Genomic DNA, 71,391 nt, shown 5'->3' with positions numbered 1-71,391 from the left:
CTTGTAGTCCAGCGGAACACATTACTGTATTCTCATTAAATTCTTGATTTGGGTATTACCTCTTATTACAGATGAAGAAACTAGTTCAACCTTAAATAGCTCTGTGAGCACAAAGACCAACTCTAAGGGTACTCATCAAGTCCCAAGTCTGGCACTGTAGGCACTGATATTTGTTGAAATAGTAAAGTGGTAAACCCAGAAACTCATGTTTGTGACACAAAGTTCAAGGTTAATATTTTCATGGCCATTTCCAAGTTAAACAAGAGAATTAGAGATTCATTTTATTCTACCAAAATTATTACTTAATACCAAGATAGAAGTTTGGTTAGTGGCGATATGGAGACAGAGTGACAAGCACATACCTTGAGAAATGGTAGGTGCTCAACAATATGTGCCCACACTTTTAGCATTTACCTGTGTGTATGCCAGCCACTGTTCTGAGTGCTTTATTTCTATCAAGTCATTTTATCCTCGGGACAACCTTATTACCCCTTCACAGATGAGGGAACTGGAAATACCAGTAAAGAAGTAATTTGCCCAAGATCACACAGCAAATAGAACCAAGAATAATAAATCCAGGCAGCTTGGTGCTAGAGTTGGTACTCCTAATGCTGACTGTCTCTTATGCTGATGAGTGAAGCAGTGGGCTTACAAATCTGTGAAGATAGTAAGTGGAAAGTATAACATTGATAGAAGAGTTTAGTACCCAAACTAAGTACTTGACATTTGATAGGATTACCATTTGAATAAGTCCACACTAAGTAATCCTTGGTACCTGAGCTACCTGCCAGCAGCCCTTCTGTGCCCCTCTTTGAAGGGATATGTGTCTAGAGTAGATAAAATGGGAAGTTTTCTAGACTGCCATTGTCAGATGTCGCAAGAAGGAGGTGAGCAGAAAAGGGGGGAGGGGGTATTGCAGATGTGTCCTCAGAAGCTGTTTTTCTTTTTTAATCTCTTGTACTCTGCTTTGACCTCCAACTGAAATAAGACCTGACAGCTTTTATAGAGTCACTGAGAGTCTCACTTTGAAGTCCCTTGAAAGAGATAGTAAAGCAGGCAACTGGCTATTCCAGGACTTGCTAAGGCCCATTTCTGGGTTTGGGGAAATAATATTACTATGTCACAAATCTGTAAACTCTCTGATTCCATATGTGCATAGAAGGGGATTCTCAGAAGTGTATAGAGCTTTCCCAATTGTTATTGTTTCTCCCCATAAAAGTTGCTAAAACACCAGGCTGTTATCCTATGGCAAAATAACTGCAACAATTACTTGAAGGAGCTAAGCTTACACTAGTAAATCCTGTGTTTATTTGGAAGTTAAATAGATGTGATAAAGTGTGTGTAGGTTCAAATATTCAGTATATTCCTAAACAGTTATTAATGAAGTATAGTTAGTTTGTATGCCCCCTCCTCCATTAGATTATAAGCTCTTATTAGGGCAGTTTTGTTAAAACAGGGGAATTGAAGTCTATTGTGTGAAATCTAATCACCACTAAACTTCTATTTTGGTACTAGGGAATAATTTTGGTAGAATAAAATGAATGTCTAACCTTCTTATTTAACTTGGAAATGGCCAACATGCAAATATTAACCTTGGACTCTGGGTCACAGACCTGTGAGTTGTTTCTGGGCTTAACACTTCACTATTTCAATAGATGTTCATGCCTGAAGTGCCAGCCTTGGGACTTGCTGAGGAGAGAAGACAGAGTGGACTTGATGAGGACACTTAGACTTGGTCCTTGCTCTCATGGAGCTATTTAAGGCTGAACTAGTTTCCTTATCTGTAGTGCCAACCAGATTTAGCTGAGGGCATTTGTCTTAAATGGCAGCAACTTTCTCATTTTATTTTTTTAATATGCTTTATTTCAGGGAGAAAGGGAGAGGGTGAGAGAGATAGAAATATCAATGATGAAAGAGAATCATTGATCAGCTGGCTCCTGCACACCCCACACTGGGGATCGAGTTCACAACCTGGGCATGTGCCCTTCACTGGAGTAGAACCTGGGACCCTTCAGTTTGCAGGCTGATGCTCTATCCACTGAGCAAAACCAGCTAGGGCAACTTTCTCATTTTATAAGTTTAATAACTGAGAGGACCCAGGCCCTCCTGCGCATATGTTTGCAAATGTGTCAAAAGGGACATAGAAAGCAAGGTGTGGGATAACGCATCAAAACATCCTGAAGATCCTGTTCTGTTCTCATAATATCTGAAAGCTGGAAGCCTTCTTACTAAATCTCTACTATTTATCCTCGGGCAGAACTGTGATTAATCCATTCCAAACATGTAAACATCCCTACACTTAAAAAGAAAAACAGAAAAAACTCCATCAAGGTGATTTGCCTTCCATCAGTGACTCATTCACTATTTGTAAGGACAGGGGATCTTTTCCTTTAAGTAACCTAGATTCATCCTTCGGCTATTTATGCTGCTTCCCCAGAAAAGCTGGAGAACATGTCGTGACCACATCTGTGTTAAAACTCCTCATGTACTCTTAAACTATCCTTAGATTCAGAATAAATTTCTTCATCATGTGTAAGATTTCCCATAACATTAGACTCCTGATTAGCCTCTTGACACAGAGTGATGGCACCAGTCATTAAAGTATGAGAGTGGCCCTGGCTGTTTTGGCTTAGTGGTTAGAGCACTGGCTCTTGGACTGAAAGGTCTCAGGTTCGATTCCAATCAAGGGCATATACCTTGGTTGTAGGCTTCATCCCCGGCCCCAGTCGGGACACATGCTGGAGGAAACCAATCAATGTGCCTCTCTCCTGTCAATGTTTCTCTCGGTGTCTCACCCCCACCCCCTCCACCTTCCACTCTCTCTAAAATTCAATAGAAAAAAAAAAATCCTCAGGTGAGGATTAATAAAAAAAATAAATAAATAAAGCATGATGCTGGCTGTGAATGAGCAAAATAAATTTGTCCAAAAGGAATGACATACCTTTTTTTATTGATTTTTTTTTTTTTAGAGAGGAAAGAAGGGAGGGGACTGGGGGGGCGGGGGGGCGGGGAGAGAGAGAGAGAGAGAGAGAGAGAGAGAGAGAGAGAGAGAGACCTTGATCTGCTACCTCCTGCATGCCCATTACTGGGGATAGAACCTGAACCTCGAGCATATGCCCTGGCCGGAAATTGAACCAGTGACCCTCTGGTGCACACACGGGACAACACCCAACCAACTCAGCTGCACCAGCCAGGGCTTTTAAAAAAATTTTTTTTTATAAAGCTTTCATGTCTGCTGAATAAAAGAATGTTTATATGTGGAAGACCCATTTATCTTATGTCAAGTGTCTCTTGTGCAACTGAATGAAGCAGAAAATAGGTTCAAAAGTCTCCTTTGGAAAAACAATAGAGTCATGTGTTTCCATTTCAAAAGTATTGAGTTTTGGGGGGATTCAGGTAACTTTGGTCATTTTTAAACTCTTAATGCAAATAATTTCCTTTACCCTCATAGGATCTCATGCAGAAACAAAGAGCTACTATAGGAAACCTTACAAAACATACAAGGTTTACTACTGTGTAAATCAAAGCAAAACAGGACCAAGTTATTAGTCAGCATTTTACATTTAAAATACAACTAGAGAAAGTTTTAAACACCCATATGAGATCTTTTAGTCACAAGGATATTTAAAGAAGGCAGATGGACAGCAAATATAATGTTAGTGATAAAACAAATTTGTACTTCCACTGTTTTTCATCTTTGAGGGAAATGGAATTAAAGGCAAATTATTCCATTTTGAAAAGTTCATCAAATGTGAAGTTTTACATGCTTACTGTATAGGGAAGACTTTCCACTGTATGTTTCAGTCATTGTTTGACTGACTGCTTCTCTCCCGCCTCCACCGCCAAAGTTGCTGCAAAGATTTTAAAGGCTGTTTTGTTGGCAGCCTAGGATGCATCCGTGACCTTACCAAAGTGGACGTGAAAGCTCTCAGTTTTTCTTCTTTCTTTTTCTTTTCTTTTTTTTTTTTTTTTTTGCAACAGTAAATCTACTAATTTTACAGTCAGTTGAACAGCAATGGATCAATTTGTTTAAAGTCTGCATTCACAAAGAAAACCTGAACTTCAGTGGCTTGAATGCTTGAACGGCAGTGTGATGGTTGAAGGGTAGACACTTACAACTTGCTCTGGAGGGAGGCAGGCAGTCCACTGTCACCTGCTCCTCCACACAGGTGCTGACCCCTCGGTCGATTCTGGGCCTCCTGACGGGGTAGAGGGAAGGCTGGGCCTTTGTGTGCCACAGAGAAGGCTTTTCCAAGGATGGGGCCAGTTCTCTCCAGCAGCCACAGGAAACCGAAGAAAGAAAAGGTTAAGGGCCACGACGAGGGTCAAAATGGGTTAAATTTAGTTAACATCAGAGGTTATAGCTTTTAACAAGAGCTTCACGAAAACTTCAATTTGTTTCTTCTTTGTCAACCATTATTATTTTTTTTACCCTATTGATAGTGACAGCTTAACAAAGTTTTTATATGCTAGTGGTTTTCATCCTTTAGAGAATAAAAGATTGTGCTCCTAAAAAGACGTGCAGGTGGAGGACTTTATAAAGCTTCCAAGATTTTTAAATTGGGAGCTTTAAAATAGACTCCATGCTTGGCTAAGTCAAAAATAATCTCTGAGGGATGTCGAAAAAAAAAAAAAAATCCCCATGCTGAGGCTCAAATTTCTAGAAGCTTCTTTGTGTAGTTCACTTTCAACCATTCTAGCAAAGTTTTCTCATTCATTATTCAAAATTACCGAAGAGGCCTCCTCTTAGTTTCCATGCATGCATTTCTTTACATTTAGAGCATAATACGGTCATAACCAGTTGTTTATTACATTTCTATGTAAGCAAAAGATGTGGCCACAGGTTTTTGTATATGTCTTTCATGCTCTTATCATGCTGTTACCCCACATTTTCTGTTCAAGGACTAAAATGGTACAGAAATTGTTCTTTCAAGAGTCATGTAAACTCTAGCCTTTCAGTTGGAAACGCACACCTTTCAGTAGGTATGATTACCTGGGACTGATGTCAAGTGTTCCACATCATATGAGGGCCTCAGTATTATTTAGTTGCATTTCTATGATAAATAAGAGGCTTGACTTATTTTTGAATAAGTTTTATACATTCATTTAGCTGAGATATTAGGATGCTGACCTTGCGTTTCCAGAGCTGTGTTTTTATCCTATGGTCAGCGAGGTGAATGTAATCTACACATTTCAGTGCTGTACTATAATGTGCCTTTCACAACAGGTTTGTTTCAGGGGTAGTGAGGACTCATCATTATTTGGAAAATAAGATGTTTTGTATAAGAGAATCTTCCAGATACCTAAGCTTATCTTTCAAATGAACACAAAGTGTTTTACCATTTTTAATAAAAGTATTTTCTATAGTGTGTGAAAAACTTTATTGCTTTTTGAAACACAGTATAATGAATATTTTTAAAAGGAAGGGAGTATCATTATGAGTACACATTATAATATAGTGGTATATAATACAGTTGCATCTGTAGTAAATGCCACTATACTGCGTGGCCCAAACTGTTGTGGTTTTTTATTTGTAACTCTATTGTTTATAGGTTTTCTTACTCTTCTCTTGCTATTATACTGTCGGCTACCTCTTCTTGCTGCTATAATCGCCTACCTAGCTTAAGAAATTTCCCCACTTCGAAAGTTCTGCTCAACGTCTCGTTCAATCTCACCTGGCCTAATACAGGCCTTGAAGGGGACTTTTAGCTTTTCATTTCACCTTATTCCAAATCAACCCACATGCACAGGCAAGTTAACCTTGTTTAACTGGATGTCCATTCACTCCATTTCCTTGCTGAAAAACTTCTGGTGACTTCCATGGCCTGCCTGCTGCATTGGTTGTAATTTTCCACTCTAGTGATTATCGCCCTCTGTAGCTGTCCATAGCCTATTGTATTTGACAAGTCAGTCCATTTGCCTGCTCTGCCCAGGCCCCTTTCTCAGTCTCTGGTCCTGTCTGTGGGTCCTGAAAGGGGAGCTCTACAATCCCTAAGTCCTGCCCCCATACACTCTTCCTGTTCACAGCTGATTGGAACAGGGTAGAAGCCTGACCTACAGGAAACCAGTCCACAGGTTGAAACAAGTTGCAAATTCAAACTAGGAGATTTGCTGGGTGTCAAAGGCTACTGTGGCAGAGATACTAATTGGCTATCCATCCTTCTCTTTGCTGGGTTTTAGCTGGGCACATAGCTGCCCAGAATACAGATAGTATGTGCAGCCTCCCTTACAGATAAGTGTGGCCGTATGACCAAGTTCTGGCCAATGGAATATATGTCTACAGACATATATAACTTATTCCAAGTACTAGTAAGTCTGGGAAAATCCTAGTTTATACCTATTATTCTGGTATAATTAATAGCATCCTCTTTCACTCCCACAAGGGTTCCAGTTTAGATGGCATATTACAATCACTCTAAATAAGCAGATATATGCAACTTGCAAAAAGTTCTCTTAGAAGGGGAGTGTGCTCTTCTCTCCTTCCTCTACTCAGCTGGCTGAAAGGTAGACATGATAGCTGGAGCTGGATGGCGACCTGGAGCATGAGGAGATCATGGAATGGGAACTACGCATGTAGAGCAATGAGATAGAAAGAGCCTGGGTCCTGGCACCAGGGCCCACCATGCCTGAATTTCTTGACTGTGAAAGAAAAAAGTTTTTATTTTGCAGCTGAACCTACTCCTAACCAACACAGTACTCACTAAAAAGCCTTATAAAGTTGTTTATTTCACTATGTAAGCCAATACTATGTGCACGCTGGAGTTTACTCCACACAGGTGAATTCAGGTGAATTGGTCTGCAGAGAGGAAAATGAAATAGATATGCAGAAAGAACCATGCAGAAAGACAAGAGACTGTGGGGCCCTGTGAGAAATGGGGTAGGAACCTTCATTTCTGATTTCTGTTCTAGGCCCCCTGGGTCCACTGGTCTTCATTTCCTGTCTTCAGATCACTATTGGGCAGATTTTCTTATGGTTACTTTCTGTCATTGCAACCACCAATTTTTACAGCTTCAACCCTCTTTCCACCCACTACTGCTGAGCAGACAAATGACTACTTGCTGATCCCTAACCATATTTTGTGCTTCTCTGCCTTTGTACCTATTTGTGCCCTAAGTTCTGCCTGGATTCCAGAGCCATCTTTCAAGCCCAGGCTCAAGTACCACCTCTTCCATGAAGCCTTCCCTTTGTTTAACTGGGTGAATTTTTCTCTTCTTTGGACCCTTGTCATTTTACATATGCTTATTCTTTTTTCTTTATATTTCATTGATATTTTACAGAGAGGAAGGGAGAGGGATAGAGAGTTAGAAACATCGATGAGAGAGAAACATCGATCAGTTGCCTCCTGCACACCTCCCACTGGGGATGTGCCTGCAACCAAGGTACGTGCCCTTGACTGGAATCGAACCCGGGACCCTTCAGTCCGCAGGCTGACACTCTATCCACTGAGCCAAACCAGCTTCGGCTTACATATGCTTATTCTGTGGCATTTCTTTTTCTATGTCTCCTAATATAAAGTTACTTGAATATTTGGCATATCCTGCCCTCTCCACTGTCAGCTCCTTAAAGGCAGGACTGCACCTTTGCTGTTTTTGTGTCTTGTATCATTGGCTATAGCAGCCAGCCTAAAGCTGGCATCTCTAGTGTGCATTAAGTTGGAACAGTTGTGGGCTGTAAAATGCACAACTAAGCCTTTGAAAAATGGTCACCGAAATAAGAGAAGGCAGCCTTTCTTTGAATAAAGTGTATGAGCTTTGGTGTAGGACTTCATGTCTTTTAGAGGCTTTCCTTTCCTAGCTTTGAGCTGAGAGACCACTAGGTATTTCGTTACAGTTTTAGGAGAAACCTTTCTAAGTCACTGGGAAGCACTGCTGATGTTGGCATCTTTTGTTGAAACAAATTTTTATGCTAAGAAGCATGTTTACTACTATAGTAATTTATAATTACTGAATTAGAAGCACAGAAAGTCTAAATGACTTATGAAAAAATCACAGGGAAAGTCTCTTTCATAAAGGAGTAATGATGAAGTCTTGGATTCCCTTGTATTAATTACTATGTATGGATTCTCTAATTGCAAACTGCATCCATCCCCTGTAATCATCATCATTGTCAAAAGGATTAGTAAGTGAGCACATGTGTAACATTGGGTTGACCTTGCTGCCTCTAAGACAGAAAGCTCTCACACAACACAGTAGAAACCCAGTCCAACCACTTCTTTCATTTTCTGTACATAATTGATGGATTTTATGACTGATCTGGTCAACTATTTTGGTAATAATACTTATTGTAAAAAACAGTCATCATAAAATGTAAAATGGATATCTGCATATAATTGAAGTTATATCTGCAATTATAACTGCAACTTTAAATTATTACTATGAGAGCATGTAACAGAATAATGTGGGCTAATGGTGGAAAGGTATGCGTGCCTTATGCTATGATGCATTACTTATAGACTACAATTGGTAGTCTTTGGAAATTTATAGTGCCCCCTTTCATACTCAATCATCATGTGACACACTAGTATGGGTAAGTTTTTATATTAATAGTTTAAGTCATAAAAGTTGCCACTGATTTTACTTACTTAATTTTATTTGTTACAAATTAGAATGGATTTGAAGTTATTATTATTTTTTATATAATCGGCCTCTACCTCACTTGCTTTCTTGAATGGGGGGCAAGCTGCTGAATTATAGCTAGTATAACAGGGGATGCATTTTACCCAAAATGTGGTTAGGCCAGGCCATTGCCTGCTTCCTGGACACCACAAGTGTGACCAGAGGCCTGCCTATAAACTTCATCACACAAGTGTGGAGCTGCCCCCAAAGGGTGATAACTGCCATCCTAGGCAAAAGGCAATGGCATGGATGAAAATACAAAACTGGGGCTGAGAAACTCATTTCACTATTAATGTAACAAAGTCAGAGAAGGAAACATAGGACAAGGAAGAGTTCTACATTTGGGAGAGGTCTGGAGAGCCACATGGCTGACTGATTAGCAATGGGTACACAGACCTGGAACCAGTGGCAGGTCAGCTGGCTTGGCCACTGTGTTTCTTTGGTGAAGTTTCTCTCTGTAAACCTTTGTTTCATCATCTGTTACATGGGGATAACAAAAGTTTATTCCACATGGACTTGATAGCATTTAAAAAATACACACAGACACCCAAACACACTCAATTCCTGGAGCATAGAAGTGCTTGACAAATATTAGCTCTTAAACTAATCAACAGAAGACATATCTATGAAAAGTAAGTGTGCCATCCACAGAAAAGACATGGGCAAGCCTTGTAGGAACAACAGTAGATTAGATTATACCGGCTGAATTTTCCCTGATTCAAAATCAATCCTTTTCTATCACCTTCTTATTTCCTTATTTGTAATGTGATTTGAAATTGGATTATAAACATAATCTTCCTTATTTTCTGTCATTTTAATTCATTTTTCATAATACTTTTAGCCTGTTTTAAGATGGTTTAATTTTCCTAGGCTTTTTTGATGAAGTGAATCTTTTGTTTACAAGTAGCCTATGGACACGTATATATTTTGTAGTTGCTGCCTTTTCAAGAAACTGAATAGTTGAATCTAAAATGGAAGTGTGAGAATCCAAGAGGGCAGCAGAGTAGGTGGAAGCTACACTCACCACCTCCTATGACCAAACTGGAATTGCAGCTAAATTATAGAACAATCATCCTACATAACCACCTGAAGACTAGCTGAAGAGAAGTCTTATAACCAAGGATTTACAGAAGAAGCCACATTGAGACTGATAAGAAGGCCAGAGATGTGAAAAGGGCTGGCCCCACTGCCACAGACAGAGGCAGCTGAGGTTCTGAGGAACACTTCAGCTGCGGAGGTTCTGGAGGAACACTTCAGCTGCGGAGGCTCCTCCTGAGGAGCATGGGATTTCAACCCCAAGCTGGTCTCCCTAGACCAGAGCTCCAGATCTGGGAAGAGGTGCCCACATAACATCTGGCTGTGAAAAGCAGCAATATTTCTGTCCACCAAGGGGAGACTGGAGTCTGCTAGAGACACTGGCTCCCTCTTAAAGGGCCAACACACAAAATTTCATTTGCGGAGAACAAAGATTAATTGGGAAAAAGATTAGGAGAGAACCAAGATGGCAGAGTAGGTAAACACTGGTACTCACTGCCTCCCACAAACACATCAAGAATACAACTAAAATACAGAACAACCATCATTAAGAACCACCTGAAATCTGTCTGAAGGGAAGTTCTACAATTAGAGAAGTAAAGAAGAAAGTACATTGAGACTTGTAGGAGAGGGGGAGGCACAGAACAGGCTGATCCAACACCCATGTGTGGAGTTTGTTTAATCAGGAGGGATATCTCCCAAGGCCTCTCATGAGAAGCAGGGGGTCCCAGCCCTATACCATACCCTCAGCCCAGGGTTCCAGAGCTGGGAAGAGAAGTCCCTGTAACTTTGAGCTGGGGAGTGTGGCTGAGTGACATGGAGGCTGTTGGAGTCCCATGCAGTTCCTCTTAAAGGGCCAGCACATGAACTTACACAGTCCCATTCCTCTGAGCTCTAGCACTGGGCGGTGGCTTTGAGTGAGGAACTGGATTGTCTGGCATGAGGGCAAGAATGCAGGGGCCACTTTCTGCAAGATAGGGGTCCTCACAGGGGTCATTGTTCCTGTGCTGGGACCTCCCTCATCATAGAACTGATTGGCAGCCATATCTGAGTTTCCATCAGCATGGACCACACTGTTTGATCTGTCCTGATGATTCCCTGAGAACTGTCCCATCCAATTTGCAGCGCAAACTAGGCTATTTGCAGCAGCTTTTCCATATGAATGGCCTGTCCTGTCACAGGCTTCAGACTTAGCTAAAATCTCTCAAACAAGCAGCAGCTGGTGTCAGTGTGCCCCAAACCTATCAATAAAAGCCCCACAAACTGGCATTAGTGCCAGCCTACTTTGCTTCACAGCTGGGCCTTGCCTGGGCATTTTCAAGCCCAATACAAGTAGCAGCCATCTGCAGATTTTTTTTATGACTATTGTTGGGTGGCCCCAGGAAGTGGCTGACTTTGTTTCTCCCAAGAGGCCCTAGAGTCAGTGCACCCAGTGGAAAGCTTCAGACCATACCAGATTATAACTCTTCACATCCACAAGCAACACACTCAAGGGCAGACTCAGGGAGCACCAAAGCTCCACTGTAGCAAGTCCTGCTCTATAGGGGTGTCTCCTGCACAGCAGCTCTTCTATTGCAGTTGCAGCTGCTCCTCAAAGCCAATTGGCCTGGAGGTCAATTCCTCCCAATGATGCCAACAGCAATCAAGGCTTAACTACAACAAGATAGTGCACACAGCCCACACAGGGGTGCACCTAGAGTGCCCAGCTTAGGTGACTGGGGAGGCTGAGCCACTGGGCCCTCCATGACACCTACTACACAAGGCTACTCTACCAATTCCAGGAAACAAAGCAGCTCTACCTAATACATAGAAACAAACATGGGGAAATAGCCAAAATGTGGTAACAAAGAAACATGTCACAAATGAAAGAAATGGAATCCAGTAAACTATTAAATACAGAGTTCAAAACAATGGTTATAAGGTTGCTCAAGGATCTTAATGAGAGCTTCAAGGGACTTAGTGAAACTTTCAAGAATCTGAGTGAGAATTTCAAAGACATGAAAAAGGACCAATTAGAAATAAAACATACACTAACTGAAATAAAGAATAATTTACAGGATTCAGCAGTAGAGTAGAGGATTCTGAGAACCAAATCAATGATTTGAATTATGTGAAAGCAAAAAACACCCAAGCTGAAGAGCAAAAAGAAAAAAGAATAAAAAATATGAAGAAGTGTAAGGAGCATCTGGGACAACTTCAAGTGTACCAACATTCCCATTATGGAGGTGCCAGAGGAGAAGAAAGAGAGCAAGATATTAAAATCCTATTTGAAGAAATGATGACAGAAAACTTTCCCTACCTGATGAAAGAAATAGACTTATAGGTCCAGGAAGCACAGAGAGTCCCAGGCAAGAGAAACCCAAAGAGGTCCACACCAAGACATATCATAATTAAAATTACATGGGTTAAAGACAAAGAGAGAATATTTTTAAAAAACTTTATTGTTCAGATTATTACAGATGTTTCTCTTTTTTCCCCCCATAGCTCCCCTCCACCCAGTTCCCACCCCACCCCATGCTCTTACCCCCCGCCCCACACACTATCCTCATCCATAGGTGTACGATTTTTGTCCAATCTCTTTCTGCACCTCCCACACCCACTTCCCTCCGAGAATTGTCAGTCTGCTCTCTTTCTATGCCCCTGGTTATATTATATTCACCAGTTTATTCCGTTCATAAGATTTTTTATTCACTTGATTTTTAGATTCACTTGTTGATAGATATGTATTTGTTGTCACTTTGTTGTTCATAATTTTCTATCTTTACCTTTTTTTTCTTCTTCCTCTTCTTAAAGAATAACCTTCAGCATTTCATATAATACTGGCTTGGTGGTGATGAACTCCTTTAGCTTTTTCTTGTCTGTAAAGCTCTTTATCTGACCTTCAATTCTAAATGATAGCTTTGCTGGGTAGAGTAATCTTGGTTGTAGGTTCTTGCTATTCATCACTTTGAATATTTCTTGCCACTCTCTTCTGGCCTGCATAGTTTCTGTTGAGAAATCAGCTGACAGTCATATGGGTACTCCCTTGTAGGTAACTAACTGTTTTTTTCTTGCTGCTTTTAAGATTCTTTCATTGTCTTTTGCTCTTGGCATTTTAATTATGATATGTCTTGGCATGGTCCTCACAAAGAGAGAATCTTAAAAGCAGCAAGAGAAAAGTAGTTAGTTACCTACAAGGGAGCCCCTACAAGGGGACAATTGAATCTAAAAATCAAAATAAAGAAATAAGAAATCTATGAACAAGATAAACTGATGAATAAAATAGAACTAGGGACATGGAAACATGGGACAGACTGATGAATCTCAGAGGGAAGGGGGGAGGAAGGGGCAGGGAGAGATTAACCAAAGATCTTATATGTATATATGCATTTCCTATGCACACAGACAATAGGGTGCTAAAGGTCTGGGCAGGGCAGGAACCAGGTGAAGGGAGACATCTGTAATACTCTCAACAATAAAGATTTTTTTAAAAAGTGGAAAAAAAATTTATTTGCAGCCACTCAACCTGGGCTCCAGCAGAGGTAGAGCAGAGCAGACTAAAGTCGCATGAAGAGAGTCTGGGGATTGTGGCTCTGCGGAGAGAGAAGAGGGGACAGCCACCAGATCCCTGTACTGAGTCATTCTCTCACCTTGCAGATGCCACCTTTCTTGGGTGGGGCAATCCCCTCCAAGTTGCATGAGCCTGGGGGAAAGCAATAGGCCCACCCTATGGATTCTCTCTCACTCCACCCTGCAGAGCTTAGGCCCTACTGAGGAGTCAGCTGGCTTGGATAGTGTGTAGCGGTCTGGAAAAACTCAGTGGTTTTCAGTGACTAAGTTGTGTGTCTTTGGGGTAGGGGCCATCTCCCCCCCCACCTTCCCTGAAGCCTTACCAGCACCTCCCCATCACAGGAAATCCACTAGCCCCATCCTCCTAACTCCTGGGGACCCCATTCTATTGGGCAGCAGAAGCTGGAACTGATTGAATTGTGTGCCTCTAGGACAGGGACCATTTTTTCCTTCCACACCCAACTAATAAAACCCTTCCTTCACATGGCCGAACCTTGGTCTGTTTGGGCCTGATAAACACTACCTGCTCGCCCTGACAACTCCCTGATATCCCACCCCACACAAAGGTGTCTGAGCTTCTAGCAGGTGGCAGCAGGACTTGGTATTCCCTGGGTCTTTTGCTGAGTGGTTTCAGACCAAGCACTGGCACTGAGTTGGAATTTGTATCAATCTGGTGAACATCATTCTACTTGGTGACTCACTGAGAACCTATCTTGTGCAACTCCAGTACTATCAGAGCTCTTTCAGTAACTGAGCCAACAGGCAGCTAACAGGCAAAGGCAGACATTAGGATGCTTTGGGACTTTAATTAACCTGTCCCCAGGCCCAGTGCTGATAAAAATCAGCCTTGGTGCACAGCTTGGTCCTTAATGTGTGTACCAGAACCAGCAGAAGCCACAAACTTTGGATCACTTATAGCTGTAAACAGGTTGGCCAGGGTCAGTCATAGGCATCATTAGACATTGGCCAGCACCAGATTCCCTTGCAAGAGGCCCAGAACCAACACACCCAGTGACCAGCTGCAGACATCATAGCAAGATCCAATAAGCTTCAAAAGTGTCATATCCCAAGGAAGATTTCAGCAGGCACCAGAACCTGTGGGGCAAATTCTGCTTCATGTGGTCAACACTTGTACAGCAGCTCACAATCCATTGTTGGGGTTGAGACTCACAGTCAGCCAGCTTGAGAGTCAATTTCATGCATGAATAGGCCAATAGCAATCAAGATTCAATTACAACAGGAAGGCCCACATAACTCATACAAGGGACAATCATAGAGCACCTAGCTCAGGTGATTAAGGAAACTGTACCATCTGACCCCACAGGATACTTAGTAATAAGACCACTCCAAAAGGACTGGGAGTCATAGCAGATATATCCAACACACACACACACACACACACACACACACACACACACACACACACAAAGACACAAAGAGGCAGCGAAATGAGAAGACAAAAAAAAAAACAAAACCAAAAACCTACCCCAAATGAAAGAATAGGAGAAATCTCCAGAAAGGAGCTAAATGAAATGGAGGTAAGCAATTTATCAGATATAGATTTCAAAGTAATAGTTATAAAGATGCTTAACAGCATGTAAAAGGACATAGAAACCATAAAACATAAACCATAAAACCATAAAAATGAAGAATACAATATCTGAAATGAAGAATACACTGGAAGAAATAAACAATAGACTGGACAAAGCAGAGAATGGAATCAGCAATTTGGAATCAGCAGAGAATGGAATCAGCAATTTTGTCACCAAGGCAGAAAATAGCACCCACAGCAACAACAACAACAAATTTTTTTTAAATGAGGATAGTTTAAGAGACCTTTGGGATAACAGGAAGTAAAATATCTACATCAGAGATGAAAGAGAGCAAGGGAATGAGAAACTATTTGAAGAAATAATGACCAAAAACTCCTCTAACCTGTTGAAGGAAAAAGGCACACAAGTCCAGGAAGTGCAGAGAGTCCCAAACAAGGTGAACCCAAAGAGGATCACACCAAGACAAAGGTTAAAGACAAAGAGAAAAATCATAAAAGCCACAATAGAAAAACAGTTACCTATAAGGGATGTCCCATAAAAATTTTAGCTGATTTCTCAACAGAAGCATTTCAGGCTAGAAAGGATTGGCATGAAATATTCAAAGTGATGAAAAGCAAGGGCCTACAACCAAGACTAGTTTACCCAGCAATGCTATCATTCAAAAATTGAAGGAGAGATAAAGAGCTTCTAAGACAAGAAGCAGCTAAAGAAGTTTGTTGCCACCAAACCAGTACTACAAGAATGTTAAAGGGCCTGCTGGAAGAAGGAAGAAGAAGAAGGAGGAGGGGGAGGAGGAGGAGGAGGAGGAGGAAGATAGAAGAAGAAGAAGAAAGAGGAGGGGGAGGAGGAACACAGTTAAAATAATAAAATGGCAATTAATACATATCTATCAAAAATCACTTTAAATGTAAATGTAAATGGAATCAAAAGACATAGGCTAGCTGAATAGACCAGAAAACAAGGCTCATATTTGTGCTGTCTACAAGAGATGCACCTTAGAATGAAAGTAACACACAAACCACAAGTAAAAGGATAGAAAAAGATATTCCATGCAAATGGAAAGGAAAAAAGCTGGGTAACAATACTTATATCTGGCAACATTGACTTTAAAACAAAGGCTATAGTAAGAGATAAAGAAGGATACTACATAAGAGTAAAGGAATAAATCCAACAAGAGGATATAACTCTTGTAAACATTTATGCACCTAATATAGGGGCACCTAAATAATGTGAAGCAAGTCTTGGTGGACATAAAGGGAGAGAATAACAGTCATATAATCATAAAAGGAGATTTTAACACCCCATTGACATCAATGGATAGATCTTCCAGACAGAAAATCAACAAGAAATCAGTAGCCTTAAAAGACACACAGATAGATTTAATTGATATCATCTGAGCATTTCACCCCAAAGCAGCAGAATATACATTATTTTCAAGTGCACATGAAATATTTTCTAGGGTAGATCACATGTTAGGACCCAAAACAAGTCCCAATAAATTTGAGAAGAATGAAATCATATCAAGCATCTTCTCTGACCATATGGTATGAAATTGGAAATAAATCACAAGAAAAAAATCACTGAAAAACACACAAAAACATGGAGGCTAAATAACATGTTACAAAACAATGAATCAGTTAACAATGAGATCAAGAAATAAATAAAAAAATACCTTGAAACAAATGAAAATGAGAATACAACAACCCAAAATCTATGGCACACAGCAGCAGCAGTCCTAAGAGGGAAATTGATAGCACTACCCACCTACCTCAAGAAATAAGAAAAGTCTCAAATAAACAATCTAACTTTATACTTAAAAGAACTAGAAAAGTAACAACAAAGTCCAAAGTGAGTAGAAGAAAGAAAATAATAAAGATCAGAGCAGAAATAAATGAAATAAAGTCTAAAAAATAATACAAAAGATCAATGAAGCCAAGAGCTGATTCCTTGAAAAGATAAACAAGATTAACAAACCTTTAATCAGTCTCATCAAGAAAAAAAGAGAGCACCCTAATAAATAGAATCAGAAATGAAAGAGGAGAAGTAACAACTAGCACCAAAGAAATACAAATGATTCTAAGAAAATATTACATACAACTATATGCCAACAAATTGGACAATCTGGATGAAATGGATAAATTCCTAGAAATATACAATCATCCAAAGTTGAATCAGGAAGAAGCACAGAATTTGAATAGAGAGATTATAACTAGTGAAAATGAAGCATTAATAGAAAAACTCCCAACAAACAAAAGCCCTGGGCCGGATGGCTAAACAGGTGAATTTTACCAAACATTCAAAAAGAACAAACATCCATCCTTCTCAAACTATTCCAAAAAATTCAAGAGGAGGAAAGACTCCCAAACTCATTTTGGGAGGCCAGCATTATTCTAATTCCAAAACAGATAAAAACACTACAAAGAATGAAAATTATAGGCCAATATATTTGGATGATCATAGATGCTAAAATCCTCAAAAAAACAACAACCCTCAAACATTAGCAAACTGAACCCAATAATACATTTAAAAATCATATACCAGGATCAAGTGGTATTTATTCTGGGAATGCAAGGTTAGTACAATATCTGCAAATCAATAAACATGATACACCACATAAACAAAATGAAGAATAAAAATCACATGATCATTATCAATAGATGCAAAATTTTTTTTTCTAAAATCCAGCATTCATTTTTTATAAAACTCTCAGCAAAGTGGGATTAAAGGGAACATATCTCAACATAATAAAGGTCATATATGACAAACCCACAACTAAAATTATACTCTATGGGCAAAAACGACAAGAATTTCCCTTAAGATCAGAAACAAGACACGGATATCTGCTTTCACCACTCTTATTCAATACTCTAGGCCCAGTGCATGAATTTTTGCATGGGTGGGATCCAGCCAGCCCTGCCCCCTGGTTGAACTCCCGGTTGAACTCCTGGTTGAACTACTGGTCAAGGGGACAATTTGCATATTAGCCTTTTATTATATAAGATGGTACTGAAAGTCCTAGCCATAGCAATCAGACAAAAAGAAGAAATAAAAAGCATCCAAATTAGAAAGGAAGAGTAAAACTATAATTATTTGCATATGACATGATACTGTATATAGAGAACCCTAAAGAGTCCACCAAAAATCCACTAGAACTGATAAATGAATTCAGTAAAGTAGCAACATACAAACTAAATATCTAGAAATCAGTTGCATTTTTATATGTCAACTAGAGGCCCAGTGCACGAAATTCGTACATGGGAGGGGGTCCCCTCAACCCAGCCTGCACCCTCTCACAATCCTGGACTGCTGGCTCCTAACCGCTCACCTGCCTGCCTGCCTGATCACTCCTAACTGCCCCCCTTGCCAGCCTGATCACCCCTAACCGCCTCTGCCTGCCAGCCTGACCGCCCCTAACTGCCTCCCGCCCCCGCTGGCCTGGTCACCCTCAACTGCCCCCCCCCCACCGGCCTGGTTGCCCCTCACTGTCCCCCCTGCCAGCCTGTTCACCCCTTCCTGCCCCCCCCCCCCGCTGGCCTGGTCGCCCCTCACTGCCCCCCCCCCCCCCAATGGCCTGGTTGCCCTCAACTCGCCCCCCTGCCAGCCTAGTCACCTCCAACTGCCCCCTGCCAGCCTGGTTGCCCCACGCAGCCTGCTGTTCAGTCATTTGGTCACCCTTCAATGCCCCCCCTCATCTGTCAGCCTGGTCACCCCATGCAGCCTGCTGTTTGGTCAACCAGTTGTTTCAGTCATCACAGTCATTGCCTTTTTATATCCTATCTAATAAAGAGGGAATATGCTAATTGACCACCACGCCATCACAAGATGGTGGCACCCAAGCCCATAAAGAGTGAATATGCTAATTGACTGCCACACCCTCACAAGATGGTGGTGCCCACAGCCACAAGATGGTGGTGCCTACAGCCACAAGATGGCAGTGCCCAGTCCCCTCAGCTCCATCTCATTTAGCTGGAGTCCCCTAGTCCCCTCAGCCCTGCTTCATCCAGCCTCAGTCCCCCAGTCCCCTCAGCCCCAACTCATCCAGTCAGAGTCCCCCAGTCCCCACAGACGTGCAGGGGAAGGCCGTTGGGGGTGATCATGCCAGCAGGGGAGCAGTTAGGCATCAATCAGGCAGGCAGGGGAGTGGTTAGGTGGCTATCAGGCTGGCAGGAAGAGTGGTTAGGGGTAATCAGGCAGGCAGGCAGGTGAGTGGTTAGGAGCCAGCAGTCCCAGATTGTGAGAGGGATGTCCAACAGCCAGTTTAGGCCCAATCCCAGACATCCTCCGAGGGGTCCCAGATTGGAGAGGGTGCAGGCTGGGCTGAGGGACACCCCCCATGCACAAATTTTGTGCACTGGGCCTCTAATATATAGATAATGAACTATCAGAAAGGGAAAGTAAGAAAATAATTCCATTTGCAATTCCATAAAATAAAATAAAATAAAATAAAATAAAATAAAATAAAATAAAATAAAATACCTAGGAATAAATTTAACCAAGTATGTAAAATACTTGTACATAGGAAATTATAAGACACTGAAGAAAGAAATTGAAAAAAATAGAAATAAGTGGAAGCATATACCATGTTCATAGATAGAGGAATTAACGTAATTAAAATGTCCATACTACCCCCAAAAATCTATAAATTCAACACAATTCCTGTCAAGATACCAATGGCGTATTTCACAGAACTAGAACAAATATTCCAAAAATTTGTATGGAACCACAATAAACCCCAAGTAGCCACAGCAATCTTGAGAAAGATGAACAAAGTTGATATCATGCTACCTGATCACCCCATGGATATATACTACAAGGCAACAGTAATCAAAACAGCATGGTACTGGCATAAAACCAGACATGTAGATCAATGGAACAGAAAAGGGAGTTCAGATACAAATCTACACCATTATGGTCAATTAATATTTGACAAAAGGAGGGGAAAACAAACAATTGGGTAAATATAATCTATTCAATAGATGATATTGTGAAAATTGGATAGATATTTGCAAAAAAAGTGAAACTAGACCACCTTCTTACACCATATACAAGAATAAACTCAAAATAGATTAAAGACTTAAATATTAGACTTGAAACCATAAAACTCCTAGTAGAAAACATAGGCAGTAAAATCACTGTCATTTCTTCAGCAATATTTTTCATATATGTCACCTAAGGCAAGGGAAACAAAAGAAAAATAAACACATGGAACTACATCAAACAAAAAAGCTTTTGCACAGCAAAGGAAACAATCAACAAAATGAAAAGACAACCTACTGAATGGGAGAACATATCCTATATAATAAAAGCCTAATATGCAAATTGTCCCCTCAACCAGGAGTTCAACTGGGAGTTTGACCAAGGGTTGGGGTCGGCCGACCAACCACCTGCAGCCCCTCCCCCTGGCCAGCCATGCCCCCAATCAGCCCCTCCCACCCCAATTGGGGGCGGGTCCAGCCCATCAACCGACCGCAGCCCCTCCCCCCTGCTGGTCTCACCCATGATCAACTCCCCCACCCCAATTAGGGGTGGGACCGGCTGGCCAACTGCCCAAGGCCCCTCCCCACCCATGCATGAATTCATGCACCGGGCCTCTAGTTCATCAATAATACATCTGATAAGGGATAATAACCAAAATTTATAAAGAAATTATAAAACTCAATACCAAAAACCCCCAAACAATCCAATTGAAAAATAGGCAAAGGACCTGAATAGACACTTCTCTAAAGAGGGCATACAGATGGCCAACAGACATAAGAAAAGGTGCTCAATGTCACTAATCAGATAAATGCAAATTAAAACCACAATGAGATATCACTGCACATCTCTCAGAATGACTATCATCAATAAGTCAACAAACAAGTGTTGGAAAGGATTTTTAGAAATTGGTTCCCAACTAAATTGATGATGGGATATAAAATGGCTCAATTATTTTGGAAAACACTTTGGCAGTTTCTTTAAAATTAAACATACACTTACCATATGACCCAGAAATTTCATTCTTGGGTATCTAAGCAGAAGAAATGAAAACACATGTATACACAAAAACTTGTACATGGATACTCATAGTAGCTTAATTTATAATAGCCCCAAAATGCAAGTAACCAAACGTCCATGAACTGATGAACAGATAAACATAATGTGGCATATCCCTACAATGGAACACTGTTGGGCCATTCAAAGGAATGAAGCACTGATATAAATGTACCTCAGAAACATGGTCAATGAAAGAAGTCAGTCACAAAAGAACATTTATTGTTTTTCCATTTATATATGAAATACTCAAAAGTGGCAAATATATAGAGAAAAACTGTGGATTCATGTTTGCCTAGAACAGAGAGTGGGAATGGGGACTGATTATAAATAGCAAAGAGTTTTTTTTTCAGGGTAATGGAAGTGTTCTAAAATTAGATTGTAGTGATGGTTGCACAGCTCTATAAATTTACAAGGACATTAAATTGTACACTTAAAATAAGTTGATTTCATGGCATATAATTTTGAAAGTATGTATTGATATTACATATCAATAGGCTTTTTAAAAACAAAACAAAGGAAACGTGATTTTAATAAGAAAGTAAAACATTTCTGGGAAAATCTTATTGTATAAGATTGTCATTTTACCAAATTTCTATTTTTAGCATTGTGTCTATTTTTTATCTTAATGACCTGTAAAATGGTCATTGGGATGTTAAATATAAATAGCATTTTTATTTTCCTAAAATTATTATGATGCATAAAAGCAGTTGGTATTTAATTTGTGAGCTATTAGATTAGAATGTATTTATTTCATCACTGAGTCAGTATCTTGTGGAATTGAAGGTGCTCAGATCGTATATGTTTGCCTTAGCAATTTAAAAATATAGCTTTGGCAAAATTTTCATAGAGTTTATGCTTGAAACTTTTCATAATTTTAAAAATATGTTTTTATTGACTTCAGAGAGGAAAGGAGAGGGAGAGACAGATAGAAATTTCAATGATAAAATCATCGACCATCTGCCCTGGCATGTGCCCTGACCAGGAATGGAACTGTGACCTCCTGGTTCATGGGTTGACATTCAACCACCGAGCCACACCAGCTGGGCGAAAATTGTCATAATTTTAAAGTATCACTTGGTTGCTATTGTTAAGATATTATATAAAATTAAAATTAAAACACAGCTAAATTTTGCATTAGGTTGTGTGGAATAATAAACAGAGTAGTTTATTATTCCACAAGAGTACATATTTCTTCTTTTGTTCAGTAATTGTCTAAAATATTTTCATGAGAGGGGGCTGGATTAGAGCTGACCCTTCATATTCAAAGTGTTTGTGTGTCTTGTGCTGGATCAAGATATTATTTCTACAGATTCCATGAGAATATCTATTCTGTCATTAGACTCTTTAGTGAAGAAAGTCTTGTCTCCTGGCTTAAGGGCTGCCATGACAATGTTACCACTGAATCATTCTTACATGCCCTGAAAATACTGTACTGAACAGGAGTCAGGCTTCTGAGGAAAGGAACTCAGTGGTTTGATGAATTTTGTCGCTAATTCCATGACAAAGGACCCACGAGTTTCCTGAGGGGGCAGCACACACAGCCGTTAGGAAAGCTACAGACCTGTGCAGGAGAGGCATTGACAACAGAAGGGATTTATGAGCCAAGCACCAGCAGGTAGGAAAAAACAACCCCAGGACCAAGTGACACACAGGAGTCACACAACCCTGGGAAAGAAATTCCCAAAGCCCAGCCCCCTACGGTTGCTGCATGCCTGACTCAGACCTGGGATGCCCTCGGTGGCAGCACTGGGCACTGTGCTGCGTTTACCTGCTGTCTAATTTTTAGCTTTAGTACCTTTTTGGAAATGATACTTTTATTTAGCCACAAACCTTGGTGATCCAGCCATGTGTACATATTGGGGTGGGGGTGGGGGGGCGGGGGCATGCGTGGCAGCAAATCGTGGTGCTCACTAGCAAGAACTGCTTGCCATTTCCCCGCTTGGCTATCCCTTCTTTCTGGCTGTCCCAGAGCTACTCCCCCCACCAGTCTTCAGGCTTTGTCTGCCCTCAAGACAAGCGCTGTGTCCGAGTTGCTCTGCGAATTCAACCCTGACCTTCCTTTTCAAGAACACCTATGCTCTGGTCTCTCCAATAGAAGGATTTTTAAAATATATATTTTTTTATTGATTTCAGAGAGGAAGGGAGAGGGGGAGAGAGAGAGAAACATCAACGATGAGAGAGAATCATTTATTGAAGAGAATCATTTATTGACTCCATTGTAATGCTCTTGCCTCCTATGTCAAATATTAAAAGAGTATAATGGCTTGGGTTGATTTCTGGGTTCTCTGTTCTGTTCCATTGGTCTACATGTCTGTTCTTGTGTCAGTACTAGGGAGTTTTGAGAACAGTGGCTTTGTAATATAGCATGATATCTGGTATTGTGATCCCTCTAGCTTTGTTCTTCTGAGAATATATCTTTCTTAATGAACTCCTTTTCATTCTTCAAGATTCTGTTGAAATGCCTCCTGGAAGAGCCCACTGCCTATGGAAAGTAGTCTAACTCCTTGTGGCACACAGGTGCCCACCTACGTTTTCATATAGTCCATTCCCCTGAACTGCTTTTCCCGGCCTTCATGCTTTTGTATCCACTGGGCTCTATGCCTGTGAGTCTTTCTTCTCCTTTTCCATTCATCCTCCAAGAGCACTCAGATGACACTTTTGCCGACCCCTCCATAGGGTAAGTCACTTACCGATTCCCTCGGCATTTTGCATACATCTACTATGCACCTGTCAGGTTGTGTGGTAAAATGTTTTATGTCTGGTTTCCCCCTTAAACTAGAAGCCTGTATTTTTTATTTCTATATCTTTAGCGCTTGCTATTCAGTAGGGGCTCCTGAACATTCATTGATGGAAGACAGGAATGAAGTGAGGAAGAGAGGGAAGGAGGGAGCAAAGGAGGGCAGGTAAATAAATTCTCATAAAATGTCACAGTAGGCTAACATTTGACTTTTTTTTTCTTTGCAAGGCATCAGCTCTAGTGGTCTGTTGTCTTTTGGTGGAAGAGACTTTTAAAAGCATGACTATTGAAATGATCTGTAGTAACTATTTAGTTTGTACCTTCCTACATATGTTAGAGGCAGTAAACTGCCCCACCCTCAGGCAACCCCCAATCTAGCAGAGGGAAAGACCCCAACTCTTAGCTACTCTAAGTGATGGTGACCACTGCTTTACCAGGGTGGCAAGACTCCAAGAGACACTGTGCAATGGAGGGATGGGGGCAGGGAGAGCAGTGGCCCAGAAGAGGGCAGCAGAACTTGGTGGGGAAGGAAAGGGACCAGAGAAGGGCAGTTCCTCTTTATTCCTGGTCACAAAGGATTTCCACCCAGCCCTCCTGAAAAGAGAAATAAAAAGGAAAGCAAAGCTCCTGCCACTGTGGTTTGTTGTGTATAGTTCTATTGGAGCAGACAGTACAGTAAACAGTATGAACTTCTCATCCATAGTGTAGATTCAGTCATGCTCAACCAATCCTTTTGTTATCCTAGTAACTGTGAGGGCCAAGGCCCCTGCAGCGAGAGTATCAGTAATGGTTGATTATTGAAATTGATGTCCCGACTCTGGTGATGGCTGTCCAGAATCTGGGGCACAGAGTTAGGAAAATAAGGTAAGCAACACTCCTTTTGGAATATTATATTCAAAGAGAGCTAAGCTTAGACAATGGGCTCCCTGTGACACCTACTTGCACTGTCTACTAACTTGTCTGCCACTGTCCCCTGGGAACATGGAGAGGGAACAGTCATGGCATTCTTAGAAGGGGGCACTGAGCAGTACTCCTGGATTGGCCTTCCGTTGGCAAGTTTCCCACACAGAGGCCACCTGGCAAAGTGAAAAAGGCTTTGCTAGTGAATGAAACTGGGTTTAAACCCTGACCTTGCCATTTGTTAGCTGTGACCTTGGGCACACTGTTAAATTTCTCTCTTTTTGCTTACTCCTCTAACAAATGAGGATAATGATTTTTATATGTGGTTGGAATGTCTCATAAATATTAGACAACAAGATTCTACAGATACAATGTAATCCATATCAAAATTGCCGTGGTATTTAAAAATAATAGTAAAACAAAATAACAGAGAGAGAGAGAGAGAGAGAGAGAGAGAGAGAGAGAGAGAATAGCAAAAGCAATCCTGAGAAGGCAGGACGACAAAACTGTAGGCATCATGTTCTCTGATTTCAAATTATATTACAAATCCATAGTAATTAAAATCATATGGTGTTGGCATAAGAACAAACAGATAGATCAATGGAATAGAATAGAGCAGTGATCGGCAAACTCATTAGTCAACAGAGCGGTAAACCGCAGCTCGTGAGCCGCATGTGGCTCGCGACCTGCAGTTTGTAGACCACTGGAATCGAGAGTGCAGAAATAAACCCACACACATACAGTTAATTAACTTATGGCAAAGGAGCCAAGACTATATAATGGGGAAAGGACAATCTCAATGAATAGTTTTTTGAAAACTGCACAGCCACATGCAAAAGAATGCAACTGGACCACTATCTTATACCATACACAAAAATCAACTCAAAGTGGGTTAAAGCCTTGAACATAAGACCTGAAATCATAAAATTCCTAGAAGAAAATGCAGGCAATAACCTCCTTGACACAGGTCTTGGCAATTGTTTTTTGAATCTAACACCAAAAGCAAAAGCAACAAAAACAAAAGTAAATAGTTGGGACTACATCAAACTAAAAAGCTCTGCATAGCAAAGGAAGCCATCAGCAAAATGAAAAGACAGGCTACTAAATGGAAGAAATATTTACAAATCATATACCTGATAAGGGACTAGTATCCAAAATATATAAGAAACTCATACAATTCAATAGCAAAAACCAAAAAAAAAAAAAAATTCTTAAAATGAGCAGAAGATCTCAATAAACATTTTTCCAAAAATACACACAAATGACCAACAAGTACATGAAAAGATGCTCAACATCACTAATTATCAGGTAAGTGCAAATCAACACCACGAGATATCACCTCACACCTGTTGCAATGGCTATTATAAAAAAAGACAAGAAATAAGTATTGGAGAGGATGTGGAAGAAAGCATGACTATTGAAATGATCTGTAGTAACTACAGATTGGTGCACTGATGGTGGGAGTATAAATTGGTGCACCCACTATTAAAAAAAGGATAGAGGTTTGCCGGGGCTGACCAGCAGACCCTGAGCGACAGATGAATGATTACTCTGACACACGTTTGCTGTGAAAGAGAGGGCTAAGGGACTGCTTGGATATAGGAACCAAACAGCCCCATTCACCTGCCTCCTCAGGCTTTTATTGTAACAATAGCTTGAACTGAAATTAACTACTAGATACTGTCAGTAAGGTAATCTTCCTTGAGAAGACACATTTGTCTGCAGTGTCCTTTAAGCAAAGACATCTAAAAACTAAGCATAAAGCTTCCAGTAAACACCTGGGGGCTTAGACTTGTTTGGAAAAGTCAAGGCAGGGGTGATCGCCTTTGGCCAACTCCCCCGGAGGTTCCGACGTTTTGGAGTTTCCTCTTTACAAACTTTCCAACCAAGTCCTGTGCTTCCGCACAGAGGTTCCTCAAAAAATTAAAAATAGAACTATTATATGATCTGGCAATTCCACTTCTAGGTATTTATCTGAAGAAAACAAAAATACTAACTCCAAAGACATATGCATCCCCAGGTTAATTGCAACATTATTTACAATAGCCAAGATGTGGGAACAACTGAAGTGTCCATCCACGGATGGATGGATGAAGAAATTGTGGTATACATATAAAAAGGAATATTATTCAGCCATAAGAAAGAATGAAATCCTGCCATTTGTGACATGGATGGACCTTGAGGGCATCATGCTAAGTAAAATAAGTCAGAGACAGACACATACCATATGACCTTTTATTTTTTAAATGTGGAAACTTAAAACAAAACAAAAATAAGCTCATAAATACAGAGAACAAATTGGTGGTTGCTAGAGGTGGTGAGTGTGAGAAATTGGTGATGGGGGTCAAAGATAAAAAGAAAAAAATAAACAATGAATAATGAATTGTACTGAGCAACAACAAAAGAAATATTTTTTTTATGCACAAACCTAAAAGTGGATGGAAGTTACCAAATTGTCAATTTCAGTTCAAGTTATTTTCTCCTTTAACCAAAATCTTACAAGAAAGCTTGCATTGAAAAATATACCATATTTAAGGGATGTTCATGCTCACCTTTTTTTTACTTTAGTAAGCAACTTATATTTACCTGTTTTCTGCATTTGCACCTGGGAATAAAATATTTCTTTCCAAGACCAGGTCTGAGACAAGTTCAGTCCTTGACATTGTGCTCCTGGTGAGACCTCATCTGTGTGCAGGAAGGCCCCAGAATGACCTGGGTTAGACCTAAGCTGGTACAGAAGAAGGACATTTTGGAAAAGTACCTTGGATAGAAAGCAAACCTGGACTCAGAATAGCCATGCTTGGGAAAAGCATGATAAAATAGGTTTGCAGTCTCAACATAAATACTGTTCATCCATGTTGACAAAATCCCAGTTCTTGGGACCCTACAAATCTCTGGGATTTGAGTTTGTAGGAGGGAGGTGCAGAGGAAGACAGGATTATAGGGCTGGGGCCCTGGCTGAAGAACAAGGCAGCCTTTCTGGCAATAGTCATTGCCAGTCATGGTGGGGGTGGGCCAGAAGAGGTCAGTGGGGGGGAGGGGGGGTTGGAGGGGAAGAGGGACAAATGTAATACTTTCAACAATAAATATTTTTTTAAAAAGATTGCCCATCATTTAGTCAACCTGCACCTTCCCCAGAACAGGAGGGGCCTGTGGGGAAGGTTGTTGGCAGGAGCCATGTGTCTATCAGTCTGTAATGCCCCCCTGCTCTCCCCTCTACTTTCACTCTGGGGTTCTGGACTTCTGTGTACACTAGGGGGAAAAAGACATAAGCAGGTAGTGCCCGGTGTTGGTGGAATGAAGGAGTGTTTGCTGGAATACTCACACATACTTTTGGTGCAAATGGGCATATCCATTTTCTGAGACCTACGTTATTACGTCTTAATCATTGAATGGCCTTGATCCAGAAGTCCTATTTCAAGTGAGGGTTTAGAAAGGATACCCACATTGATTCTGACCTACATCCAGGTTAAGGAGCTATGGCTGAGGGGTAGTTGAGTTCCCTGCTCCGGGGGGAAAGCCCAGCTCCACATTCTTCACTTAGAGGCTGGCTTAGTCCTCAGGACAACCCTGGCGATGAGGCACTGCCACCCTGTGTTGATGGATGGGTGCCACTATAAAGCACAAGGTTCTGAGCACACATATGGGTAGCAAAGAGGTTGCTCCCTTGCCCAGTGCAGAGCCAGGGATGGAAACTGGCAGCGTGGGCACCTTTAGCTGCTGGTGGCAGAGCTTTAGCAAAGGTATCAGAACACATGCTGTTGAAGAGGTTAAGTTAAAATAATTAGATATGACAATATTTTGCCATTATTGTTTTAGGATAAAATATTACATGACGTGCTATAGGATTGGCAGGTTCAGGTTTCCATTAACTGGTGATGTGGGAACCACTACAAAAGAACAATTAGTATTGGGTCTGCCCAACAAGAAAGCCTTCTGCTGGCTAGGCAGGAATGGTCCCTGACATCAGCATCACCTCATCACTCCCTGATGTCACCTCATCACAAGGACTATCAGTCCTCTCTCTGTCTTAGTGCTGTCTTCTCACCTGAGACCTGTCTCCACCTTCTTCTCCTCCGTCAACTCCGAGGGAGAATTTCTGGTCCGCAGGGAGGAGATGGTTTTTGATTGGCAGATCAGTTGGAATTCTTCCAAATGCATTCTTCAGCCATTGTCAACTTCCTAAACATAGGGATGATGCCACAGCCCTCTGCTAAGTCCCACATTCATTCCAGAAGTTCTCAGCTAAGGGCCCAGCTGTTGCTGGGGACTGTATGCAATTATATTTGAGCTTTCCCTACTGCTCCTTTGTTTGGAGGTGGAAAGTGGGAGAAAGCTGGTGAAGAGAAGGCGTGGAATGTGGAGGAGACAGGGCTGGGGGGAGGGGGCGCGGGTGTGTGTGATAAGATAGAATATGTTTTCAGAAGCACTGAGGCCTATTTGAAATACTGATTCCTCCGTGGAGATCACAGCCACCCTTTGTTGTGCTTTCAGAGGGGCTATTTATACACTTTGGTCTCCGTTTTAGAGTTGCCGCCTATGCTGGTGACACTCCAGCTTTGCAGAAGTAGTGTTTAAAAAATAAAGTAGTAATTATTGTCTGTACACCCAGATGTGGGGAGCAGAAAGAATTCAGAACAGAAGTTCACATAAGTATTCTATTTCTGCTGCTTCAGGGGTAGGTTGGAACCCTCTTTATTGCTAGCTAAAGCAAGGTTCTTGGAATAAATTAAATAAAGACTTTTATGCTCTTGAAGCCCACCCATATCTTGGGGTTTAGATCCCTATTCTGACTTTGCCCTGCGATGGTTCTTTTTTTTTTTATGTGAAACAAATCATTATTTTTTTTAAATTTAATAAATCTTTATTGTTCAGATTATTACAATTGTTCCTCTTTTTCCCCCCAAAGCTCCCCTCCACCCTGTTCCCACCCCACCCTCTGCCCTTACCCCCCTCTCAACTGTCCTCATCCATAGGTGTATGATTTTTGTCCAGTCTCTTCCTGCACCCCTACACCCCTTTCCCCCTAAGAATTGTCAGTCCACTCCCTTTCTATGCCCCTGATTCTATTATATTCACCAGTTTATTCTGTTCATCAGATTTTTTATTCACTTAATTTTTAGATTCACTTGTTGATAGATATGTATTTGTTGTTCATAATTTTTATCTTTACCTTTTTCTTTTTCTTCCTCTTTTTAAAGAATACCTTTCAGCATTTCATATAATACTGGTTTGGTGGTGAGGAACTCTTTTAGCTTTTTCTTATCTGTGAAGCTCTTTATCTGCCCTTCAATTCTGAATGATAGCTTTGCTGGGTAGAGTAATCTTGGTTGTAGGTTCTTGCTATTCATCACTTTGAATATTTCTTGCCACTCCCGTCTGGCCTGCATAGTTTCTGTTGAGAAATCAGCTGACAATCATGTGGGTGCTCCCTTGTAGGTAACTAACTGTTTTTCTCTTGCTGCTTTTAATATTCTCTCTTTGTCTTTTGCTCTTGGCATTTTAATTATGATGTGTCTTGGTGTGGTCCTCTTTGGATTCCTTTTGTTTGGGGTTCTCTGTGCTTCCTGGACTTGTAAATCTATTTCTTTCACCAGGTGAGGGAAGTTTTCTGTCATTATTTCTTCAAATAGGTTTTCAGTATCTTGCTCTCTCTCTTCTTCTGGCACACCCCTAATTCTGATGTTGGTACGCTTGAAGTTGTCCCAGAGGCTCCTTACACTATCTTCATATTTTTGTATTCTTTTTTCTTTTCTGGTTGAGTGTTTTTTGCTTCTTTGTATTTCAAATCTTTGACTTGATTCTTGCGATCCTCTAGTCTGCTGTTAGATCTCTGTATAATATTTTTTATTTCAGTCAGTGTATGCTTAATTTCTAGTTGGTCCTTTTTCATATCCTCGAGGGTCTCGCTAAATTTATTGACCTTTTCTAGAAAATTTTTGAAAAACCTTATAACCGTGGTTTTGAACGCTATATCCAGTCGTTTGCTTTTCTCCATTTCTTACCTGTTTCTTTGTCTCCACATTTTGGCTGCTTCCCTGAGTTGATAGAGTGGCTGTGTGTGCTAGGTGTCCTATAGGGCCCAGTGGCTCAGCCTCCCCAATTACCTGAGGTGGACACTCTTGGTGCACCCATTTGTGGGCTGTGTGCACAGTCTTTTTCAAATATATATTTTATTGATTTTTTACAGAGAGGAAGGGACAGGGATAGAGAGTTAGAAACATCCATGAGAGAGAAACATCAAACAGCTGCCTCCTGCACACTCCCTACTGGGTATGTGCCCGCAACCAAGGTACATGCCCTTGACTGGAATTGAACCTGGGACCCTTGAGTCCGCAGGCCGATGCTCTATCCACTGAGCCAAACCAGTTAAGGCTGTGTGCACAGTCTTGTTGTAGTTAAGCCTTGATTGTTGTTGATATCACTGGGAGGAATTGACCTCCAGGCCAATTGGCTGTGAGGATCAGCTGTGTCTACACTGGGAGAACTTCTGTGCTGGAGACACCCTTATGAGACAAGACTTGCAAAAGCCTCTGTGCTCAGCTTGGATGGGGCGGAGTCTCAGGGCGGAGCAGACAGCATTGGTTTCCCGTCAGCCCTACCCTAATAGGCCCCTGGGTCTCAGTGTCCCGCAGTAATCACTGCAAGCACCTCTGAGAGAAAGCCGCCTTCTAGTTCCACCCGCTGTTAGACAGTCCAGTTTCTCCCCGAATGAGTCTGGGTCCCCAGAGTCTTGCCCGGAACTGGAGTTCAGTGCAGTCGGGAGCTTTTGTTTCCCTCCTGCTTGAGAAAGCCAGTCGCGCACTCAGTTGCCAGTCCTCTCCGCGTGCACGTCTCAGTACCTCTGCCTCCTGCAGCTCCTCTGAGTCTCAGTGTGCTTTTCTCTTTCCTTCTAGTTGTAGAATTTCCACTCAGCCAGCCTTCCTGTGGTTCTGGATGGTGTCCGTTTTGTCTTTTAGTTGTAGTTTTGAAATTGTTGTGCGAGGCAGCAGTTTAGGTGCTTACCTATGCTGCTATCTTGGTTTCCTGCGATGCTTCTTTTATCCCTCATCCTTCATATACAACTGGGGTGGGGAAGGTGAGGGAGAAGTTGTAAACTGAAATATTGGATCTTAAAAGCACTTGTGAATTCTCTGCCTTCCTCCTCATGTCTAGCTCAGCAGTTAATTTGCCAGAAGCCTAGTGGTTTAATACTAAGTTCTGAGGTCATGCCCAGTTGCTCTCTGACTGCAGCTGAATGAGAAACCCCAAAGTGAGACCAGCATACGAACTGTCCAGCTGAGCCCTGCTCAACCCTCAAAACCATGAGAAAGCATGAAATGCTGGCCATTTTAAGGCACTAAGTTATGGAATGGTGTGCTATGTAGTAATAGATAACCAAAACATAATCCATTAGATTAATATTAAGGAAGTAGAAATATTACTCTTCTGGAAACTGTAAAGGTAACACCAAAATCTAGAAGGTATTCATATTCTTTGAAGCAGAAATCCTACCCTTTAATCCTATATAATAAAGAGGTAATATGAAAATTGACCCTCACAACCTCACCTGTGGTCAAAGATGGCCACCCCCATGTGGTCAAAGATAGCCACCACAGGATGGCCAGCAGGGGAGGGTAGTTGTGGGTGATCAGGCCGGCAGGGGAGGGCAGTTGGGGGCAACCAGGCTGGCAGGGGAGGGCAGTTAGGGGCAATCAGGCCAGCAGGGGAGGGCAGTTGGGGGCGACCAGGCCTGCAGGGGAGGGGAGTTGGGGGGGGACCAGGCCTGCAGGGGAGGGCAGTTGGGGGTTATCGGGCCAGCAGGGGAGCAGTTAGGCATCGATCAGGCTGGCAGGGGAGTGATTAGGGGGTGATCAGGCTGGCAAGCAGACAAGCAGTTGGGAGCCAGCAGTCCTGGATTGTGAGAGGGATGTCCGATTGCTGGTTTAGGCCCAATCCCGGATTGGGCCTAAACCGGCATTGGACATCCCCCAAGGGGTCCCAGATTGGAGAGGGTGCAGGCTGGGCTGAGGGACACCCCCTGCCCGCCCCTCCCCTCCCCCCATGCACAAATTTCATTCACCGGGCCTCTACTATATATATATATATATATATATGTATACATTGAGTGGCCAGATTATTATGATCTCTGAACGCATAATAATCTGGCCACTCAGTGTATATTCTATATAATAAAAGGCTAATATGCAAATTGTCCCCTCTACCAGGAGTTCGACCAGCAGGCAGGCCGGCCAACTGCCCATGTCCCCTCCCCCTGGCCAGGCTGCCTGGACCCCACCCATGCATAAATTCATGCACTGGGCCTCTAATATATATATATATATACTGAGTGGCCAGATTATTATGACCACCTGACGTTTGTAGGCAAATTAGCCGTACACTGCATCGTATGGGATATGGAAGCCGAAGGCCTGTTTGAACACCTTTGCTGTCTGCAGTTACCAAGATAAAACGTCTCCAATTCGCACAGGAACACAAGGATTGGACAGACGAGCATTGGAAAAAAGTCATGTGGTCCGATGAATCACGTTTCCAGTTGCATCATGCAGATGGCAGAGTGAGAATTTCATGGAAACAGCATGAAAGCATGCACCCCACATGCATGAGTACAACCCTTCAAGCTGGTGGGGGCAGTGTTATGGTTTGGGGCATGTTTACCTGGCATGATATGGGCTCTTTAATTTGTGTGGAACAACGTCTGAATAGCACAACATACCTAAGTATCATTGCTGATCAAGTTCATCCTATCATGTTGATGGTGTATCCCAATGGAGATGGCTTCTTCCAACAAGACAATGTGCCATGCCACAATGCTCATATTGTGCAGGAATGGTTTCAAGAACATGAGGGAGACTTTACCTTGCTTAGGTGGCCCCCACAATCACCAGATCTCAATCCAATTGAGCATTTGTGAGACAAAGTTAAAAGAGCCATCAGGCAGCTGGTTCCACAACCATCAAATCTCACAGAACTGGACAGTGCTATTCATCAGGCATGGTGTCAGATTCCTCGCATCACCTTTCAACATCTCGTGGAGTCAATGCCAAGAATCGCCACAGTATTGAAGGCAAAAGGTGGCCCAACGAAGTACTGATGGGGTGTTCATAATAATCTGGCCACTCAATATATATATATATATATATACACACACACACACACTGAGTGGCCAGATTATTATGCGTTCAGAGATCATAATAATCTGGCCACTCAGTGTGTGTGTGTGTGTGTGTGTGTGTGTGTATACATATATATATATATATATATATATATATATATATATATATATATATGTATGTGTATATATATATATGTGTGTGTGTGTGTATATATATATATATATATGAACTTAGGTGCTCCAAGAACATCCCCTCCCCCATTCTAAAACTTCCAATGCCTTCCCAGGGCTTAGAGCTGTGGGGCCGTGATTACGTGGACTCATACAATTCTGCAATGATTGCAAAGGTGTCTGAATCTATTTGTTCACTGAACATTGTTCTCAGCCCTAATAACTTTCTCCTACATTCTTGTGCTATTAGTTTCCAAATATATGTAAATGTAAAACCATTAATGCATTTAAAAGTGGTAGTGAGTTGATTCAGAAGACTTTCTAGCAATATGCATTTTCCCTACTAATGGATACCGAAAGTATATGTAACTTCCATCATATGGATTCTGTAAAAACATTTCTAGCATTTAAAGTGATCCTCACATTTTAAAAGGTTGGTAGATTTCTGGTTCAAGATAACCATCTAATCACCTGAATTTATCTGCTTTCCCTCAAAGACCCTATGAAAATGATGCTAAAGGATATAATGTGTAAACCAGCAACAACACTGAGAATGGGGAGGAAGGTTTCCAGTGGATAAGGAATTTCAACATGATTTGTGGAAGGTAGACAGCTGGGAAATGCGTGGTGAGTGATGAGGGAGGATGCAGCTCAGGGAAGGTGACAGCTGAAGAGGGGAAGGAGATGAAGTGCCCAAAGAACCTTGGGAAACACCCATTGACCTACAGAGAAACATGAGTCCACAGCCTCACCTATGCACACTGATCTTCTATTTTTAATTCTTAAAGGGGAATGCACAGCCACCGTTCAAACATCTGGGGGAAGCCTGCCACCCCTCTCTCTCCTGGTTCTCCTCCTAGCTTAGCCACTCTTTCATTTTTCCAGACACTAAGGTTCAATCTTCAGATCTCTTCTCTTTTGGGTCCCCTGATCACTCCCTGGAATCAGGGGTTCAGCCTGGCTGTACATTGGAGTTATCTGAAGATTTAACAAAACACTAATTTCTAAGCCCCACCTCCAGAGAGTATGATGCAATAGGATTGTTGTGGGAGTGGGGGGAGAACAGCCTGGGCATTAAGACATTTTAAAACTCTCCAGGTAATTTTAATATGCAGCCACTGTCCTAGCTGATCTTTGGCAGGGCTTTAAATAACACTTAGGAGTGGTTCTCACCCCTGCCTGCACATTAGAATCATCTGAAGAACTTTAAAAAATATCAATTTCTAGGTCAGATCCCTAGAGATTCCGATTGAATGGGCTTAGGGTCAAGTCTGAACATTGATTTTTTTTCTTCCTAAGTTTCTTAAATGATTGTAGTACCACTGCAGCCAGGGTTAATAACCAGTGGTTTATCCTATATAATAAAATGCTAATATGCAAATCGACTGAACAACGGAACTACCGGTCGCTATGACAAGCACTGACCACCAGGGGGCAGGTGCTCAACGCAGGAGCTGCCTCCTGGTGGTCAGTGTGCTCCCACAGGGAGAGCACTGCTCAGCCAGAAGCTGGGTTCATGGCTGGGGAGCGCAGCCCCGCCTCCGCTGCAGTGCTAAGGATGTCTGACTAACAGCTTAGGCCTGTTCCCTGCGGGGAGTGGGCCTAAGCCGCCAGTTGGACATTCCCTGAGGGCTGTGGGACTGTGAGAGGGTGACGGCTGGGTTGAGGGACTCCCCCCTCCCAGTGCACTAATTTCGTGCACAGGGCCTCTAGTATTATGTAAAAAAATTCAACAAGCAAAAAACTGTATGCCTGAGAAGTGTTAATTGTAACATTATTTTTTAAAAACCTTATAAATAATATAAGGGGGCAAAAATTCATGACAGGTTTACTAAATTATGATACACCCATATTTGGGACTATTAATCTACTCTTTGAAATGACTCAGTTGAGTTCCTCTCATGCAACTCAACTGCTCAACCTCAGGAGCGGGTCTGCACAGCGTGCTCCATGGTGTTCACCTCACCTTCCTGGGCACCTGTCTCTGTAGGGCCGATGACCAGATGGCATCAGCGTCTCTGGAGCAGCGCAGCCCCTGTGGCCCCAGATTTTAACAGCACCTTGTTTACTAGAAACAATATACTCCCGAAGGAGCCGCTCTGAGGCTTAGCCTGGAGCCTGGGTTTGTGGGCAAGGGAAATAATCTTGTCACTAAAGAAGACACTGAGGTTATCGGTGAAGGGAGTTTTTGATCGTATCTGAAGAAGGCTTGTCTGTGTAAAACTGACACCAGTAGAGCTATCTGCTCCTTCAGATTAAGGTTCCTGTGCCCTATTTTTGCCACTCAGTGCTCTGTTGTGCATGGTTTATGACTATTGTCCTCAAAACCCACTTAAAAACAAGAAGCCCCTTTTAGCCTGTACACACAGCTATAATCCTTCTCCCAATAACTGCTAATAATAATAACTTATGTAATGCTTGCCAGTGAGAGAGCAGCTAGAGGTGATGGAAGTAGATTGCAACCCAAGTCTGTCTGAGCTTTTAACCATCACCCTGCAATGCTACTGGGTATGTGTCCCTGGCACTGTGTTAGCACCTGCCATACTATTTCTCATTCTTACTATGGCCTGAAAAGATATTCTGTGTCCCCATTTTCCAGAGGAGAAATCGGGGCTCAGAGAGCCTGATGTCACAGAGCTAAAAGCAATGGACTCGGAATTCACTGGTTCCCACGCCAGCTCTTTCCCACTGCGCTGGCGCGGCCCTTCTGGCAAAGTCAGCATCCATGTGCAGGCAGGCACCCGCCCCACAGGAATCGGAAGTGAAGTCATTTTGGAGACAGGCTCAGGATGTCACAGCTGGGTGAAATGATTCAACTGCAGGTTTTCCAATGCCAGGGTCCACAGACAACCAGGTGGCTTGGGGTGGGTAATGCATGACCCCCAGATTTGGGGGTGCTGTGTGACCCTTTAGATTTGTATACAGATGAAGAAACTGAGGCCAAGATGGTGACTTGACCTGCCCATTGTCACAGAACCAGGTGGTGAAGGACTCAAGCCCTCAGACACTCCTCTCTTCTCAGCACAATAATTCGTTCCGTCCTCGGAGCCTGGAAACTCTGACTGCTTACTTTTCTTCCAAATCTGGTGCCAAGCCCTGTGCTCTTCACACCCTTGGTGTCTGATACATATGCTCTGGCTTCTGGAATGGAAAGGCAGGCACAGGCTCCCGACTTCTGTGCTTTTCCTCTGGTTCATCCATCCCAAAATCAGAGAGCGAATGGTTTTGTGTGAATGAGGAGGGGAGCAAGGCTAAAAGGGACCAAGATCTAAAGCCTGTTCATGAGCCAGAACATTCTCCTTCTATGAAAACAAGCCTAATGGGTGTATTTACTCCTACTTCTGCAACTGCCTCACTGCCAGGAGGCCCCTGGGATGCTCCACTCACACCTGTCACTGTACACCTGGTGCTGTGTGTGAGACCTGCTTTTGCCACTGAACTGCAAGCCTAGGGTTTTGTTCACTCTGTATTTATAGCACTTAACAAAGTGTCTGGGCAGACATTGTGTGTTCAACAAATATTCATGTAATGAAAGAATGTTAGAAGAAGCACGGGGATAGAAGCAGCTGACTCAGATTTGAACCTTAGCTCTGATGACCTTGAGTGAGACTCCTAGTTTTTCTGAGTTTTAGTTTCCTCACTGTATTGGGGCCAATTGTATCAATCTTGCAGGTTTATTAGGAGAAGGAAGGGACCAGAGCACCAGCTCAGTGCCTCACACACAGTAGGTGCTCAGCAATGTCACTGCACTTTTCTCTTAGCACAAATCCAGTCTGATGGGGGCTAAGGGTCAGAATGCGTTTGCTCCCATAAGCGCCCCAAACTGTACCGCTCACATATGAGGTGGCATGCCCATTGGAGAGAAGGATGATGGGAAGGTTCTGGGGCTCTGGGCACCTCAGGAGGTCCAGAGTCCCTCTTTTCAAGTCCTGAACCTCTCACTTTGTCTCCATCAGCAATTCCATTGCTTGACCTTATTCTGAGTCATAGACACTAAAGTCAGCGGGGATGGAGGTGAAGGGGTGGGGGAGCAGCTGGAAATCCTTCCTAGAATTCAGTAACTTGGCCACTGAACTCTCCTGCCAACAGGAAGGCTCAACATGATTGTGTAAAATAACCAGTGGTTGGGATGTTCTATTCTTTTGTCCCCTGCACTGTTTTCAGGAGTGAGCTGAGGGCCCACTGCATCAGCACACTCATTTGAGGGTCACTGGGCTCAGGGAAAGCTGGCCCCTGGGGTGCACCTGGGCATCACTAGAGCAAACAGCAGTGCAGGCACACAGCCAATGGCAGAGGGATTGTCCCAATTTGAAATGCTGGGATGGAGCCTTGCAAGCATTGGCTGGGTGAGAGAGAAACTATGAACCTGTTTTTTTAGATTCAGACACTTCTTTTTAGATTCAGGGCTGAGAATGGCCCTCCCATTATGTGGGACACCTCCGCAGGGACTTCCTCTTCAAATATGTGCTGGGTCAGGTTCTGTCTATGCAAATCATTTGCAGCATTTGTTCTGCTTCTCATTAACATAGTGTCTCCTGGGCCTTCACCCTAGCCTCTCTCCTCTGAAACATTTCATAGGCAAGAGATAGAAGTTCAACGGGGAGGGGAAATGCTTGCCTCTTTGTGAAGGAGGTAGAGTTTTATTCTCATCTCCTCTGGCTGCTGTATTATTGTATGCAATATCCACATTCCAAAAGGTTTATTTTTTTTCAATTAGAACAAATTAAAATTAAGATTACTCCTGGATTAAGAAGCCCCAGAATCTCAAAGGAGTTCTGAATTCCCCCTTTAGCATCCTGTTCACAATACTATGCTCATTATCTAGGAAATGGCCCATTGCCCCCAAGTGTCACCATTTTAGTTTGTCACTTGATTTGCATACACACATGGATGGCTCTTTGATTCTGTGTGGGGTGCTATCAGCCTATCCCCAAATCCACTTTTTCTTTATACCAACACTATCCCAGCACTTAGTAGTGTGAACCCTGAGGGAGAAAAAAAAAAAAAAAAGACACCTACTAAGAATGGCTCCTGGTGGCTAACTGGGCTCAAATTAAAAAACAAAACCACAGAACCTAGCAGCCGTTTATGCACAGGCCTTCTCACTCAAACTGCACTTCATAGAGAAGCCAGTGCTGAACTGCCTACCTACACTGTGTTTCTGCCAGCCACCAGCCCTTAGAAAGAAGTTCCTGGAATCCTATTTCAACCAATAGAACTGAGGCTTTCCCCATTCAATCAGAGCTGTGCAGATCCAACCAATCAGAGTGGCTCTATTCTGACCCATCAAGCCAGTGCCTTTGAGACCAATCAAACTGTGAGGATTTGGAGTTCTCATTTGCATGAGGACTAACCAATCAGTGGCTAGGAGTGGGGACTCTTGTTCATATAAGCCAGCTCCCCTCTCTGGCTCCAGGAGTCACAATTTCCCTGTCCATTGAAGATTGAAGACTGTCTCTCTGGCTGAGTTGAAACACTGAAATACTGAAGATGCCTTGCCAGAGGAGAGTGGAGTAAAGCAGACCAGCATGGAGCAAAGCTGGTCTAGCCAGAGGTGGGCCTGGCCCTAGGGCTGCCTCACAGCCATGCTATTTTCACAGCTGTGCTGTATCACAATTGAACTAAAGAAAGTTTCCTTTGTCACAGCACCCCAAATTGGGGATTCCTATTGGCATTGAATTGGTGCCAAAGACCTGTGCCAAAGACTGTTGGTTGACAGTAGGGAGACACAGGAGAGCACTCAACCCACACTTGGGAAGTTGAATTTATGTCATGTTGTGGAATTCTGGCTTTGAGGAGCCTTTGTTTCTGAAGTGGTAAAAGCAAGGGTATAGAACCACATATAAAATATAATCTCAGCTATGAATACACACACACACACACACACACACACACACACTCACACACTAGTGCACACATGCAAGAAAAAAATGAAAAGACCACACTATCACCATAGTTTAAAAGAGGTTATCTTTGGTGTTGGAATTATAATTGGTTTTTAGTCCCCCCCCCCCAAATGTCTAAAGGAGCCTATATTACTTCAGTAATAAAAAATAAACTTTTTATTTCCTCTATAAAAGTACCCTTGAAACTGGTTAATTCATAAGTATTCATCAGGCGATATTTTCAGAGGAACTAATGAACAGCCAGCTCAGAGTAAGGCCTTGAAGAAATGAACATGGCATCAATATCTGAGTCTGGGGGAGAGACACAATGGGGACAGAGAAGAAAGGGCCGGTCCCTCAGGACAGTATCACCAACACCATAGCTTTCTGACTGATGGTTTTCTGGGCCTCTCATGCACAGCCTTCTGCCACTCCACGGTCTGACACTGAGAGCTCTGGGCAGCCCAGCAGCTAGAAAATCTCCATTCCTAAGCTTTAAGATGACACTCAAGCCTGTATTGTCAGTCAATGATTCAACCAGGAAAATGGAAATATCTCCAACGACTGAAGGAAATAAACAAAGGAAACTGGTTTTACTGGTGTGAGGCCAATAGGGGATTGTGAAGCCACAGAGAGATTAGCACTAGCAGGAAGCCACCAGCACCTGTAGGCAGGGGGGACAAAGGGAGTGGGCATAGGGTGACCCTGTGGGAGCTGGGCCTTCCTGGTAGGTCCAGAGCCATGGAGGACCCTGGAGGACAGGGGAGGAAAGCCCTGGCATCTCCCTTCCCCCGTCTAGTCTTCTACCAGTGCCTCCTGTGCTAAACCTTGCTGGAAGCAGCTGAGCCAGATGTCCTGGTTATATGAGGGCACCCAGGCTGCAGGCTGGCACACTACTACCCTTGGGCCAAAGGAACTGTGTTGCCAGCCCACCCACCCCAGTCCCTCCCCAGTTCACCACCTGCTAGCAGGACATATTTGAATCATCCAGGTAATATTTTTTCTAGTCTACATAACCTGCCAGATTGCAAAGATGGAAACGGTAAGTTAGTTTAATTGCAACTCCCGATGTGTTTACACAGAAGGGCACGGTGGTTTCAGGGTACTAGTTACTCATGGCTCTGGCTTCCAAGTTCACCCCATGGAGAATGGCTATGGGGCCAAGGATAAGAGGATGAGCTTTATGACACTGGAGCTGACTTGAAAATTAGTCCTTGCCTGGACAAAATGGGGTTTTCTCCTCTCTTTCCCCAAATCCCAAACCTAACATCCCCACTTAGCAGCAGATGGAGGACCAGGGGAATGGCAGGCCTCCAACTCAGGAAGGGGTGTGTGGGGACAGAAAACCAAGACAGAAAGGACACTTTTCCCCTACCCCAGGCAAACAGGTCCAAGAGATGAAGTCTGGAGCCTGGTTTTATTCAGAGGCACAGTGCCTTACCCCTACTGTTGATAAAAGGTCTCATCAATCAGATTACTACTTCTCCCTTGTGGGAGAGATAAAAAGGTAATGCATAGAAGATCTTATCTTATGAGCCAGGGCAGGAATTAAAGAAAAGAAAGAGGAGTTATGCTTCCTCCCCCTTCACTCCAAACTGTGCAGCCTCAGCATTAAAGTTGAAGTCACTTGTGAAAGGAAAACCAAGGTATCTAGCTGGAGTATATTGAATGAGAGAACATAGAATCACTCATACCTCTGCAATGAGATATAGTCTCTAATTAACCTTTTGTTTACATTTATTTCCAGTTCCTTATATGACCCTATTTTTGATAAATATAATAAAAATGATCAAGCATATGTACAGTTTTATATTCTGTTTTTTAAAATTAACACTATATCATAAATATTTTAATCTCCAAGTATTCCTTTAAAATCCTACATTATAGTTTTATAGCAGTCCATCTAATGGTTGTTAAAAAATGTAGATGTAATTGTAAGGCTTTCTCTACATTGTAAAAATATGGTAGCACCTCTTCTATTGTCTTTTTAAATTAAATTAATTGCTGAAGCACCGTAGACCCTTTGAGCAGAAAGTCCATTTCATCCCCTCAAGATTCCCCTGCCTTCTCAACTCTCACCCAAGTTCTCCAAGAACACTTGAACCTTCCTTCTCCCAAGAGGACTCCAGATACCAAGCTAACAAAACTGGAGACCCAGCTGTCCAGCTATGCAGTTTCCTCTGCCTGCCACAAGGTGACAGAGTTGAAGAGTAGTCCTCTGCACTCTACTGGGCAGTAACCCTCCATCCATTCCAGGAGGTCCTTGCTGGTCCAGCCCCTTTGTAGTTTACATTTCCACCCCCAGTCATTGTTCTCTAAGACACAGCCACTGGCAAAGACTTGTGGGGTTTGAGGCAGTTCCCAAATCAGTCATATATTGTTCTGAAGTCAATCTCGCTATGAATTTGCAACTCGAGCCTTGACTCTCTTCCTCCAGAATAACTTTATTTCAGGGTCTTGTTCATTTCCCTGCCACTAGATTTTAGCTCCCCTTTTGTACCTGATAGATCTTTCTAAATTCAAATTTGGGGAAGCAGCAGTTGGACTGTTGACTCTGGGCTTCTTAGGCAAACCAATCTACTTCCTCTCCAGTTGACAACCCTGCAAATCAAAAAGTATGTTAGCTTTTGCTAGACCATTCAGGAAAACATGTTTTATGTCTTCTTTTTTTTGAAAATGGATGCTTTTTTTTTTTTTGAAAATGGATGCCTTTTTTTAAAAAAAATAAGAGACCAGTAACACTTTTTTTTTCAGATTGAAGATCTGCTTCACTGTGATTTTTCTATACCTATCCTGTCCTGAAACCCTAATATGCAAATCAACCGAACGGCAGAATGACTGGTGGAATGACCAGTTGCTATGATGCACACTGACCACCAGGGGGCAGGAGCTGCTCCCTGGTGGTCAGTGCGCTCTCACAGGGGGAGGACCACTCAGCCAGAAGCCGGGCTCATGGCTGGCGAGCACAGTGGCAATGGTGGGAACCTCTCCCGTCTCTGCGGCAGCACTAAGGAGCAGCGAGCAGGTGGGTGGTAAGGAGCGAGGGGTCCCGGACTGTGAGAGGGTGCAGGCTGGGCTAAGGGGAACCCCCCCTCCCCAGTGCATGAATTTCATGCACCGGGCCTCTAGTGTCTTAGTAAGCTAAAGTCTCACCTCCAAGCAATCCTGTGATCTAATCACTGCCCTTTTGCTGGACTTTAGGTTGTTGATATATTTTAAATATTATAATAAATAATGTTGACTTTGGGTTAAAAGATGGCAAATTGCCATTTGTTTATCCCCACTCCCTCCAGATATGCTATTGGGGTGGGGGGTGGGGAAGAAACAATAGAAGAAAATGTATTGCAGAGCTAGATACTGGGGAAACAAACCAAGGATAGAAAGGAAATGTTGAGACATTCTGATGTGATGATAACAAGAGCTATGTGGCTTTACTGTGTTCCCAGTGCAGTGCGATGCTTTTACATGCATCATGTCATTTAATGCACATAGCGACCCTGCGAGGTGGACAGGTGGAAGCTATAAAGTAGAGGGAACTGGACGATGGGAAGCAAGCACTACTTAGCCTTCTGTTCCACATAGGGAAAGAAGAGGAGGCTCTGCTAAGAAATCACTGGATGCATTTCCCCAACCAAGCCCAAGCTTCGGCTGGTCATGGGACAGTGGTGAGGGTGAGATGAGGAGTTGAAGGGCAGATACGTCAGGGAGCCGTGGATGCTCCCACAAAAACAGACTTTAGCTCCTAAAACCTCCAAGGGTTCAGCCTCCCCTGAGCTCCTTTGCGGGGGCAGAGGGGAGAAGGGGATGCAGACCCTGCCGCATCCAGTCTAGACTCCAGTAGGGCAGGGGCTGGACAAAGGAACTGGTTGGGAAGAGCATTGCTGTGTTGTCTGCCCAGGGTTCTCGTTGGAATTACTTCCAGAGCCCACTCTACCCGCCGGCGGCACCAGGACCTCCTGCCACACTGTTTCCCTTGCCCAAACCAGGGGAACACCTCTTGGACTAGGCTTTTCTTTTCTCCCAATGAGCCATGGGATAAAAATTTCAGGACTCATAGACCAATTCAAGCTTTTCATGATTCTGTTTTTACTGCTTCTTTATTTTCAGTCCAAAGCAATATTAAACAACGGTTGGCTGTCCCCACACTGGCTCAGCCCCCTGCTGGAGGCAGAGCTTCCTACCCCAAAGGTCCCGTTCACCCACCTATAGGGCTGTATAGACAGAGTTGCTGGCAACTAAATGATTGCCTCAAAGTGGGGAGATGTTTTTACCCCTTTTATAACCTATCCCAGGGCACAAATGATTGGCAGTGGTGAGATCACGTCATTATTCCAGTGCCCAGTTGGGGCAGCCTAGTGGACAAATCCCGTTCTGTTCTTTAGAAGAAACATTATGCAGCTGGCTGGTGACACTTTTGAACAGGAATTTTGTAATCATCACATGTGCAACTTATCTCCTTGAAAAAGGCATACATAAACCTTGGCCTAATATATTTATTAGCTATTCTTTCTTAGTTTTATCTCCACTGCAAAACAGAGGGAAAATTCTTATTTTGTTGATGGGAGGAGGAATTTCAGGCTTATAAATAGGAACTTTTCAAGCATATTAACAATGCATCCTGGGGCAAGAACAGCCTCTGCTGCCTGCAACTATACAGGATGTCAGTTGTTGGGGGAGAGTGTCCATGATGTGTGACATACTCACAAAAACAATTACTGAATATTTGTGGAGAGTTAATTAGCACCTTGAAGGAAGGAAAGCATCCCAAGCAATCAAAATAAATGCCTGCCTCCATCTAGAATGTTTTTGCAAGAAGAACAGTTAGCGCCTCTCCTATCTTTGAACCCCTGCACATAGAAAGTGCTCAGTAAACAGAATCATGTTGTTATTGTCTACTAAATTAATTTGTATACTCGGGTCTCTTTTATTCTTTTATCATACTACTTTGATGTAGTGAAACATATTTTAATATATACTAGTGGCCTGGTGCATGAAATTTGTGCACGGGGGCGGGGGGTGTTCCCTCAGCCCAGTCTGCACCCTCTCCAATCGGACATCCCTTGTGCAATCTGGGACCACTGGCTCCTAACCGCTAACTTGCCTGCTGGCCTGATCCCCCTAACTGCTCTCCCCTGCTGGCCTGATCCCCCTCACTGCTCTCCCCTGCCAGCCTGATCGCCAATAACCACCTCTGTCTCGGCCTTGCCACCATGGCTTTGTCCTAAAAGACATCCAGAAGGTCGTCTGGAAGTTGTTCAGTCTAATTAGCATATTACTCTTTTATTAGTATAGATTATATATATATATATATATATATTATATATATATATGAGAAAATTCAGTGTCAATTTTTATGACTTTGCTACAAATGCTGAACAGTGATTAATTTGAATGAAGTTATATATAGCATGGTTGTTTTAGTATTTGTCAAGGTAGAAAAACTGGTTCACATGGAAGCCACCCCCCACTTCCTTTGTTCTCCAAATGCATACCAATGATAGGCAAAACATCTTTTAAACACTGCTGAAATGCATAACCATCTCAACATCAAGATAAGCATGTCTTCAAACCAGAACCAGATACAAACATAAAGATATTATCATATAAAGCCATAGGTGTACCAGGCAGCCATATCATTGTCTGTGTAAATGGCTTCCCCTGGGGTAGAGCTTTCATGGGACCAGGAGGCCAAAAGTGCTCCACAGAGGACAGTATCTGGACCAGGTTGTTAATAAAACAGCCAATAGGAGCTGTGAAAAGATTTAGAACACTGTTCAGACTGTGCTTGGCATTGAGTGGCATATCTGCCAGAGTAAACATTTGTCATTTGTGACTACTTAATATTTTGACCACCTTCCTCACATGGTGACAATTCTCTATATTAAGTCTTGCTTTCCCAAAGGGGAAGCCAGAAAATGTGCATTCCTGGAATTCCCTGGAGCTAGGCTGCAGACACACTCCTCTTCCATGCCAATCAGATGAGTCTCCATGAGGGCGTGGACTTGATCGTGAGCAATGTGTCATGTCCTGCAAAATTCATAGGTTGAAACCCTAACCATCAAAGTGACTTGTTTGGAAATAGGGGCTTAAAGGAGGCAATTAAGGAGGTTATAAGGTGGGATCTTAATCCAATAGGACGGGTGTCCTTATAAGAAAAGGAAGAGACACCAGGGATGTCTGAGCACAGAGAAAAGGTCATGTGAGGACACAGGGAGAAGGAGGCCATCTGCGAGCTAAGGAGAGAGGCCTTAGGGGAAACCCACCCCGCTGACCCCTTGATATTAGGTGGCCCGAACTGTGAGAAATATATTTCTGTTGATTGAGGCCCCAGTCTGTGTCCTATGTCAGCAGAGCTGACTAGCACCCAAGGTGACACAGCATCCCACATGTGGCAGAGGCATCTCTCCCTTCAGGAGCTGGCAGTAGGGGAGGTGCTGGTATCAGTTCTGAAGGTCATCAGGAAGAAGTGAAGGTGGTGCTGCTGTTAGCATAGCACCTGCGATGTTGTTGGGCATTGCTCCTAGTCATGTAGTGCCAGAGCTTAGCATTCTAGCCCTGCCCAAACCCTCCAGTTAGCCCATATCTATATATATAAAAGCCTAAGTGACTGAACCACCGAACAACCAGTCGCTATGATGCACACTGACCACTAAGGGGCAGACACTCAATGCAGGAACTGCCCCCTCATGGTCAGTGTGCTCCCACAGTGGGAGCGCCACTCAGCTGAACAACGGGCGCCAGACACAGGGCTCATGGCTGGCCACCACAGCCCAGAGATCACATTGGAGCGGCAGCGAGCCTACGAAGTGGTGGCATCAGCAGCAGGTGCAGCGGGGCCAGGATGAGCAGGAGTGGCAGGCAGCGTTAGAGTGCTGGTTTCTGCCCGATCCCCTCAGGCTATGCCACGGGACCCCACCAGGGCATGAATCCCTACACCAGGCCTCTAGTCCTTTAATAAATACATTTTTCAGTTTAAACATGTCATTTGCAACTAGTAATCCTAATCAATAAAGAGATTTTTCTGGAGAAGATAGTGTTGGAGGAAACCTGATTATAGTGACTTAAGCATGAGCAATGTTTGTCATGTACCATGTAGTCTTGAGGTGGGCAGTCCAGGGTGGACGATTCACCCTGCTCTGTTGTCCTTACTGTGTGGCTTTGTCCTCAATGTCTTCTACATCAGGGTCAGCAAACTCTTTCTAAAGGGGCCAGAGAGTGGTGGTGGCCCAAAGGTCTTTGTCATAGCTGCTCCACCCTGCCATCTTCGCACAAAAGCAGACACAGATTATGTAAAATGGGCATAGCTGTGTTCCAATAAAAGGTGGTTCACAAAAACAGGCAGCAGCTGGAATTCAGCCCATGGGCCGCAGTTTGCTCATCTCCTATTCTACATCCACACTTCAGGAAGGAGGAGGAGGGCTTATGGCTTATTGGCCAGAGCTGTCATGGACTGCCCCTCACTGCAAAGGCAGGTGGATGATGGAGCATTTTTAGTATGTACGGCCTTCAGAGCAGGGCTTCCCAAATGTTTTCAAGCCTTGTCACACAGAGAAGATGATACTGTGCAGCATGTAGGGGTGAGTGGTTGATGCTACCTACTGCAGAACAATGTGCCCAGGGGCAGTGGCTACCCCAAGACCCACCTGCTGGCTCAGGGCTGGCGGGAGCAACCTCTCCGGCATACCTGTGACACATTTGTATTCTGTGGCTCTACGCTCCGCTCTGGAGAAACATGTGCAAGAAGGAAGGCTGCAGGGCCCCGCAGATGCCCCGATGTGTGCACAGACTCAGGAGCTGTATCTACAATAATTTATTAAATGGAAACTCCCAGACAGAATAGGAAACCTGGTTTTAATCAAATATCTATTCTAAATTTTGATTGCAAATATCTCTACAAATAGGACAATCTTAAAATGTTTTCAGAACATGGTGTGATGCTTATTCTGGTGCTTACCAGGAAGTAGAGTTGACTCTTCAAATTGTAGTTTATTCATCAGAAATAAGGGGCTTTTTTTGTATTCCAGGAGTGGCTGTGACAAGACAACCCAGCACTGACCAAAACCACAAATCTCCATATTTTTGGACCAGTGTGGATTCTAAAAATAATTCCAAACCCTAAAAGCCTTCTCTCTGCCTAGGCGCAGCTCCTGTTTTCTCTGATCCCTCTATGTCCTGTCCGTCCTTTTGTACTCAAGTCCCTGGCTCTGTTTGTCCTTTGGTTTCCTCCCTGTTACTGAGACACAAGGTGTGCCCCAGAGCTGCCTTGGCCATAACTGGAGAGATGTTTCCTGACATGCTTTTGAACTTTTCTGTGTGCCTGCCTGGTATTTGCCAGTGGTTGCAGACAACCGGCTATTTGCTAAATGGTTCTTCAACCAGAAAGATGAGTATTGTTTATTTAACAAGAAGCCAGGAAGTGGGTAGCACTGGAGTTGGTTTGGCAACTCAATAACATCACCAAGGACCAGACTCTTTCTGCTGTCCTCGGTAGGACAGGTATGTTTTCCTCTGTGGACACAGCATTAGCTTCTTGTCACACTGTCCAAAGCATGAAGGAAGAGGGGTCAGAAGTTTTCTCTTCCTTCACCGCTTTAATATAAGAGGAGAAACTCCCACTGTGTTTCCCCATACATCTCAGGCAGCATGGGCCACGTGCATGACCTTGGATTAAGTAATGGCAAGGAGAGAGACTGGCAAGAATGGCTCTTAGACCAATCATGATTCACCCCCCATGAATGAGCACGCCACTGACTAGACAATGGGGTTCCATGAGCAAGAAAGGAGGGATGGTTACTGGTTAGGTAACCAACAGCCCCATCATCTCTCCTTCAGAGCTATGAGTCACCTTCCTTAATGCCTTTTCCTTACAGGTGGACCAAGCTTCCTGAGGGCAGTAGAGGTCCTGCCTTCTCTGTCCTTATTGTCCCCTCTTGGACTCCTGTCCCAAGGGAGGCTAAATAGAAGTTTTAAAAAATATGTGTTCCTTTTGGAATGCTATCCAGCAATAAAAAAGACAAAGTACAGATATACGAAACAACATGAATGAATACCACCAATAATGTTATGTTGAGTACATCCTGCATGATCCCACTTATAGGAATATCCGGAACAAGTAAAGATACTTTAAGATGAAAAAGGTCAGAACAGTGATTACCACTAGGTGTGTGGGGATTACCTGAGAGGGGACAAAAGAAGCTTTCTGGGAGAAGGAAAATGTCCTATTTTGTGATAAAGTGTGGATTAGAAGAGCAAATCATTTGTCAAAAGTGTCCTAGAAGCTGCATTCATTCTAGTACATTTGACCTAAGTAACTGAGTGGGGAGAGATGACACAAGAATGGCAGAATGTTGCTAATTATTGGAGCTGGTTGACAGGACTATGAGGTTCATTATCTTTATTCTGTTTCTTTTACACATTGAGTTTTTAAAATAAAATAAAAAGTATTTTCTTCTATCTCCTTCATTCCAACTTGATCTTTAGTGTATATCTCCTCTTTCTGAGACTTTTCTCCAGAAAGGGGCCTGGTCAGCTCCTTTGCTGCCCCTGTGAGTGTCGGGGCGGCTGGGCCAAGGCCCAGGTACAGGCTCTGCCTCCACCACACCATGAACCTTGTCTTTGCAATTTGTAATCTTTGAGCTCCTTGAAATAGAGATGGCCACTTCCCTGAGTGCCTAGCCTCTAGTACAGAAAGCCCTGGTGAGTGTGGATGCTCACCCAATGTTTGTGAATGAATAATTTAATGGAAGAGTTGACTCTTCAAATGGTCATAATAGGCTGTAAACTTTTCAAAAAATAAGTGTATTATAGACAGAACCCAATTTATAAATGAATTGTACTCCAGATATTGAGTTATTAACTGGACTTTTTTTTCTTATCCTATCTAATAAAAGAGAAACATGCAAATTGATGGTACCTCTGCTACGCCCACAAGCCACGCCCACCAGCCAATCAGGAGCAAGTATGCAAATTAACCCAACAAATATGATGGCTGCCACAGAACTGGAGCAAGCCGGAGGCTTGGGTTGCCCTCAGTGATGGAGGAAGCCAAGCTTCCTGCCTGCCCTGGCCTGCCCTGACCTCCAGTCAAGGCTACAAAGTTTCCATTATAGAAGATAAATAAATCCCAGATCCCAGGGCCTCCGCTTGTATCGCCGGGGGGCGTGGCCAGCCTGCAAACTACTACAGGCTCCTTGCCCAGGCTGCCCCACACCCCAAGGGAACCCCCACCCTGATCTGGGACACCCTTCAGGGCAAACCAGCCAACCCCCATCCGTTTACCAGGCCTCTATCCTATCTAATAAAAGAGTAATATGCAAATTGACCATCACTCCAACACACAAGATGGCTGCCCCCATGTGGTCAAAGATGGCTGCCCCCATGTGGACACAAGATGGCCACCACAAGATGGCCAGCAGGGGAGGGCAGTTGAGAGGGACCAGCCTGCAAGGGAGGGCAGTTGTGGGTGATCAGGCCAGCAGGGGAGGGCAGTTAGGGGTGACCAGGCATGCAAGGGAGGACAGTTAGGGGCAATCAGGCTGGCAGGGGAGCAGTTAGGCATCAATCAGGCTGACATGGGAGTGGTTAGGGGATGATCAGGCTGGCAGGCAGAAGCAGTTAGGGGCAATCAGGCAGGCAGGCAGGCGAGCAGTTGGGAGCCAGCAGTCCTGGATTGTGAGAGGGATCCCAGATTGGAGAGGGTGCAGGCTGGGCTGAGGGACACCCCCCCCCCCATGCACGAATTTTGTGCATTGGGCCTCTAGTTGTGATATAATCGACATGTGATATTATATTCAGGTTTACAAAATAATGACTCGAATCCTCTCAGTCCGACATCTTGGTGAGGCAGCAGCAGAGCCCTGCTCTCTGAGTTTCCCTGTGCTTCCGCGGATGACAAGAAAAAGAAAGATGCTGGAAAGTTGGCCAAGAAAGACAAGACCCTGTGAATAAGTTGGGGGTCAAGGCCAAAAAGAAGAAGTGGTCCAAAGGCAAAGTTCAGGTCAAGCTCAATAACCTAATCTTATTTGACAAAGCCACATATGATAAGCTCTGTAAGGAAGTTCTCAACTACAAGCTTACAACCCCAGCTGTGCTCTCGGAGAGAATGAAGATTTTTTTTTTCTTTATTTCTTTTTTAAAAATTTTTTATTTTTTTTATTGTTTGAAGTCTTACAAATAGTAGTACATATGTCTCCTTTTTTTTTTTCCCCCATTGACCTCCCCCCCCACCCGGCCTCCCCTACCCCCCAGTACATGCCTTTACCTGCCCACCCCCCTAGTGTCTTGTATCCATTGGTTATGCTTATATGCATGCGTACAAGTCCTTTGGTTGATCTCTTACAGCACCCTCCCCCCCCGCAACCTCCCCTGCCTTCCCGCTGTAGTTTGACAGTGTGTTCAATGCTTCTTTGCCTCTGTATCTATTTTTTTTCCCTGTTTCTCTCCTTTAAAAAATCTTACCTCTGCAGACTTGAAATAAACATATAATAACAAAAAAATGTTTGAGTCCCAATTTCCATGTCCAACAGTTCTGAGTCACCATTTCAATGTCAAACAGTTCCTTATGTGTACATGTCAGCAATGATATCTGGATGGTGGGCACATGGTGGTAATGCAGGTCCGACCCTCTCTGGTTTGGTCCTAGGCAATCTGCTGCGATGCACAGCTGCTGATGCTAGCATGGCAAGGCGTCATCAGCGTCTTCCATCTCTGGACTGTTTCTCCTCATGTCTTCGTGGTTGGAGCAGACCTGTCAATTCCTCTCTGTTGCAGGAATCCACATGGTCTTGGAGTTGTTTTCTGAAAATATACAAACATATTCTCGACCAAAAGTTAATAAAGGAATCTTTTCTATATAATTGATTTGGGATCCTTTTTATTTTTGCCCAAATGATTTTCCTTTGTCTTATTTAGACACCAAGTGTGTTTTTCATGGGTGTCTTGCTGTTAGCATTACAAATGAAAATTAATTTTGTAAAGTAAAAATTTTCTAGATGTAATTTACTTATAGGATATTTTTCCTTACATGATATTACCCTACTATCCCCCCTGTTTTTTATTAATGGAGGCTTTTGTAAATTTTATAATGCAGTCTTGATAACTTTAAATTTTAATTTTTTGCACAAAAATATGACTGCTTTAGTTTCATTGCATGTTCAGGAATTTTACCATGAGATGAACTACCAATAGAAATTTTACCACTTTAGGAACAGCTTTTTGTCCAGTACAATTAAATTTTCTTGAATATTCACTTATTTCAATTAGCCTATTTAAATTAATCTGAAAACTTGATTATTATTTTACTGTCAAATTTAATACTCTACCAACAATCTTAGTTTACCCTGTAAATATTAGTGGAAAGGATTATTTGCATTCTTGAGTAGGCCCTGAGCATTCCTGGTGCTAGGCTGGATTTAGATATAGGGCAGCTGCTGTCGGCCAAGTCTCTGTCTGTTACCTAGGTCCCAATCTGAGCTGGGCCAAGTCACTGTCTGTCACCTGTGTCCCGATCTGAGCTGGGCGTGGGAAGCAAAGCAGCCATGGGGGCAGGAGACCTCCCTCAGATGGGGTGAGGGTTCAGGCCCCTGCAAGGTTGGGGGAGTGAGGGTCTGTGCCCCACCTCTGTTGACCCCTAAGTTCTCTCCTGATGGCCCCTCTGCGACTGTGCCTGTCTTAGGTTGTTCCTTCCCTGAGGAATCTTACCCGTCTCTGGCTAACCAGTCATCCTCCGGGGCCAAGCAGGGTGATGTGAGGTTCAGTTCTGTCTCATTGGTAGCCTATGCCCCCGTGGCCTCCACGCCCAGCACCTGCCTTGGGATCCCCTGGCCTGCTGGCGGGGTCCCAGCACTGATCACATATCTCGGGGAACTCAGGTTTCTTCTCCAGGGAGGGCCCAGCTCACACAATTGGGCGAGAGACAGATCCATGGTACCAGCCACAACAAGGCTTCAAGCTCAGCATGAACAGAAAGCTCAGGCAACAGCTGAGGGCAATTGGATTGTGAGAAGAGGGTCCCTCTTGGCACAAAAGGCAAGAGGGGCCAATATAGAATGCTCAAGTGCCTTCCCAGCGCCTTAATTCCTTCTGAAAGGGATTAAATCCTTTCATGTCCTTTTTTTTTTAAAATTGCTGCCAAACATTCAAAGAATTAGTTTGTAAGTTTGTTTGGGATAATTGTACAATATGCTGTTGTAAAATATCTAAAATTATAATGACATTGTGGAATAATATCATGTAAGGATATTCTTTGCTCTAGGCCATGGCAATTCAATTTCAAACTGGCTGTCAATTTCTTTTTGTAACTTTATATAAACTTTGTCAGGGAGGCAAAAACACAAATTACTTACTTTAGTTCAAGAGGCCAAATATATTGACTTTCAATTACAATCCTACGACTTTTGAAGGAAACTTCTTTTTGTTTCCTTCCAAAATAATTTTCGGGCTACAGAGTTTCATTTAAAAAATCTTTGTCACATGAAACAATTTCTCTTACGGTTATAGTGACCACTAGTATGGATTAGATTTAATATTTTATTTTTTTATAATTAAAAAAAATTTTTTTTAATTGTTATTTTTTACAGAATGAAGATTCTTGTTCCCTGGCCAGGGCAGCCATTCAGGAACTCCTCAGTAAAGGACTTATTAAACCAGTTTCAAAGCACAGAGCTCAAGTAATTTAACCAGAAACACCAAAGGTGGAGATGCCCTAGCTGTTGGAGAAGATACATGAACAACAGGTCTTACCAGCTGAACATTTTGAAAAATGAAACTTCATTAAATAAATAAAAAACAAAATAATGATTCAAAATTTTTTACACTGCTAAATGATCATCACAATAAGTATAGTTACCATCCATCACCATACAAAATTACAAAAATTTTTTTGGATTTATTGATGAATTTCTCCTGAGTGGTAAAGTTTCCAGATCAGCTACAAAGATGGTGGCCTACTACTAATCATAACACGTAACATTGTCACCATGAAAAATGCTTCTTTGGTGCCCTATACTTTTCATTACTAAGGGTGGTTGCAGAATTTCTATCCAGAAAAGGGCTTGAAGGCCTTGTCTAGAAGCAGCATTTGTTTTTGCTTAGGTTGCAGTCTAAGTGGCTCATGTTGAATGTTGAATGAACACACTGATGTTTGCCACCAAGGCAGCTGGGTGTGGCATGCATGTGGGGCCTGCAGGTGTTTCTAGATCCAACAGACAACCCTGGCCATTGCCACTGGGCTGGGCCTCAGGCAGGAGCAATGGAGGCTTGTTCCAAGGGTAGTCAAGGAAAGCTCTCCAACACATGGAGGTAAAATTTATCGCCTACTAAATGTTCACATGTGCTTGCTATGTACTAGGGGTTTGATATACATCATCTCATTTTACTCTCACAAATTTTGTAAGTGAGAATGACATGAATATTTCCTTTTACAGAGGGGGAGCAGGGGTTTGCAGTATGATTCTTCCCTGTATGGTTCTGTTTGGAGATAATAAAGTGCACTAACTCACTTATGACCTAACACCCAGTGACTCAGGGTCCAAATCCTCACTGCTACTGAGAGAACAGAGTCCTTCCTGTGCCCAAGCTCAGTTACTGCTACACTGAAGCTACTGCTGTGGAGGCCAAAAGTCCCATCCCACAGCCTGTAAGAGGCAAGGAAGCCAAGCTCTGAGAGTGTCTTCCATGCATGCTGATGGGCCACGCATGGCTCTGTCACTGTCCACTCACGGAGGGAGACCCAGTGGATTTATGGCCTGTGGATGCTCTAGCAAATTAACCCAAATAGAGTGGTTTAAAAAAATACAAAATTTTTTTCTAGAGGTCAGAATCCAGAAATCAGTTTCCCTGGGCTAAAAACAAGGTGCTGGGCTAAATTCCTTCTGGAAGCTCTAGGGGAGAATCCGTTTCCTTATCTTTCCAGCTTCTGGAAGCACATTCCCCCATCATTCCACCACCTGCTCTGTTGTTGCAGCTCCCACTGCTGATTGTGACCTTGTTGCCTCTCTCACAGGATACTTCTGATTATATTTAGGCCCTATTGAGATAATTCAGGGTAACCTTCCCATCTCAAGATCTTCACCTTAGTCATATCTGCAAAGTACCCTTTTACCATGTAAGGTAACCTTTTCAGGTTTCCAGGATTGGGCAGTAGACACCGTCAGGAGCCATTATTCAGTTGACCCCACCCAGAATTCACCCAAGGATCCAGGGTCCAGGGGCAGGATCAACAGGCCAAGTAAAAAATTCACATGGAAATGTAAACTTCAAAATATTGAAAGTATAGAAGAGACAAACCATCTACTGCCACATGAACAAATCAACACCTTTGATTTTTCACCTGTTTCCCCTCTTGTCATTGGCTCAATGCAGACATGCTTTTATGTAATCACAGTATCAGATGAATACAACTTTCTGTGCTGCTTTTTTCACTTAATATATATTTTAAAGTATTTGTAATTGTAACTGAGAACCCGTTTTAAATTATTTTTAATGTAAGGAAGGTAAGATACTTCTTTAAAACACTAGGGACTGCTGAGAATAACAGAGTGCAAAAGGATTGTACCCCAGTGTTCTTGCCAGGACCACTATCACCATTCCTGCCCTAAAGTCTACATTAGGGTCCCAGCCCCAATCCTCTGACGTTATGCCCCTGGACAGTTTGAGATGCTTTAAATAGAAAGCTTTAGAAATGTCTCATTTCTCCAGAGAGGACATACAGATGGTCAACAGACATATGAAAAGATGCCCAACATCACTAATCATCAGAGAAACGCAAATTAAAACCACAATAAGCTACCACTTCACACCCATCAGAACGGCCATCATCAACAAATCGACAAACAACAAGTGTTGTCCAGGATGTGAAGAAAAGGGAACCATTGTGCACTGTTGGTGGGAATGCAGATTGGTGCAGCCACTGTGGAAAATAGTATGAAAGGGAGCCCACTGTATGGGAGGACATATTTGGCAATGATACATCTGATGAAGGGTTAATATCCAAAATATATAAGGAACTCATACAACTTAATAAAAGGAAGACAAACAATCCAATTAAAAAATGGGCAAAGGACCTAAATAAACTTCTCCAAAGAGGACATAGAGACATATGAAAACATGCTCAAAGTCAGTGATCATCAGAGAGATGCAAATTAAAATGACCATGAGGTACCACCTCACACCTGTCAGAATAGCTACCATTAATAAATCAACAAATGGCAAGTGCTGGTGAGAATGTAGAGAAAAGGAAACCCTAGTACACTGCTGGTGGGAATGCAGACTGGTGCAACCATTATGGAAAAAAGCATGGAGTTTCCTAAAATAATTAAATATGGAACTGCCATTTGACCCAGTCATCCCACTCCTAGGAATATATCCTAAGAAACCCAAAACACCTATCAGGAAGAATGTGAACCTCTGTGTGTATAGCAGCACAATTTACAATAGCTAAGATCTGGTAACAGCCCAAGTGCCCTTTAGTAGATGAGTGGATAAAAAAGCTGTGGGACATTTACACTGTGGAATACTATGCAGCAGTAAAAAAAGAAGAACCTCTTGCCCTTTGATATAGCATGGAGGGACCTGGAGAGTATCATGCTAAGTGGAATAAGTCAGAGAAAGGCAACAATCACATGATCTCACTCATATGTGGAATCTAAGTAACAAAATAAACTAATGAACAGAGTGGATCCAGAGACATGGAAGCATGGAACACAGTGTGGAATCTCAGAGGGAAGGTGGATGGTAGGAGGTAATCAACCAAGGACCTTGTATGCATATATACATGGCCCATGGACACAGACAATGGGGTGGTAAGGGCCTGGGGAGGGGGGCCAGCACAGGCTGGAGGGGGTCAATGGGGGAAAAAGGGGGACATCTGTAATACTTTCAACAATAAAGAATTTTTTAAAAAGCAAACAGTATGAAGGTTCCAAAAAATTAAAAATGGAGCTGCCATCTGACTCAACAATTTTACTTCTGGGTATTTATCCAAAGAAATACAAAATGCTAATTAAAAATATATGTACCCCTATGTTCATTGCAGCATTGTTTACAATAGCCTAGATATGGAAGCAACCTAGGTGTTAATCGATAGACAATTGTATAAAGAAGATGTGGTACATATGTACAATGGAATATTACTAAGACATAAAAAGAATGAAATTTTGTGACAACATGGATGGACCTAGAGGGTATTATGCTAAATGAAATACATCAGACAGAGAAAGATAAATGCCATATAATTTCACTTATATGTGGAGTCTAAAAAACAAAATAAATGAACAAACAAAACAGAAACAAACTCATACAGACAGAAGACAAACTGATGGTTTCCAGATGGGAGGGGGAGGAGTGGGTAAAAAAGGTAAAAAAGATTAAGAAGTACAAATTGCCAGTTATAAAAACATGGATGTAAAGTACAGCATAGGGAATAGCATTATAACTATGTATAGTGTCAGATGGGTACTATATTTATTGGGGGGATCACATTGTACGTCATATAAATGTCTAATCACTATGTTGTACACCTGAAACTAATATAATATAGTATGTCAACTGTAATTGAAAAATAATTTTTTAAAATGTGTCTAACCCTTTCATATCATTTGTAATCCCTTTGCTTTCTGCTGATGCAAAGGACATGTAGGAGTCACATGGATGGTGGGGAAGAGAAGAGGAAAATACATTAGAGGGAACACTGAGCAGACACTAGCCTGTGTATTATTATAAATTTATTTCTGAACTCACCCCAGCCCAGCAGCTGAGCCATTAGAAGGCTGTCATGCTGGCTGACTGTTTGGGCCTCTCTTATACTTGAAGTATTTCCTGCTGAAACAGCAGCTGCATATGCCCCCCACCGAGAAGGAAAAAACAGCCAGCATTAAAAATGGCCTGAAAGTTTATTCAGTTCTTGCATCCAAAGGTTATTCTGAATCTGCTATTTTCTCATGTTAATCCTATAAAGGTAAAGCAGGAGCAACTTTGACTGTATGAGGAAAAAGCCCAACCCAACCCTTGGGCCTGTGGTTTCAATAATTAGCTCAATGTGCTAATGAGAGTCTTTAGGGAGAACAGCAATAATTAATGGGTGAATTTCACTTTAATAAATGTATAAGCAATTTTCTAAATGCAGATGGCCGAGTCCGCCCTGATGGCTGCACCCAGAGCCACTCAATATGGTAAGTGTCTGAGGAAAGTGGTTAATTTGTAAAATGCTCCATGATCCTGATTAGAAGAGAAATAATGCTTATGTTTGCTTTCCAATGTATTATTCATCTCACAGTCCAACAACTCCATCCTCACCCCCACTGCCCCCTATCACAGTGTCCTAAGGCTTTTTGTTGCTCTATTGTCCTAAATGGGAAGACACCTTTCTCCCTCCTGGGGGGCGGGGGGCGGGTAACTGGGCTCCCCCTTCTGTGAGTTTTCTCTCACAGTTTCTATTCCCAAGGCCTGCGGTGTCTTTATCTTCTCTCTCTGAAAACCCTAAAGGGCCAGACTATGGTCCAAATGAGATCACTGGCACTGTTTAGAGAAGGTGCCTTCCAGGAAATATGACACTCCATAGCCATCGTTTCTCTAAGAAATAATTTGCTAGTAGTTGGTTATAGACATTTACAAACACCAGTGGTAAAAATATAAAAATACCAGTGATGACAGGGAGCTAAGAGAAGAAGTGAATTCCTGTCTTCTTTTAACCAAACCTGTGAGTCAGCTTTGTCTTCCTATGTCACAGGTGAACCTGGGCTCTGATTTGAATAGGGATTTCAAGGCCCTTGGAGCTGCTCTTGCCAATGGATTAAGCACTTCCTTGGGTGCACCTATTGGGAAGACACAACTACAATGCAATCAAGCTGATTTGCAGCAATGAACCTGTTACAGTAAGTCAAAATCTATAATGAGCCTTATCGTGACAGTAAGATCTGTTTTACAAATTCTCTATTAGCTAGACTCAAACTGATTGCAAAATCCAATTAAATGAAAATGCTTAGGCCTGTGATTTGGTGTTTTAAGAATCAAAATGGGAAAGTGCTCCCACTCATTGCTATTGCTTAGGAAAAAGATGAATGACAAGAACACCTGGAGCAGGCTCCTACTGCACTGGGCGTTTCTCACACTCACTGGAGACCCTACTCACCATCGTGCACCCCACACACCTGCATTGATACTCAGGAGATGACTGAGGAACTGCAAGTGCATCAGAACAGGCCCCACCTCACTAGTGTTTGACACGCTTGAAGGGGAGGTAAGGTGCCACATTCAAGGGACACTTTTATGTACATGAAGTGGAATATTTTTGCCTTCAATAAATAATGAGTAGCAAACTAAGTTAATTAGATGCTACGATTTGATAAATAGACTCTGAATCCAGCACAAAAGTCCAAAGCAGTCACAGAATCTGTATGGTCCCAGAATCACAGGGTTTTACTAAGAATCAGAGTGGGATTTGGGCTGTCAAGTTTTCATAGATGAGGAGAGGTTGGGGGACTTGCTCAAAGCCGCTGGATGAAACGGCTCCCTACCTACAGACAGCCAGACGGCGTTCTTCAAGACCCACGGGGAAGCTGAGAGCTGCTTGCTGGCTTTTTTCTTGCCAACCCCTCTGGGGGTTGGGGCAGGGTCATCACTGCTGTGGGCTTGGCTAGATTCTAGTCTTGGGAGTAAGTAGGCTGTTAAATTTAGACAAGGGCAACAGATGTAGCAAAGTGAAGAAGCCAGCATGGCCATGTCAGCATGCACAGCAACTCTACCAGATGGAATTGATGTGTCTGCTGGAGCCACCCTCCTAATTCATGGATTCTGGCAAGGCAGGAGAGCAGTGATCTGTGTCTCATTTTATAAGCAAGCTTAAGAAGAGAAATTCAGGCAGGCCTGATTCCCTCCCAGGATATTGGTTATTGGGAATTGAATCTTTTTTTTTAAGTGCTTAGAAAATTCCTGCTAAAGAGTTAGAGGAGTGTGTGAAGGGCCAGGTGCACACCAAACCCTCTGGACACTGGTCAGGGGCCCTGACTAAACCAGGTGAGCTCCTCTTCTCTGTTATGAGAAAGCAAGGACCACTGACAGTCAGCCTCAATGGCTGGGGCTGCGTCATGGGCTTTATGGTCTATTCTGAAAAACCCTCTTACCCATATGGCATTGAGATGGAGACTGAATTACTACTGTGGTGATGTTAAAAATACCAGAGGAATTGTGTAGACCCTGTACACCCTCCACTGGGTGTGCCAACTGGAGATTTTCATCTCTTAAGTGATTCATTCATTTATTCAATAGATCTTTAATTGATCACTTTTTTTTTTTTTTTTTTGCCAGGGACTAGTGTTGGCGATAAGATAGTGAGGAGAGTGGATTCAGGTCCTGTCTGCATGGAGGGTACAGTGTAGCAGTGGAGAGCAAGTAAAAGGATAATCGCCATTATAGATCAATTAAGTAACACACCCCAAGCTTTGTCATGGGAAGGTGGTGGTGGTGCCTTGGGTGTTAATGGGATAGGTAGGACTAGCTGAGCCAGCAAGGTGCGGAGATCTAGATAGCGGAGAGATCTTACAGTCAGAATGCCCAAGATTACTGTCTTGTCCCTGCCACTCACCTGTCCTGTGACTTTGGGTAAGTATACTGAACATGCCTGAGCCTGTAAGGTATACAGCACCCATGGTAACTGTTGGCTGGCCAAGAGTTCTTGGCCAGAAATTCAGTTTGTTGAGGGAAATTCAGTTTATTCAGTTAACAATAACACCAGTCTAAGCAGCAGAGAGGGCCTGGGTGTCTGTCACAGGAACATGGTAGCAGAGTTCAAAAAGTAAGGCTGGTCTCCGGCAGGGAGGTCCGGCAGGTCAATGGGCTGGTCCCTGACCTCAGACCTGACCCTGAGGCTCTGTTTTGCATTTCCTGAGACAGTTAGATGGGGAGTACTTGGGGCATCAAGAGAGACACTCCTGTGTTGGAAGCTATTATACATTCTGAAATCAGAAAGCTTTCCTAACTTTTTCTTCTTGCTCTCCTCTAGGCAGAATCAGCTCAATCCAGGTCACATTCACTCCTGTCTGTGAGCCCTGCTATTCAGAGGAAGACAGGACCATATTCTTTTCTCTGTCTTCTCGCTGGAAGCATAAGAAGTGGAGACACCTGTCCTGTGCATGTCTGTAGGAGAGTTTAAGTTCATAGTTTAGGTTTTAGAGTGCAATCTGAGCCCATTAGAGAGAGATTGGACTCCTGACATACACGGAAAACAGTGCATTAGCCTATTTCCTTCCCGTAAAGACCTGTAAAAGCCAGTGTGATTTGTGCAGAATGAGGCTGATGCAGCCAGCCATTGGCTTGGGAAACCCCAGAGGCCCTAAAATACCCAGACAAGGTCAAAGAAGGGCTGGATGGGGGCAGGTGAAGGAGCAAGGTTCTGTGCCTGATATGGAATGTGAACTACTTTATCTTAATACTCATAGTCATCAGATGGGTTCCCCATGAGACCCATTTTATGGATGGGGAAGCTGAGGCTCAAGCCATTTGCAGAGCCAAATGGGAAGGAGGTGGTGGAGCTGGCTGCTGCTGACTCCCACTAGGAGTGGAGCAGCCCCAGAGAGGAAAGTCTCTGGGGAGGCAGAGCCTCACAAGTAGCCCCACGGGGTTCAAATCCCACCTCTGCACTCACCAGCAGTCTTGGGTAGGTTCTTGAACACAGTCCTTGACTTGTGTGATCTCAGTTTCCTCATGTAAGTAACGTTGCTTCACAGGACAGTGTGGGAAATTAAAGCAGAGAATGCACCAATGTGCTTATCCCAGCATCTGTGTCTTGGATTAAATAAGGGAAAATACAAAAAACAAACAAAAACAAAACAAACAAACAAACAAAAAAACACCAAAAAACAAAAAAGCCATGTGCCCTGGAGCTATCTCCAGCTGCCCTAAAAGCCTTGATGTGGGGAAGCTTTAGTCTGCTCAGCATAGGTCCAGGCAGGAGGTAGACAGCACATGGAGCAGCAGCTTCCAGCTCATTCCCTGGACTTTTGCCTTGGGATTCCTGGCTTCCTCATCTAGGAGGATGGGTAACTGAGTGGCCCACCCTTTGGGGAAACTTTGAGGATCATTCATAATTATTTAGAACGCTTTGAGCACTCAGGGCTAAGGTTGATCATGATGATGATCATCACTAGGACACTGTGTCTAATGAACTCATCATATATTTTGCCTAGGAACCACATCTTCGAAAATCATTTGTAATTTTACAAATAGGATGGCCCCAGCCTGATCAGTTGCCAGCCAGGAGACTTAAAGGAAGACCCAGGAGGGCCCTGGACTGAGTCTCTGAGCATCCCAAAGGTGGAGTGGGGACAAACCACCTCCTTGAGAGTCCCTTGCTTCTGAGTCAGTAGATACCACACAAATATAGACGCTGGAATCAAAATAGCTCTTTCTAAGCTGTTGAGAACCAGTTGGCATCCCCCTTATCTCCCTTTTCCAGGTCCGTGGTCCACCTACATGTTACCTCTTCCCAAATCACTGCAGTCAGGATGCTCACCTGAGTGTTCTTTGAAAGAGCATTTATTATCAAATGCTAACTCTGTTCTAGGAGCTGCGGAAGAAAGCTTATTCCTTCTCGGCTGCTCAGAGACTGTTAGGGCTGTGGTTGCAGAGGAGGAAGAAGCAGATCATTTGAGATGGGGGAATAGGAGGGATGGAAGAGGGAGACAAGTTGTGGTGACTATGATGTGTATTTGAGGGGATTGCTGAAGGCCACTTGCCTTCTTTCAGGGTCTTAGTGGCCCCACGAGGCAGGAAGCATGCCTTTTTTTTTAGAGGAGCTCCAATTTTGCGATCCCAACACCCAACTGGTCTACCAATCACTATGGTTTGCAGCTGGTGGAGGTAGGAGAGCAAGGGATGCTCATGGAGAGGTGAGTGGGGACCACAGATGCATGCACACACACCGTGTGGGGTGCCTGCCCTGGTGTAGAGAAGAGTGATCCTGTGGGAAGGACATAGGGAGGGACCCAAGACACCAGCAACACCTCTGCCACTTGGCTCCTGCTTCTCAGCTGGCCATGGGAAGAGTTCACCTCAAAGGTCTCTTCTGGCTGACTACATCGTCTATGTACCTTGCAGATACCATGTTAAGAAGCTGGTGCAAATCAAAGGTCATGTGTGATGTGGATCCCAAGATGCTTCCAGAATCGCTATGCAGGCTGCACCTGTTCCCCTTTGGGTCCTCGTTTTGCCTCTTCTTAGTAGCTCTGTTGTTGCCTGAACTCCTTACAGGCTCTAAGTTCTTTGGAAATCCAACAGTGTGCTAGTGTCTGCTATTTACAGATAATCTGGAGGCTTCATGAGACAGAACTGAAACCAGCACTTAAAGGGGAAAGATGGTGGGACTGGGTTATGGAGATCTCTGAGTGGTATCCACAGACTGGTCTGCTCACATGCCCTGCATTGGAAGGCAACATGGCCTTGGGAACCCTGTGTGATACCCTGAGAGACCTCATGAATCATCTCCACCTTGTTATTAATTCAGCTTACACAGCTCCTGACTGGGCTGCTGCCTGATGCAACGTTTTCAATGTACCTCATGAGGAGCTCAAGAGAGCATAATGTGTAACTACGTCTTCTTAACAAGTCACTCACTGCATTGTGAGGGACAATTCTTTCATTGATGTCTGATTGAGGAAAAGTAGACCTCTGCTATGGACAGTCTCTGAGTAATTTGGTCCTAAAACAATGACCTAGAAGCAATCAACGGCAAGACCTGTTAGGGAAATGGGGCTTTCCATGGGTGGCTTTGAACAACTCAGAAGTCATAGACCCAAGTGATGGACAAATTCCCAGGTTCAGACCCACAAGGTGGTCTGAATACTCTGAATGCCACTTCTCCAAGCCCAATGGTGCTGAAGAAGACTTCCACAGTGTGGCCTCCCGGGAGGGATTGGAGCACACTCCAGTGCCATCTGTTGGTGATCATGCAGCAAATTTGAGGGTGTTCTCTGCAGAAGCTTTTTACCTGTGGGGTTTATTATCCTGCTTGGAGCTCCTTTAAATGATGACAATCCATGCCAGCATTGTTGCCTCTGGTCTGTTTACTCCCAGCTCTATTTAGGGAGGAAAAGGCTGGAAACTGTGTCCTAATGGCCAATTAGTCCTAATGCTGCGTAGTGTTGACTGTTTAGTTACCACCATATTGTGTACAAAACTAATTGTGCTGAAAGCAAATGAATGGTCAGGAAACAAACAGGCTACTAGAAAATAATTACTTGGAGTGTCTCTCTTTAGTACCTGTGCAGCAGATTTCATTATCGTCAACAGCCTCTAAGCTGCTCGAAATAGTGGTATTTGTCATTTTCATAGAAACTTGATAATGACATTAATTTATCTTAATGGCCTGTTCTATTGTTATAAATAGTAAAATTAGCTTAAATTGTCTTGCTTTGGCTGGTTTTGGATGGCTGCAGAGGCCCTGCCGTAGCCGACGAGTAGATAATTTGGTGTGCTTGACAGATTTCCAATAATTTGTTATGTGGAGCATGAGTAATGCTAGTACCATTAATGTTCATTTTCCTCTAAATTCATTACTGCCCTTTTCCCTTTTATCTTTTTTAATGTCTGGGCCATTTTTCTATATTTCAAGTGGAGCTACAGAGCCTGTTCATATTCAGCCGGCTATTAACATTCTGCACATAGCGAACCTCCCCCAGAGACAGCTCCTTGTGAAATTATGAGCCTGGTCGCTGTTTAGTACAGAAAAACGGGAGGCATGGGGGGCTTCCTGTATCAGGGCCTGGGTATAATTAAGTCAAATGTAATTTTAAAGAAATTTAAATGTTTTTCATTTTATGGCAAAGGTAAAACATACTCAAGGGAGAATCAAAGAAGGCCTAAACGCATTAATACCACTCATGTCTCCCTTTTCATATCACCCCTGCTTCAACAACACGTGGCATTTCTTCAAAGGTGAGTGGGCAACATTCTCTATTCATCTGATTCTAATTAATCCCCAAAAATGTTGTAACTAGTTTCATTTGTCTAAGCAGATATGTTGACATAACATCTGGGAACAAACGGGAAGACTATCACCAGAAAAACTCGTAGAATTGAGTTTATTCACTCTCAGTTCCAAATCTTTGTCTGTATAGGCTGGGAAAGACCACAGAATCAGTTGCTTCCATCTCTCCCCATTTTCCAAATACATCTCTTCTTTTTTCATGTCATGATATGAAGGTTTCTGAGAAATAAACAGGCTGATTAGAGCTTTTTTTAATTTTAATAATGTGCATGTTTTGCCTAACAAACATGAAAAAAAAAAATGTGTGCAGCCATTATCCTGGACAGGGAAAGGACATGGAGACTGAAAGCTATTTTTTTGTGGGTTGTTTGTTTGTTTGTTTTGACAACTTGGGCAGAATGGAGGTTGAAAGGTCAGTGCTTATAGATGCGAATTCTTAGCATGAGAGCCACAAGCCAGCCCCCTACCACTGTCACCCCAGGTGAAAATACTCCTCTGGGGTACAGTGAAAATGTAAGCATAATTGGTGAAAAATAGGCTTTTATATTATAAACTGTGTCTTTTAAAACAGTAAACTTAATAGAAAAGACTTACTTTCTTATGATGCTTTGTTCTCAAGATGAGAGCAATTCTCCTTCCTGTAAATGTGCACAACCCACCCAGTGGTCTCACTGGGGTGCTGAGGAAGGAAGAGGCACCAAATTTTTTAAATGAGACCCTGGACATTTATGTCAAACCAAAAGTCCTCAAATGACGACTTTCCCACTGAAATAGCAAATAATCATTTAAATACCTTTTTCTGTTCATGAGACAAAATGATTTCTTTTTTCCACTGATACAAACAGATTTTAAAAGCAGCCTGCTCAATAAGATCACTCAAATGTACTCTCGAGTGTATGCCCAGGCCCTTCAAATCTTGGGGGTGGGGGTGGGGGGAGATGAAAGATAATGTACTAATAATGTGATGTATCAGAGGGGCAATTCATAAAATATTTATCCTAAAGCAGAAAATGTGTCTACCTGCCTTGTTCATTTATAAAATAATAGTTTAGGGGAATTAGGTACCAGCTAAATCCCTTAGTCAATGTGCTTGGTTTCACTGAGAGTCCATTAGACTAGGTTATGTATCTGCTAGGAAGATGCAGCCTGTCAGTGGAGCATAATGGATCATGAAAGATAAATGGAATTAGGCAATTGAATAATTAGAGTAGTGTCTGCCAGCACAGCTCTAAGTAAAGGGTGCAGGAACTTCCATTAGAAACCTCCATTTCCATGGTTAGAAACCCATTGGGGGAAATTTGGCTGGTGCTGGAAGTTAGTGCTCTTTGGGGAACTAAGGGGAAAGACTCTTCCCATGGGTATCCTGGTACCCAAGGCCAATCTTGGGTGATTTAGGAGCCACAATGCTAAGAGGAACTTGAGGTCTGTCCCTATCCCTACCTAAGTAGTTCTCCCATGCACCAGATTTGATGAAACAGAACATTTCCCTGGGGAGGGGGCAGTGTGATCTGCTCCTCTGTCCTCAGGCTTGGAGCACCCAGAGAGATGCCTTAGGAAAAGGCTATCCTGTGAATGGTGTGCCCTGGGCTTGTGCCTTATACAACCCTCACAACAGTGCTCAGCCACCCTTTGAGGGCCATTTCTCCAACACTTGCACAATGCCTGGCACACAGGGGCTGCTCAACAATATCTGATTAATGAACAAAGAAATTATGCCTTTCACTGAATTCAATGAGAAATGAGAGAAGACAAATTGCAAACAAAGATGGCCCCATCACTTTAGACAATATTAGACAAGACAACCTGACAGCCTTTGACAAGTCAAGGTTAGAAGAATAGGTGCAACTTCCCACAGGCCCATTATGAGAAGAGACTAGGTTTCTGGGTCACTTTTAAGTAACCCCAGAATCTATTCGTGACTCAATAAGCATTTTTTGAGCAGCTACAACATGCCAGGCTATGCGAAGTGATAGCAATACCAAGATGACTCGCAAGATCCTGCGTGGGCCCTGGGGCACATCCCGATGGAAAAGAGGCCTGTTTCCAGCGCAGGGGGCCTGTGAAAGGCACCTCACTGTGCCTGTGGAGTCCAAGGACATTTGTGTGCGGTAAAAACTGCATAAACATGCAAATGTCTATTTTAATTCAACAGCTTCTAGCTCTGAAAACTATTGCTGGAAGGAAAAAAGGTTTTTATTAAAGATGTGACTATGTTGTAGAGGGAAAGGCAAAATCACCTGGCCTTTGGCTTGGCCTCTGATTAGCGGGAGACCTTGGGCAAGTCTTTAAGCCCCAGTTTTCTTGGTGTTCATGGAGTTCTAAGAGCCAGCTCACAGGAGTCTGGGGATTGAGTGAGAGGCAGTATACCTGAGTGAACTCTAAATGTTCACATTCTGGTTATGGCCCTCACTATTTACTGGAAGTTCAAACAAGTTCGTGGAGCTTTTATTCATGAAACACATTTGGATTAGGTCATGTTGGCCTATTTCATAGAGGAGACTGAAACTTTAGAAGGCTCAGGTATTTGCTCTATTTCGATGGCTGTAACTAATGACATAGGAGGCGTCAAACTCAGGTCTGCCCGTCACAGAGGCCCTTGGGCAGCAGGTTTTGTTTGGCCTGCACAGAGTGGGGTCCTGGCACAGCAGGAAAGGTGCTGGCTGTGTGTATGGACAGTCTCCACATGCAAATCCATGATGCTATGCATAAAAAAAGTACTGTTCAAAGCCACGAACAAATTCTTAATTATGCACATTTTATATCTCCTGATATGTAATAAAGGGGCCTATTTTCTCCTTTCTTAAAGTAGTAAGTTGGAGGGAAAGTCAGCCCTTCCATGATCTCCAGGGGTTTGGGGATGGAGGTGAGCAAAAAGAGGGGGCAAAGCTGCAAGTATAGTAAAATCTTGTTTATAACAGTAACAAGAAAATCAACTGGTGGCATTTGGTAAGTTTTTGTGATAAAAATGGTGTAATCATTATTTTACTGAATACTCATAGCAACCCATGAGGCAAGAATTATTCCAATGTTCTCAGCAAGAAAACTGAGGTTGGGGGGTGTGGAGGAAGAGAGAGACAGCGGTATATTTTGCTGTTCCTGAAAATAGGCTTCTTCACTCTGTAGGGACCTGAGTGTTATTACTTCTTGGTGAATTCTTACAGTTTTCCAATTAATGAGGAGAGAATGGGGTATTCTCTCCATATGCAATTTGACATCCCATCAAAGAAGACTGATGGGCCTGGCTTGGGTCACATGTCCTTTCCTGAAGCCATCACTATGATCAAGGGAGTTGAGTAATATAATTGACCCCGTGAGAGCAGGGCCCTTAAATCAAACAAACACCCATGTCTTGCTGGAGACCACAAGAGACTTGGTTGGAAAGTTTGTAAGGAGGACATTCTGAGAAAAAGGAAGTGTGTGAAAGGCAGCCTGCCCTGTTTATTGGAATTCCTACTTAGGGGAGTGTCGAAGTGTTTACTGGCATCCTTATGCTTAATCCCTGGATGCCCTTGCCTAGAGGACAATGTAAACATGTGTGTCCTCCCAAGATTACTCACCCTACTGATGGTATCAAAAGATAAAAATTCCAATAAAGGCCTAATGAGGCAGGCAATCGAGGCTGCCTGGCTTCTTCAGCTGGGCCGTCTTTTAGCCCTCACCCCCACAGTGAAACTGTGTCAGAGTAATCTGTTCATCCATTGTTCAGGGGCTGCTGGTCAGGCCAGGCAAGGTGGTGCCCCGTGTGAGGACCAAGGAATGCAATGAAACACTGCGGAATCCTCGAAAACGAAGAGGAAGGAGATGAAAGTAACTGTGCAGTATGTCATTGGAGCCCGCTTGGGATTTCAAGGGAATTGTTTTTCAGCTAAGGTTTCACAATAGGACAGCAACTGTCCACTGAGTAACATCTCCCTGTTACTTAAAAGTTATTAAATGCAAATGGTGCCTATAATTTATAATCCTTGGTTCCCTGATGATGGAACATTAGATGTTGATCTCTGGGAACAAGTAGATAGGAATTTAAAGAGAAATCAGGCTCAGGGAAAACAAGTGTCTTTATCGTCTTTAACTATGTGGGCTCTTGTTCGAGCTGCACCATGCCCATTTCATATTGAGGATCAAAAGCCTACAGAATACCAGGAGGATTTACCACCGCCCCCTCCTCCTGAAGTAGAGCCTGTAAAGCCTGTAATACCTTAGGCCCCCGATCCTCTGCCTCCTGATTGGGAAGGCTCAGAAAGAAAAAATATGGGAAATAATCATTTAAACCCCCCAACTCTTTTTCCTGGGAGGATTACACCTGTAGAAGTGCCTTCCAGCAGGCTGCAGAAATAGCAGTGGGGGGTCACTCTGATTTTTGTAAAAAATAAAATAAAATGATAGTACTTTCACTTTAAAGCCACTGAAGGCCAGTGAGTTATCTCTGTTACAAAATTTACCAAGAAAATGCCTTGAGTAATAATAACTGGCTTTAAAATGTCAAAGTTGTTAAGGCAAAATAAATAAAACTAAAATGAAGGTTATGATAAAGCTTTTTCAGTGGTAATTACATATGCCTAAACATAGTTTTCCAAAGTGTTTGGTAACTTAAAACTTTGGAGCTTGCTGGATTAAATAGTAAAAATTCTTAAATATCTAGGTACTTTTAAATTACAGGATACTGAAATACTAATCTGAATTTGCCACATATGGGAAATCTAGAGGATGGATTTGAATCTGTTAACAAATAAGTATTGTATTTTATTTGAAATATCTCTTAAAATGTGAATGTATTGCTAATCTAAGGAATGTTCATTACTTATATTTCACCTAAAAATTAAGGCTTCTAAGGGTTAAGAATTCTAACTAATTAGAAAGAAAGTATGGCTTTGGTGTAATTAAAGCATAAGGCATGGAGATACATTTTGAAGGAAAAAGAAAGTGTTTTCTAGAGCTCGTTATTTCTGGAAATTGTAAGGTTTCTGAAGAAAGATTTGTGAAAGTTGTAGAATTTTGTGAAGTGAAATGTTGAAAGAAAGTTATGTAAATGACACAGTCCAGTAAGCCAGGACAAGTAGAATAGGGAAACTGAGATGGTTAAACAGCAATTTGGAGCCATCTAGTAAATCCTATCTTCCCTAAACCAAGGATACTTAATAGTAAATTACTAGAGGCCCGATGCACGAAGATTCGTGCAAGAATGGGCCTTCCTTCCCCTGGCTGCCAGCACTGCCTTTGCTCTGGCCAGAGCAGCCTTTCTGCTCCAGCCTGGAGCTGCCTTTCTGCCTTCCCATGCTGCCCCGAGGCCCAGAGCAAATGCTCAGCCCCCAGCCACTCAGTGCCTGCATATACAAATTAACCCACCATCTTTGTTGGGTTAATTTGCATACTCACTCCTGATTGGCTGGTGGGCGTCGTGAAGGTACGGTCAATTAGCATGTTACTCTTTTATTAGGTAGATTTGCATTTTTGCCTCCCTAACCCGAGGGTATAACCAGATGGTAAATAGCTTATATCAATATACTCAGGGAGACTGATAGCAGAAATCCAATTAGTGTCATTTGCTGAGCACACCCAAGGACAAATGAAGTTAGAAACTTTTTCTTGACCTAGAATTGGCTTTAGATCATTCCAATAGGCCTTCTGAAATGCTTCAAGTGTTTGTTTTCTCTCTCATGAAGGAAAATTTTCTGCTTAAGGTACATGGGAAGGTTTGTCAAACAATAATTATATTATGCTTTCATTTATAGCTCTAATTGTTATTCTGAAATCTTGTGTTTTGCAGAAAGGACAAGATTCCATGTCATTTGCAAGTATTGCTGATTCTTAAACTTTTTGTTTTTCTGATACAAGGAAGCATTTTTGAAGCAAATTTGGTAAATTATATATATTCTCCCCACCTGTCCCTCCAGAATTTGGCAATTCTTAATAAGTGGCAATACGTTTCTTTATATGAATTCAATAAGACCTGTTTCCAATTGTAGCTATTTTAACCAAGATTAACTGATAATGGACCTGCTTATAGCATCCATGGCTTCACCGCCTTTTGTAGAACTTGGTCCATCCAACATTCCACGGGAATCCCTTACAATCCATAAGGGCAGGCCATTGTTGAACGTGCCCATGCTACCCTGAATGGTATGCTAGTAAAACAAAAAATAAGGAATATGGGACATAAGTACCCTGCTATACTACTATCTAAAGCATTCTTTACCCTTAATTTTTAAAATTTGAATGATTGCTTTCTATCCCCCATAGAGTGTCACTTTACTTCTTTAGCACCAGCGCAAACCACAAGTCTTATGGCGAGACATGGACATTAATAACTGGATGGGACCCAGTGAATTATTAACATGGGGGAGAGGATATGCCTGTGTTTCTACCCCCACAGGGCCACTGTACATTCCAGCTCACCGCATTAAACGTGTCATGGCAGGGACTGATCCTCTTCTAGAAATGAAGAATTTGGGCCTGGGGACTCCACAGCCTGTACATTGCCCCTTCCCTGGACCTAGATGGTCCCTCGAACAACCTAGGGTATGATGAAGAAGCTGATGGCAGAGGCTGAGCAATTATTGGAGCATACTCACACTCCACGCATTCCAGATAACTAACCATTGCTCTTTTTGTTTTTCTGATAGTCTGTAAAATCAGAACTCCAGCTGTAAACATGCTTCACGGACCCTGACATTCCAAAGCAGAAAGTTCACCACCTCCCTCTGTCTTCCACATTCAGCAAAACAAAAAAGGAGGAGATGTTGTGGAGCACAGGAGACTTGGTTGGAAAGTTTGTAAAGAGGACATTCTGATAAAAGGGAAGTGTGTGGAAGGCCGCCTGCCCT

At 42.9% G+C, this 71,391-nt stretch overlaps 1 pseudogene across 1 annotated transcript; it reads left to right on the top strand.

The window, feature by feature from the left end:
- Positions 1–46,346: 46,346 nt before the first annotated feature.
- Positions 46,347–53,320, top strand: LOC308244166 (small ribosomal subunit protein eS25-like; annotated as a pseudogene). Its single transcript has 3 exons — positions 46,347–46,419; positions 50,437–50,695; positions 53,172–53,320. The product of its transcript is annotated as a small ribosomal subunit protein eS25-like (transcript).
- The last annotated feature ends 18,071 nt before the right edge of the window (positions 53,321–71,391 follow it).

This window comes from Plecotus auritus (genome assembly GCF_963455305.1).
Source record: "Plecotus auritus genome assembly, chromosome: 3".
In the NCBI taxonomy this organism is placed as follows: Eukaryota; Metazoa; Chordata; class Mammalia; order Chiroptera; family Vespertilionidae; genus Plecotus; species Plecotus auritus.
Note: the sequence above shows the minus strand (reverse complement) of the source record. Positions and strands in the feature narration are given on the sequence as shown.